The sequence below is a fragment of the Camellia sinensis genome, chromosome 10 (assembly GCF_055761805.1).
Source record: "Camellia sinensis isolate YWXY chromosome 10, ASM5576180v1, whole genome shotgun sequence".
NCBI lineage: Eukaryota > Viridiplantae > Streptophyta > Magnoliopsida > Ericales > Theaceae > Camellia > Camellia sinensis.
Genome location: NC_138970.1, coordinates 32,195,925 through 32,268,013, shown reverse-complemented (window position 1 = coordinate 32,268,013; position 72,089 = coordinate 32,195,925). Strand labels below are relative to the sequence as shown.

Sequence of the window (72,089 nt, the reverse complement as noted above, 5' to 3'; positions counted from 1 at the left end):
AGGTTGTCCACACTGATAACAAATCAAGAGCTGCCCCCTGCCCAAACTCTGACTCGGCGGTCTAGCTGAAGAAGAAGCAGCTTTCTGACCCCCACCCTTCTGCGGGCAAACAGAAACCTTGTGACCCAGCTGGCCACACTTGTAACAAGTGAATTCTCCCTGACTGCCTCTCCCCGAGCCTACACTAGGCATTGGAAAGGTCGATCTAGAGACTGCACCCTGAGACTGCTGAGGGTTAGAACCCCTCTGCCTCCTGCCATCACTCTGACTATCCTGGCTCCTCTTGGAGCCTCTCTGGCCCTCATCCTCCTCCTGCATCATAAGCTCCATATGAGCTGCAGCGTCCACTAGGTGTCTATACTCTCGAATATAAGACCCACCAACTCTCAACTTGAGGCCCCGCCTCAACTTCCGCTCAAACTCATAGCAACGGCGTTCCTCAGACGCCACCAGTTCCGGTGCAAACCTGGACAGACTGGTAAAAGTAGCCTCAAACTCGGCCACTGACATGCCCTGCTGATTAAGCCGGCTAAACTGATCCCTCAGCTTCTCCCTAGCTACTGCAGACAGAAACCTCTCCTGAAAAGCATTCACAAATGCCTCCCAAGTCCCACCAACACGAGCCTTCTCGTATTTCCACCATTGACCCGCATCTCCCTTCAGTTGAAAGGATGCCAAGGTCACTTTCAGTGCTCCGTCCTCGATGCCAAGCATCTCAAACGTCTTCGTTGTCTGTTCGAGCCATTCATCTGCCTTAAGCGGCTCTTTAGGATCCCCGATAAACTCGTCCGGATTACACCGAAAGAACTCCCTCTTCAAGAAGGAAGGCCCTGTCTCAGCTGCCTGATTCCCAGCTCTAAGAATACCCAAAGCTCCCGCTATCTCTCTGGCCAAGGCACCCATAGCCTGCTGACCTACTGGCTCGGCCACATTGGCCTGCCCAACTCCCTCATGCACTGCCGGAATCTCACCCGGTAACGGTACTTCCTGCCTCGCAGGTCTACCACGCCTAGCACCTCTTCCTCGTCCTGACATCCTAATAAAGGTAACACAGAATGTTAGCACATTCATAGGTGTGCCGAAACTAAACACTCACGTCCTAATGCGTGGACAACTGTAATTCACTCCACATAAGCACATAAACACATAAGCACTTACGAATTTCATTTCCGGATAATGATAGTCCCGAGGCGTTACTAGAGTTCCGGTTAGAAATAGCATTGATCAAGTGCTTTTCCAACAAGACTCCCAGAAACTCAAGGATCCAATCAACATCCCAGAAATTAAATCCCATACCCACATAGTCACATAAGCATGTTATCAAGTAAGCACATAGCATGTGATACTACATCTAAGTCTCTATCAAGCGAGACAAACCCATTGTGATACTAATCACTTCCCACGTACCCAAAGTATTCGAACCCGGTACGCTCTGATACCAAGTTGTAACGCCCTCAAAAAAATAACATTAAACCCAACAAATAAGACGAGCGTTGATAGATAAACTAACCACCTTCTATCATTCATTAGAATTCCATTACATAAGTATTACATGTTAATCTCATAACAAAATGCCCTACGGGCTTACAGCTTTCCAAGTTAACACTTGGTTACAACAAAGAGTTCTAACTCGTTTACACATTAAGCCCTTGGCTTGAAATTACATGTAATACATCAAAAGTAAAACGACAAAACTATGCCCGCCACTAGCCTCCCAGCTATGTCCTTGGAGGTGGCATGCTTCCTGTACCTGAAAATGATATTCCCATATAGGGTGAGCCACAGCCCAGTAGAAATACACTAAACCAACCATGGACAATGACTAAAACATTAGCAATTGATAGTTGGTCAACACTGATACAATCACATAAATTATATATTTATGTCAATGACTTACAAGTCCCAATTACTTTTCATTTTCCCTTTTCAATAGATAAGCATGCTAGCTCTATCATCATTTCCACAGATATGTATAAAAACTATATCTCACATTCAGATAAGCATAAAAGCTATATCCACAATCTCAACAGATATGTATATCGACAATATCCACAGATAAGCATACAAGCTGTATCCACACTCTACAACAGATATGTATATCAACAATATCCACAGATAAGCATACAAGCTGTATCCACACTTCACTTCACAAAGATAAGCATATGAGCTCTATCTTCACTTCTCTAGACAAGCATATGAGCTCTGTCTACGGAGTACATCCCCTATCTCCTCCAAATACCTATCCGGTTTAGAGGTCCATCCCCTATCTTCCCCTAAACCGCGGAGTACATCCCCTATCTCCTCCTCTACACATAACGTATATAAACACATTGGTTCTATATACAATCACACAATACAAACAATTAATGTATTCTAGCAACTGTCAAGTTCCATAACACATTCCATTGATTAGTTTCAGTTTGCCTAATCAACATACATTGTCTACAACAATCACGACTATCCTCCACCGATAGCCCAAAGCAGTTATTTCTAAAACAGAAAATAAATGCACAAATGGATATTCAATCAACATTTCATTTCCTCATTTCTCACCAATTAATTATCCCAATTAATTAAACAATGTAATTAGGCCATTTTCCATAATTACCATTTCAACCCTTAGGTCCCATTTTCATCAATGATTCAACAATCATTCTATTTTTCTATGCCAAACATGCATCTAGGTTTATTATGAATAAAACCCCAACTTTTGTAAAATTACACAAAAGCCCCAAACTTTCACAAAATTACCAAACCAAGCCCAACATCTCAAAATACCAAAATTTAAAGACAAAACCCATAGAGAGGAGTAGGATATCCCTACCTCAAATTCGGAGCTCCAAGGGACAAGAAGACAAAACTCAACGTGCTCCAAAACCCGAGATTTTCAGATTAAAATGAAGCCCTCGACGATCAACAACTTTTTTGTAAAGGCCAAAGGTGAGCAAATCACTCCTACTAGATCAAAACCTAGAGAGAAGGTAGTATCTAGAGAGAAAGACTCAACAATGGTGTTTTGGGAAAAGTAAGAGAGAGAAGAGAAAGTGAAAAAGTGATTTGAAAAGTCACAATTTCGGGATTTAAACCCAGTCTTCCGCTCGAGCTTAAAACACCCCGCTCGAGCGGCCACTCACAGACTTCCGCTCGAGCGGCCAACCTCCCGCTCGAGCGCAGAATGCACTCGCCCAGCACTTTTGCAGAACCAGGCCTCCGCTCGAGCTCCCAACCCTACGCTCGAGCTCACAACACTGCACAACAAGATACTGGATGGATGTAATCTACGCTCGAGCTCCAACACCTCCGCTCGAGCGTACAGGCCAAAAATCTGGGCAACTAGTTTTGGTTTCTAAACTCAACCAACCTGTAACAAACCCGCTCAACACATCCCATAACTCAAAATACAAAGTAAAAAGGATGCAAACTAGGAAATAAACAACTACCAACATCCACGGACACATGTCCGGATCACTGTACAACAAGGGTAAACCCGGGATCGCTATAATTTAATTTTAACGCTATCAAATCTACCAAATGAATAATAAAAAAATGGTCAGGAAACAACAAAATCCATGTGCTTCATTAGCCCCAATGAAAAGTAAAACACGAAATGAAAAGTAACAGCTTAATAGAACCCTAAGGACAGAAATGGCAGTGAGAAAAACCACCAACATCGGTAGAGAGACGATTACTTGGATCTCTGCCTCATCTTTCTACACTTCCTCTTCAATCTCCTCATGCACTTCTTCTTCCACTGTAAAAGACATACAAACAAAAAGTGTAATTAGAACAAGCAAATAGATTCTGAAAGATTGGAATGGAAGGGATGAAGAGATCTTACTTTGGCTCTCATCGCGACAAAGACAGTTTACCTTTCTGAAACCTAGAAAGATCAGATACGAAGGGAAACCATAAGCCCTAGGGTTTGTATTATATATTTAGATTGAGAATAAAAAGATAAAAAAGATAAAAAGCTAACAATATTACATAATTATAAAAATTACCTAGAAAAAATGCATTCATAGATCACAATTATTCTAAGGATGACTCATTTCCCACAAATTATAAATCTACACCATCTATTTGATTTTCAAAATAGGATTTGAAACACAACTCATGGTACATAACAATTTTCCACAAAAAGTATGGTAACAGCATCCATCTCAGCTTCACTACATAGAAAAATAATTGTTGAGTAAATGAGATTAGTAAAATATTATATTTTTACTTCAGTGATTAATTACCTTCTTAAAAATTATAAGTAGAGCTTCTTAAAATTTTTAATTTTTTTTTAAAATATCTAGATTAAATACATTTAAAATTTTAAAAAATTTAACTAAAGATATGAAAAAAAAAATTGTATATGCGAGTTAAAAAACCAAACAGTCTGTCTTTGCACTACTTGAGAAAATATTGTAATGACAAACTCTGGAGAATGGAATTTGAGGGTTATGAAACTGAGTTTTACTGAACCAAACTACACTACTTTGGATTTCTTGGATGGAGTCCGATTTTGTTCACATGAATATGACACACCTTGTAATTGGTTTTTCCATTAGGATCCACCTTCCGGTTCCAAATAGATTTCACATTCCAAATGGGCTTATTTTATTTGGCCAACTTTGTTTTGAGACTCGTTTAAATTCTCAAAAATTTTATTGTCCCAGAATATAAAATTAGAAAATAAATCAGAATATTTGATCTATGGTTCATATTTGATGTTGTTGTTGTGGGTCCATATCCTCAATAAATCTGGACCATTGATTTTGAATTCTGAGTATCGTTTGGGTGTTTACTTATGGGATTGTATTGTTCTTAAATTGTCCCATTGGGTGTAAGTAAACACCATACAAGTAAGTTGTGAGCACTTAAGTTTAATTGTGTAGCGGTTGCACTCTGTAAAGGATATAGAATTTATACTATGAATCTTATAAAATTAATAGTTTAGATCGTAAAGATAAGATTAAATTTCTATTATGTTCACACATCAACATATGAGAACTTGAGGGGCCGTTAGAGTCCGCCATGAGTTCTCTTTTGATAATTTGAACTCTTCATTTTGTAGGGCCCTCAATATATATCATTCATGAAAAACTTATGCTATTTCGATAATTGTAAGAGTTTTATTTTATCGTATTTATCTCTAAGAAAATGAATGATCTATGTATTTACTGTTCATTTTTTTAGAGATATACGATAAAATGAAAATGTTATGATTATCGGATCGAACTGATTTTTTTTCATGAATGATACACAATGAAAGTCTTACAAAATGAATGGTTCAAATTATTAAAATGAGATCTGTGATAGGTCCTACAAGCCCTTTAAATTTTCTGAAATGTGAACTTGAGAAAAATCTAACCTTAAAGATAAGCCCAATGGATCCTGCATTGAGCACAACAGGCCCATTCTCGAATGTAATACCTAATCCATTCGTTACGCTGATTAATCTATGGTCCTATTATTTTTAAAAAAAATTATCAAGTAAGCGCATAACATCTTTAATGGTCTCGCATAAATTATGTGTTTTTCCCCCCTTAAAAGTAATGTTTTTTTTAGGGAAAGTCTACAATGTGCACATTCTAAAAAAGCATATGATATGCATTTATTGTATGGTCCATATCATGCCACATAAATCGATCATTCAACAAGTTACATGAAAGAATCGTAATTTTTTTCCAAATATCATAATAATATTACAATAAATCATAACAATGTCATAATATACACGACGGTGTCAATCATAACAATATGACAACGACTCATAACAAATATAGTTATTTTCAACAAATTATCATAATATTTGAATCGTAACATTTTTTTATTATGATTCACAGGACAAATCATAACTTTTACTAATGAATCATAACCATAACACTTGTTCTTTTTTTATCAGAAAAAATTAGAAAAACAAGAGAGGCAAATAGGATTGTGCCGAGATACTGATCAAACCTAATAAAGCAAATGGAGGATTTGTCACCCGATCATAATCCTCCATCTGGGTGCTGCGGAATAGATTCAAGGCCTGGGAATCAAGTGGTGTGGTATGGGACATGTTGGCTTTATTCAAGGTCAGAGATAGTCCATGATGTTCTTTTTGATGTGGTTAGAGATAGTCCATGTTTCAATCTTGACCTACAACAGTTTGTTGTACAACTTAAGGCACACTGGTATCAAGTGGGATGTATATGATGAAATCAAAGCTAGTGGGACTCTTCAAAGTGAACACACCAATTCAATTCTAATAGATGATCTATGCAAACAGTCATTGCTAGAAGAAGCAGTAGCCTTCCTGCGAGAAAATGAAGGGAAGCATTTTGGGTTCTATGTTGCTTCATTCAATACCCTCATGTCAAGGTTCTGTAAAATGGGCTACATAGATGTCACAAAATCTTTCTTTTATATGATGTTGAAGCATGGACTACTTCCTGATGTATACAGTTACAATATTTTTATTCATGGGTTATGCGTAAGTTTTCAGATGTTGAAAATATAGATGGAACAATCAGTAAAACAGAGATAGAGAAGATCGCCGGAGTTGCACTTCGCAAGATGGTCTTCTAGGGCAAAGAAGATCACCGGAGTTGCACTTCGTGGGATGGTCTTCTAAGGCGGAGAAGATTGCCGGAGTTTTGTCTGAAAAAATAAGGGTTTTGGACCAAAACAACGTGAAGCTTTGTGGGATGAGAACAAGCAGTAAAGAAAAAAAAAAACCAATTAAAAAGATATTCAATTTTTCTAATAAAATTATTTAATGGTTCAGATTAATTTATATATATCTAATGATTTAAAAGTAAGGTGTATAGGATGTGTACAATTTAATCACATGCACATCCTAATAGCTCCTGTTTTTTTATTCCCGCATTTAATTCATTTTTTTAATGGTGCATTTAATTTATCTCTTTACTTCTTAAAAAAATGGAAGGGAGAGAGAAGAGTTGGTTTGGTTTGACTATTTCACCATCCGTATGTCATAATCTAATGTAGTTTAGCCATTTTATGTGTGCTTATTCTTATAAATAAAGTGTTTTAGAATGTGAATCTTTGGGTAAAGAAAATTCAGAAATGAACTTTTTGATCGAATGCCCATTTTTATATGGTGCATTTAATTTATCTCTTTACTTCTTAAAAAAATGGTAGATACCATATAAGAATTCATATAAAATATAATATAAAAAAAATAATAAATAATTTAGATGATATATAGCATCACTCTATTTTCTTAGCAATTTTTGTTGGGTTCATTCCACCATCTGTGCCTTGTGCTCATTATATCATTATTAACACTATTTAATAATAAACTATTATGTAATCATAGTGAGCCTCATTATCCAAATGTATTCATTGAGTTGTGTCGAATTGTACTTACATTTTTTTTTTAAAGAACAATTAAAACTGAATATATATAAGATAGAAGAGCATAGATAGTCCTCGTACAGAGAATTGAACAAATATAGAAAACATCGAAAACGAATTCTAAAAATGCAAGAGCTAGTATCCTCAGCATGTCCAAACAAAGATCAAGAATTCTTTACCAGCAATCTCATACCGCAAACCTCAGCAACAAATCCCTGTAAAAATATCATAACACATCCAACAAACACATAAGTATAAGAACACAAACAAATTACTAGATTAAATAGTTCTACGCCAAGGAGGTCGAAAAAAACTAGGGTTGTTAATGCTGTCTTCAATGCATGGCTTTCTTTTGCGCTTGCCAAGATTAAGATCATATGGCTGAAGTCTTGGTGCTCAAATTCTCTTTGGGCCTCCTACACTAAAATTCCCAACATGCTCAAGAACTGGTGCTAGCAACTGAAGTCTTGGTGCTCGAATTTTTTTAGGGCCTCCTACATGAAAAATCTCAACTTGCTCCGAGATCGGATCTAGCAGTTGCGCTTTGTTTCGACAAAGAAATATCGTTAACCTATTGTGATTGTGGCTCAAGGACACTCAGGTGATGTTCATTAGGTTGCACTTCAACATTAGGATATTCAACCATGTGAATTGGTACATCGGATAAGGGCAACTCTTTTGTTTGCATTTGGACAACCCACAAGCTCTGGTTGTGACGACCCCACCACATATAATGATTAGCACTTAATTAATTAAGGAGATTTGAATTTTAATTGCCAATTATTCTAATTTAATCTAGGATTTATGAAAATTATGGAGATTGATTCGTATATGACTCTATTGAGGATTTATTTTGGAATTAGAAATTAAAAGCCTAAATGGCTCAAGAGAGTACAAATGGTGAATTGAATTATTTTAATTTCGAGTATTGGACCATATAGGAGTTTAATTAAATATTCAATTCAGGTTTATAAAATTGAGATTTTGTTAATTGGGTACGAATTGGAGTTAATTCAATTATGAGGATTGGGAATTAAAGATTATTATGAATTAACTTTATTTATGAAGTGTTCAAATGAATATGTAATTTATTGATGAAAATGTTGAGTTAATCTGAAATTGAAGGTCTTAATTGTAACACCCCAAGAAAACATACATAATGATAACATCACATCCATTACTCCTTATGACAAACCGAAATAATTTCCCAATGCTTGCATTAAAGATTATGAGGTTTGAACAAGATAGATCCACATGCGGGTATACATTCAATGAATTCTAGCACCTGAATCTATAGCTGTAGACACCCATTTTTGACTGACCTTAAGACTCAAATGTCATCGTTTGTGCATGCGATGATCGCTCATGTTTGTGTTTGTTTCGAGTTTCTGGGGTTTCGGCTGAGCGCCTTGTCCCATAAAGGGTGAGCCAACGCCCAGTAGAGATATGCTAAACACAGTATGAGCAATGACTAAGACATTAGCAATTGATAAATATTCAACTTTCATAAACCAATTCATAATCCATTTCCATTTCATGATCAATATGTTCATGTTTCATTTCAGTTTTCATTTCTTATCAGTTTCACAATTTACATCAATGGCTCAGAACCTGACAATGACTCATATTAAACATTTCCCATTTTACGATAGATAAACATATTAGTTGTATCACATCTCAACAAATAAGCATACAAGCTGTATCCACATTTCAACAGATATGCATATTAGCTATATCAACACATCCAGTGACAAGCATATGAGCTGTATCAACACTTCCAAAGATAAGCATATGAGCTGTATCAACACATTATCTGACAAGCATATGAGCTGTATCAATGGAGTCCATCCCCTATCTCCTCCCAAACAACATCTGGTTTAGAGGTCCATCCCCTATCTCCTCCCAAACAACATCTGGTTTAGAGGTCCATCCCCTATCTTCCCCTAAACCGTGGAGTACATCCCCTATCTCCTCTCACACACACAACATATATACACAAAGGTCATATACGAAATCAATCAATACATAACGTTAATGTATTCTATCAACCGTCATACTCAATGACATATCCAATTGATTAGTTTTAGTTTGCCTAATCATCATGCATTGTCTACAACAATCAAAACTACCATCCACCGGTAGCCCAAGCAATTATTTCTAAACAGATAATAAAAGCTCCAACAGATAAAATATCGATGTTTTCGAAAGTGAGCGATTAATAAATCTAACTCCACTATTCAACCATATAATGAACCGATTTCATTATTTCCAACTCAATTCCATAAGTTTACAATTTTCCCAAATTAATTATGCCAATTAATTTATACAACAAATTAGGGTTTTCTACCCCATTTCCCAATATTGACCCAATGGCCTAATATCAACAACCAACAACTATATCATCACTTTGAAACCCAAAATACAAGTTATGAGCCCAAAATCACAAAACCCTTTTTACACATTTTGAAACCCTAAGTCCCAAAATTTCCCAAGTTCAACACTCTATCAAAACAACTAAAAATCTAGGTCAAAGACCATAAGAGTGAGTAGGAATCCCTACCTCAAAAGATGACACCCAACGAAGAAGATGATGAAAACGAACTTGCTCCAAACCACGAGTTTCTTGGATCAAAAGATAGCCCTCGACGATCAACAACTCTTTTGTAAAGGCCAAAGGTGAGGAAAGCACCTTAGCTAGATCAATACTTAGAGAGAAGTTAAGGTTTTAGAGAGAGGAGCTCTCAAATGGCTTTTTTGGAAAAGTAAGAGAGAGAAAGAATGAGAAAAAGTGATTTAAAACTGTCCCACAGCCAACAGATATACGACATTCCTGCTCGAGCGGAAAACACAACGCCCGAGCGTCAAGAACAAAAACTAGGTCCGCTCAAGCGCAAAAAGGCCCGCTCGAGCGCCAAGACATAAGAATAAAGCACATCCGCTCGAGCGTGAAAACCAGTCCGCTCGAGCATAGATTTCCCCCTCCCAGAACTTACACCGAAGAGGTACTACCCGCTCGAGCGCCAAAGTACCCGCTCGAGCGCCACCGCTTGAGCGCAAAGAAACCCACTCGAGCGTAAAAATCACACCTGCAGAAGTTTTGTAGGAACACGAAAAACTGGGAGTGTGCAATCCCCGCTCGAGCGCAAGAAGACCCGCTCGAGCGGACCGCCTAAAAACTGGGCAACAAGGAATTGAAACCAAGGCCTAACCAACCTGTAACAACTCTGCCCCAAAACATCCTAAAACTCAATCAAGCAGAATTAAAGGACGACAACAAGATAGATACAACTACCAACTTCACGGAACCAAGTCCGGAACACAACAGAATAGTAAAGGGACAACCGGGATCGCTATAATAAGCTTGAGGCTTGGAATTCTATAAGAGGGAATGTCTCTCTCCCTTTCCAGAGGTTCAGAAAATTTGGAGCAAATTTTTTTCTCTCTCTCTCTCTCTCTAGAATCCTCTCTCTCTTCTCTTTTAGTGCTTGAAAGTGAGTTTCTTTCACATATTTGCACACAACCTCCTAGCCAAACACCACCATCTTTTCTGCTGAGGTTCTTGGAGGGTGTATTTGAGTTCTAAAAGATGGTTTTGGGCTCAAGAAGCTGTTGTTCTTATTGTTCTTCAAGGGTGAGTCCTATTCCCCCTTTTAAGCTTTGTTTTGGTTGCATATTTGGCCACCTTTACATGCTTTTTTTGACCTAAGTTTCAACTGAAAAAAGTTCTATTTTGAAGTGTTTAAAATGGTTGTTTAAGGCTTTGTTTGAGTTAGGGGTGGTTTACCCCCGTTGGTGGCTTGTTTTGCCTTACTTTGTGCCATCTTTTAAGGCCTTTGAGACCATCTCTTTTTGGCCTTCTCACCACTAAAACTCAGAGGAATTTCAGTGGTGGAAAAGTGGTTTTGAGGTCCCAAATGGGTGGGGGTGGTCCCCCCTCCTCTTCTCTTGTTTGCATGTGTTGGTGGCCCTCCAAAAGAGCATGTGTTTCTACTTCTTAGAGGCTTTGTTTAGTCTCATTTTTGTGACTTTTCAAACCTTCCATAACTCTTTTTTTGGCCGTCTTGGTCACCTCTTGCATGCTTCTTATACTTGTAGTGTAATCCTATTTGTAGCCTAGCAAAGTAACATGTCTTTCTGCCTTGAATTGGCTCCATCTCAGCATGTTTTTAGCCATTATTTGCCATGTTATAACTCTGTTTTGGGTCGGTTTGATTGCCTCTTGCATGCTTCACACCCTTGTAGTGCAATCTTCCTTATAGCCTTAACATGCATCATGCTTTATGCCTCTAATTCTAGCTTGTTTTAGCTCTGCTCCAGTAGGTTCTTAGCCTTGTTTTGACCTGCTTGAACTCTGTTTTGAGTGGTCTTGATCATTTGGAACTTGCTTTGTATAGCCATAGTGCAATCTTGCTCGCTAGCTTTGAGTTTCAAAGTATCTAGCATGCTTTACTTGAGTTGTGTGCATGCTTTGGCCTCATTTCTCACATGATTTTAGTGTGTATAGGGTAGTCATACTCTCACATGTTTCACACTTTCAATGCTTTTGGAGAGTTGTGCCTTATGTCTTAATCATGGGCTAATTTGTATGCATGCTTGCCTAAACTTTTGGGCTACCATCTCAGCATGTTTTTGGTCTTATTTTTCCATGATACAACTCTATTTTTGGTTGATGGAGTCACCGCTTGCTTGGTTTTGGTACTTGTAGTGTAATCCCACTCATTAGCCTTGCATGCTTAGTGTTTTGGCTTACCATTCTAGCTTGTTTTGGCTACACTTCATCATGTTTCTAGCATTGTTTTGACCTGCCTTAAGACTGTTTTAAGTCATTTTGGTCCTTTGGGGCTTGCTTGATATGGCCATGGTGCAAGTGCCTTAGCTAGTCTTGAGTTTGGAAGCCCTTAGCATGCTATATTTGTGATGTGCGCATGATATGGCATCATTTGGTATGAAATTTCAGAGCATATACTTCCATCATACACTCATATATATCGCTCTTTAATTGTGTTTGAGAGTTGAACCTTATGCCTCGCTCATGAGCCAATGCATGAACATCATTTTCTTGCTTTTCATGCTATCATTTTAGAGCATTTTGGCCACTGTTTTGGCATGCAGGAGCTTTGTTTTGGGCTGGTTTGGTTGTTTGAGCAATGTATTGCATAGTCCTTGTGTTGTCCCTTTCACTAGTTTCAATGCTTGAGGACCCTAACAAGCTATACTTGTGTATTTGTATGATATGTCATCATTTGGCATGTGATTTCAATGCCTACATCTCTGCCATACTCTCTTATTTATCACTTCTTCATTGTGTTTGAGAGTTGTGTTCAATGTCTGGCTTGCAAGTCAATGCATGAGCACGTTGTTGTAGCTTTTGGTGCCTCATTTCTAGCATGATTGTACCATTGTTGTGGCATAAGGTAGGTTTGACCATTTGAGCATTGTGGTGCATGCTTCATGTGTAATACACTTCACTTGCCTTGATGCCTTAGCTTCTAAACATGCCATGCATGCATTGCTTACATGATAGAGCCTTGTGCATGCCATTCTAGTATCGGTGGATAAGCATGTTGTTTGCATATGTGTTGCATTGCATTATGTTTGGATCGAACGTTAATCCAAACACGAGAAACGAGGGGCGTTTCATACTTGAAGTGATGAAACGCACCTCATTTCTTTGTCGCCGTCCCCCTTGATTGTGCATGATAGGGTGGAGGCCTCTCGAGTCCTATATGTTATTTGTGCATTCATAGACTTGTATGAATTTGGCTTCTCGGCCATCGTGCATTGTGATGCTCGGTTAGTGGCCCGAGAGTCGAGTACCACACCCCTTTGAGCTTGAGAAATGATTAGGGGGGTGATTGTACACAAATACCCTGTAAATGCCTTGCTTTGCCCCTGTTGAACTCTGTTTGCAGCAAAACCGGAATCTGCAGCAACAAGTGGCCGACCGGCCAGAGGAAGTGGCCGATCGACCACTTTAAGTGGCCTACAGCCCTTTTAAGTGGCTGACAGGTGGCCTACAGTCTCCCCTGGTGGCCGACAACCCACCAGCTTGAAGGTGGTTCAAAGTGATTCTGGTTCTAGAGCACAGGCAGTCTGGGATTTGGTTCAGTATTCAGGAATCAAGTCAAATGCAAACAGAGGCAACCGGTGGCAAGGCGACGGGATTTCAGGAGGAAGCAACTGAGCATGCATACATTCCTCGCCCCAAGGCTCCTTTTAACTGCTTTGCTTATCTAGCTGATTCTTTGGTTCTATACTTAATTAGTTAACGTGCTTAGCTAATCAATTTGTGCTGTAATAACTAATTAGTTAACTAGGATAGTTAATTAGTTGTGATTTGTAATAGTTAGCTTAATTAGTGTAGTTAGTTAGCTTTCATTTCATTCGGACCCTCCGTCGAGAGGGCGTATTGTTGTAATAAGTGCGCGTGTGTGTGTGAATGTCTTCCAACCCCACGTCTTTTTCCCTTTTACTTAACTGCTTTCGATGGTTAGATTAGGGCATATTTCAATTAGCATCCTTATGCTTGCATGCGTGCATCATTCATTTGTCTTGCATGCATCGGGCTCGGCGCATCATATAAACCGCATTGTATTTCAATACACTTTCTTGAATACGTGTTTAACAACATGTTATCAAGTGTTGCATTCATATGCCATTTTAGATAGCCGAGCCTATTTTAGTTGCATTTTTGCATGTGTTGCATTAGGCATCTTAAGATAGCTAGGATCATGCATTGATTTCTAACTAGTTTTCTTTCTTTGGCTTGGAGTACACTGTGAGTGTTTATGCTTTAGCATCCTTGCATGCGTGTAAGTGATTGCCATGATAGCATGCTTGCCATAAAGATATGTGCTTAAGTGATTAACTGTCTAAATGCTTGTAGATGAAGGCTTCATTGCTTGAATTGGAACAATTCATCGAAATGTGAGTTTTAAGCCCACTTGAAGTAGAAAATCATCATGTTTTAAGCCCATTTGAGGGTGGCAAATCCGCACTTTAGCCTACTACTTCAAACCACTTTTCAAAAAAACAAACATGAGATGTTTTGTTCCAACTTGAGTGACTGAGTCTATACTTGTATGTTGCGCGCATCACATAGTAAGTTAGCCAAAAATCGGAATAAGAACGCATGTGTTTTCAAAAATAACATATCATGTTAGTAGAGGCCGATCTTTGATCGGGCGAGCAGGGGTGCTCATTCATGACCTTCCCCCTCGTACCCAAGTTCCCGAGCCGAGACAACTTTGGTGATGACGGATATGTGGCCTTAGGCACGAGTCAGGGTTTCCTAAATTTCCCAAAACAAAATATTTAGGTGGCGACTCTGAAATCTGGCAAAGCAGTCCATGTTTGACACTTCTTGATTAAAATCAATTTTCCAAAACGATTTTTCGGATTTGGACTCTTGGTGATTTATCAGTCTTACATTGCACTTTGTGAGATTAGATTCAGAACCGTGGCAGGAGTCCGAACTGTAGTAACTAGAACACAATTCGTGCCCTCTCCGAAAGGGGGGCGCGCGGAGCGAGTTCGGGCGGTCTACAATAGCATATAGAACATTCAGTCAAAAATAAATAAATGCCCTCAAGGGCTTACAAGTTCCAAGGCTTAAGCCCGGTTATACATAAGATGGTTTTTCAAACCCATACATGTATAACCCTTGGCTTACAAAAATACAGTCACAACAAAATAGAGCCTTGTGCTCTCAATACATACATCCACACCCTAGCTTGGCAGGTTCACCACGTCTTTTCCTACACCAAAATCCCATAGGGTGAGCATAAAGCGCAATAGGAAATTCTTAACAAAGTATATACGTCTTATACAAGTCTCAAGAAATGAAATGCATATGCCATGTTATACCCTTTTGAAAGAAAATCACATTTCCTCATCTTTTGAAAACCATCATGCTCAATGATTTCTTAAAATTTTCAACAAATTCTAGATTTATCAGTTTAACTCAAGGGGTGGTAAATACGATTCAGGTAATCCCTAGGTTGGTGTTTGCAAGTAGGCATAACTAGCATTACCAAAACCCCACTTTACCGGTTGCTAACTGGAAGGGAAGTGGTACCTCCTCCGCGTGTGTTTTCAGTCTTTCACCTCGGACACTCAGGCCAACTTAATCAATTTTATCTACACCCCCTATCCGGACTTACCAACGTATTTACTCCAAAGCAATCCCATGAAAATTCATTTACCAACTTTCTTTTCTCAATGCAAAAGTTTCCAAACTCAATTCAAAATGTGCAACAACCAATTGAATGGATATGCAATGCAACAATTACCAATGCCACATAATATTTCTCCACTTTCAAATATCTCAAACAATAATTGCACAAAAATCAAAATTTCCATTTCTCCTTTCAATACCATCTCGCAAGATAACCACATTTTCATTTAAATCCATCAATAAATAACCACATTTCCATATTTCTTACAATCCCAACAATTTAGTCATTTCAAGACTATAGCAACATTTGAACAACGATTTCCAATATCGATAATTTTCAAATTTCATGAAACTCCTCATTTACATATATATATATATAAAAGAAATTTTCCCATCCTTTTCTCATTTTGGCACACAAAATAATATGTTAATAATGTCAACCATATGTTCTCGATACCCTTTTAAAACCCCCAAATTTTTATGTTTTTCTCACCACAACTATACACACCCAAATCATTTGAAAGAATTTCTTCAAAAACATTTTTCCTCAATCAATGTAGTTCAAAACCCTCAAGAAATTATTTCAAAAGAAACAAGGAACAAATCCCCTCCCAAACTACCTCCATTGTTGAGCCAGCCATCAAGTTTCAATATTGACAAGGGGAAATTACGAAAATCAACAAGATTTTGCAAAAAAACATATATATAACTCTAAGAAAAATCCCTACCTCAAGTTTGGACAAGAAATGAGATGAAACCCCCCCAAATCAACGGTGTTGAAACACGATTTTCACCACACACAACGAAGTCCTTGAGAAGTTATCTAACTTTAATGAAGGATGTTGGGTCAAAAATCCAATGGATTTAAAGAAATCAAGGATTTGATCTTGTTTGATGTAGGAAATATAAAGAGAAGGGAGAGAAAAGGGTTTTTAGAAAGAGAGATATATTGAAAAAGTGATATGCACTCAGCCCCAAAGAGAGAAAAGACAGAATTTTTCGAACTCAGCAGAGTCCCACACGTGCGGCACCCATTCCCGCACGTGCGGAGCGTGCCTCCTGCACATGCGACACTCACCCCCGCACGTGTGGCACCCATACCCCGCACCTCCATCCGTACCTGCATATAATGCAGTGTTGCACCTTGGATCTCCCCTGCTCTCCGCACGTACGGCCTCACCTCTCGCACGTGCGGCCCAATCCCTTACACGTGCGGCTCTGCCGTCAAGCCCGAAAAAATTTCAGCTCAACCCAAGACACAACAAACCTGGCCTCACACCTTCCGAAAACACGTGAAACTCGAGATAGCAGTAAATAAAAATGAAAATTTTAGAGAGGGAGTTTTCAAAACAACAACCCAACGGTTAATCCAAAACCTTGCACTAAGACCCCACACTAAAACGACGGTAAACCCAAGGTTAAGCAAAGAGGAACGAAACGAATAACATACCTGGTCATCACATTAATAATGTAAGAAACCAAAATTGATGATGAAAATAAATTTAATTTGATATTTGGAGCTTTTTGGAAGTTTGATTAAAAATCTGATTCTGATTGATAAATTTAAATATAATTAATTAGGCTCTAATGGAAGTCAATTAGACTAATTAAATTATGTGAGATTTGAGATTAGTTATAATTAACTAATTTTGTGTTAATCAAAATTTATTATGATTAAGTGATGCTTAATTATATTAATCCTAGACATAAATTAAATTATGGAACAAACTAGAATTGTCGGTGTGGATGTGCTGAGAATTCTATGGGTGTACTAAGCAATTCTGGGGGTGTATTGACTGTGTGTGCACGTGTTCTTGTGTGGGTCAAGATATGAAGATATGTATATGTGTGTAATATTTTGAGGGTGGGCCTCAACTTCTTTGCTGGAAAAAAATGAGAAAAAGGAAAGAAATGAGAAAAGGGAAAGAAAAGAGAGAAAATTGTGAGAGGGGGAGAGAGAGAGAGAGAGATGAAGCTTATTCCATTTTTTTTTTTTTTTTTTGGAAGAGTTTGATGGAAAGCTCAAGGAAAAAGCTAAGGAAAGAAAAAGAAGAAGAAAAGGAAAAGTGGAGAACTCAACCAAATTTTATCTTGAAGACTAATAGGCAAGAAATTTCATCCTAAATTGATTCAAGATGAATTTTGAGTGGATTAAAAATGAAGACTTGAAAATCAATTATATTAATTGATAGAAATTGGGTTTTGCATGTAAAATCAAGTTAGGTTGAAGAATATGAGTTATGATTCCTTAAATTCGTTAAGCTTGAGTTTGATTTTGAAAATTATTCTTGAATTGTGTTATAAAAATTACATGCAACAATGATGTATTGAGGATTTGATCCATGCAATGGAGTTAGGTTCAAATTTATGGAAATTAACTTAGAAATTAATCACTTTGGGTTTGAATTTAGTTGTCTTAACATGAAATTGAGTTTCAATTGTACATGCATTATGAATTTTTCAAGAGTTTTGAAAATTTAATTCATGTTTTAAAATTTGTGGGTTTGATATGGAGAAAATAAATTAAATCTAAATTTGGACAAATTTAGAAATAAATTATAATTTATATTTGAGAATCGAAAATTTGTTTGATTTTGATTTAAATTTCTTACATGTAAATATTTTGAAAGGGCTTTATAGCTTTAATTTATGTTTTATAAAACAAAGAAGAAGAATGTTGGAATTATTATATTCATGAAATTATTGGTTTTAATCTTAATGATCAAAGAGACTTTTGTATTAGAAATTGGAAAATTAGTCATGGGTTCATCTTTATTAATAAAATTACATGTTTAAATTGGTTCATGCAAGAGTTTAAGTTTTGAAAATGTGTTTGGAAATTATTTTGTTGATTTTGAAAACATAGAAAATTTGTTGGCTGCTCGAGCGATAAAGTCACCGCTCGAGCGAACATTAAGGCCAACTAGTATTGTTACAGAGCTTTGCAGACCGCTTGAGCGACCAAAGGTCCGCTCGAACGAAGACCCTATTTTCAGCATATTTTGGAAAATTGCATTTAGTTCACATTTTTATTCTCATCTCTTTCCAAAGCATCCTAGACATGATTTATGGTTCAATAAAGATTAATAAGCTAACAATCAACATTAATTAGTTGATTAAAGAATAAGTCATTAACTTAGTAGTAATTGATTAAGAAGCCAAGTAAGGAATTGGTTCATTCAAAAAAGAATGATTTAGTAATGAAAGAATATGTGAAATGAGAACGCAATTCATTTGAATAAGAAAGAATAAGCATAGTAGAACTTCAGACTACTTAGACAAAAAAAGACAAGAAAAGTCAAGTTTGATCAAGGAATTAATATTGTGTTTCAATGTGTATATGTTATGTGTTTGTGTAGGTCACGTGTTATTGTCTGCCTGATCTGTCTAATCTGCTTCTGCAGCTATCTATGAGTAATAACTTAGTAAAGCTATGTTCGATATGAAATACTTTCTGAACATTATGATATGATATGAACTATTTTTGAATGATACAAAAGGCTATTTTGTGATTACATGAATGATGATCCAATTCTTTGAAATGTCTTTGTGGTATCCTTAGAGGAGGCCCTCGCCCAGGGCAAATAATACTGTGGCTTATAGTCATGAGGCCCTTGCCCGAGAGAGATAATACCATGGCCCAGGCCCTCGCCCGGAGGAAATAATACTGTCGCCCACGTATGAGGTATGTTACCCGGTACCGGGGGTTCCATTATGGAACTTGATATGCTTGACCAACATGATATGTTACGCTAAAAGAAGTACCACACATGATTTGGATATGAATATGAATATTAATATGACTCTGTTTCTGATACGAATACGAACATGACCATGTTTCTGAGTTGATAAAAGATTTGAAATCTGATTTCTAAATTTGATATACACATCATTCATTAAAATCTTTACTCTGTTATTATTTACTGGGCTCCAGTTCACTGTATTATTTATATATGTAGGTGATCAAACGCGTGACCAGGCCTAGAGCTTCTGCCTGGATTCTATTTTCTCAACCAACCTATGTGCCTCCCGTGGAGGTTCCGGATATGTCTAGTGGTTATGGCTAAGTGCATAAAGTTCAAGTTTTGTTTTCTTATTTGATTAAACAAGTCTCTACTTATTTTGTAAATAGGGTTAAGTCCCTTTTTGTCTAATCTTTATATATATGATGACGCAAGGGTGATGTGTAAATATGTACATAAAAAATATAAAATTTTTCCGTCTCATACCAGTCTGCACAGTTTAATGGATGTTGTATATTTGTTATTTGCTTCCGCTAGCCCCTAATATTAATCTAATCTGTCTTAGAGGCCTTCGGTAATCCCAGGATTACTGACCGGTTACGATGCTAAACCTATAGGGGTGGGTTTGGGTTGTGACACTGGCAATGAAGGAATCCGAATGTACCACCATCATTAAGGTTGTGACACAGACTACGATCAATAAAAAGAACATTTCTACCCAAGATCACCTTTTTCTTTCGTTTGATAGGCTTTTTTAGAGGGGCTCCACTTGTGCCCCTTCCTACCCCACTACCATTATGTTCATACGAACGTGTGCTTCCTGATGGACCCCATTTACTAGAATCAACTCCTATGCCACACTTAATTGGAAAATTTGATGGGAACCTAGAAGGGAATTTAGAAAAGGCACTGCCATTCATACCAATATCTTCATCTATAGCTGCAAATCCCTATTTTGAAAAGTCCGCTCAACCTTTTCCCAATCAAAACGAAAATCATCATCTAGCGTATCATTGATAAATACAATTTCAAAGGGGTCCAAAAACGAAATCATATAATCTTGCAACAAATATTGTGAATTGTCATGATTTGAGTCACTTTCTATCGCAATACCTTTACCTTTTTTTGTCCTTGATAGCCTCTTAATGACCGGAATAGACTTGAGCAAAAATCTTTTTTTCACCATAGTGACAAACCTTCCAAGAGCACCAAGAAAGACCCAAAAACCAACTAGTGAAAGAGACCTCAAATAGTAAACAAACTACAGCACAAGAACTTAAAAAACACCAAACAAATAGAACCCTACGTGTAGAGAAGAACCACACCTACAAACTTCCAAAATATTGCAAGTTAACAAGGATTTCAAGAAAACCAAAGCATAAACAAAGACTAAATCTAGACTGAGAACAAGGGAGGGGAAGACTAGTTCACTGCTGGAAAAGGAGATCGAATATGGCTCATTGCATAGCCGATAAATAGATCATATGTCATGTAATGACTCAGATTTTAATTCACATTGGATTGATGTATAGTAGTGCCCGTCACCTTAAAACTTGTATGGTTATTGGACTCATGATATTGATGGCAAGTGAACTTCAAATATTATAATTGAGGACCCTTAGGTGATGTTTGGAACCTTGATTGAGGCCTTAACAAGGTCTTTAGATAAGATTAGATCAAAAGCCCCAAATTTGAGTTATGGTTTTTGAACAGCTGTCACCCTTTTGCCCTTTTCTTTTTCCACACTTTGAATTTAGATATGAGGCTCGAACCATTGGAAATATTATTTCTGGGGCTTCGATTTGGATACAAGAACGACCTAGAACGGAGTCCGGATGAGAGAGTTATACCCGTTTGAAGTTTTGGAATCTGTGCTGGAAGCAGGACCGCACGAACGGGAAAAGCGGCGCACGTGCGGGACTGCGCGAATTCAGCAGCTTAAAAACGTGATTTTTAGCTCATTCTTTGCACTTTCCTTTTCCTTCTTCATCCCTCTCACCCTAGGTCCGAAAAACCTAGGTTTTTGGCCTCAAATACCTTCCATTTCCCTAAGGATTGGCCAAGATCTCCTACCAAGAAAGTGAAAAGGCTTGAAGATCAACATTTTCTACTGATTGGAATTTCGGATTTGCGAAGGAATCTCACCAAAGCTTGCTCCATTGCTTGATTCTTGAGGTAGGGGTCCTAGTTCTTCTTCAATACTTCCATAAATAGATAGATTTGTGATATTTTGATTATATACATGTAAAACCCACATTTTTTAGCATATAGTGTACATTATGATTTTTGGGGGTTTAGGGTTTGAAGTGTTGGGGGTTCAATTGTTCGATTAATGTGGTGGATTATGAACCTTAGGTGTATAATCAAGAGGGAAATTGGAATTAAAAGTAGTGGTTTAAGAAGTTTGAATTTTGTTGAAAATCTTAATTTTCCTTGAAAACCCTAAGTTGATTCATTATGATAATTAATGATTTTGCCCAAATTGAAAGTAGATTCATAAAATTGGTAGGTTGAATTATAAATGTACAAGTTTAATTGGATTTTGGAGGTGTTTGAAAATTATGTTAAAAAATTAGCGATTGAACTTTGTTAGGAACATTATAAATCATGCTATAATGTGAAAGGGAGATTTGGGAAATGACTTACTAATAATATAGATGACATAAACTTAGTTATGGAATGTTGAAAGGGGATTCAAGAATTTATTTTGAATTATGTTGAATTGTAAATAGTGTTGTTGAATTAAGTTGTGTTGGCTTATATTGAATAGTGTTGATTATGTTGAATAGTGTTGATTATGTTGAATTGTGTAGATTATGTTGAGTCGTGTTGAATAATGTTGAACCGAATTGTATTGGACTATGATGAATTGTGTTTGAATCATGTTGAATTGCGTTGAGTTGAGTTGTGTTGGGTGATGTTGTGTTTGAATTGTGTTGGGTGGTGTTGTGTTGGTAACCACGGGAGGAAGTTGAAAGATGACACGGAATTTGTGATAAGATGATGAACTGAAGATTTAAGAATTTTATTGTGTAATTAGAAAGTGATTTTATACCTCAAAACTAAAAGTCCAACTTTATATTTAACAATAGTTATGGGGTTTCATCTTGGAAAACGAGGATACTTCACTCAACATTAAAGTTATGAAATTAAGTCTATTTTGGGTTAAGATGAGTGTGAATAATGATAAATGGGAGGTTGTGAAATATGACGATGTTATATGAAGGTGTTGTATCAAAGAAAATTAAATGTTGGAGACTTAATTTATAACCATGGGTAGTAATTGACAGCCAATGTGTTTTAAAAATTAAATTTGAAGACTTGATGATAATACAGAAAAGTAAAGAAATAGTTTGAACCCAAGAACTATGAATGCTTTAAAGATGAATCTTTGCCTTTATGGAGGTGTTATATTTTTGTGTGACAAAACAATGAATGATTTAATGGATAATGAAGAAGGTCGTGAAACATATTTGTACTTGTTATGTGAATGTAATTTTAATAGATGGTGGATGTACATTGAATTAATGTGTTACGGAAATAATGGAAGATGTGTTGGCATTGTCCACTAATTGTAATGATGGATTGTGATGTTATCTTGGGGTCCGTTTCTCGTCGTATTTGAGCCGGCAAAGCGTGGCGCTTGAGATAGGTTCCGCCTTCCTTCTGGAGTAGCGCCCGGTAAAGTATGTGGTATGTTGAGGTTCCGCGTTCCTTCCGGCTGGTGACCAGTAAAGCGTGAGGTTCCGTATTCCTTCCGGCTTGTGACCGATTAAGCGTGAGGTTCCGCATTCCTTCTAGCTTGTGACCAGTAAAGCGTGTGACTCATGGAGATGACTTGTGATTGGATCCAGTATTTGATATGAAATCAATTGAAAGAATGGAAATTGAAGTGGTAATTGGATTATGGATTGGTGATGGTGAACTAAATGAATTTGTTGTGACAATAAAGGTAAATTATGAGTATTGTTCTGTATAATAAATGAGAGATTGAATTGAAAGGGGTTTGTTAACCTTGTGTTACCTTGAAATGAAATTTGAAAGTGTAAATAACAGTGTGAATTGAGTATAGGAGAATTGTTAGTGAATCAAACAGGAAACTTGAACTTGAAGATATGGAGTTCTAAATAAATATAATGAGTAGACAGGAAGAATGAAAGAAAAAAAAAAAAAAGGAACATTAAAAATGGAAACTGAATGAGAAATATTTTGGGAATTGGTTAATAACTTTTTAATGATGTTGTTTTCTTAAATACGGTTATTTCACAAGGGTCTATGTTTTTCTAAGGTTAAGGGATGATTTTAATGGCTGAAGGTTTTTCTTGAAAATGTTTAAATAGTTTTTGAGAAAAAGGTACCTTATTTATGGTATTTTGAAATTATAAAATGCCATCCTACTATATGGTATCACCCTGCATGCATGATCATTTCTATCTGTGTGTTAGTTATTGATTGAGAACTATGAGACACCTACTGGGCATTAGTGCTCACCCCTGTTGTTTTTATCTTTTTACAGGAAGAAAGTGTGGATTTTGTGATTGAAGAGTCAAGAAGTCCATGTGTCTTTTACATGTAATTTCATTGTAAATATAATGGATTCTGTATTTGTATTTTATTTATTTGTAGCTTCACAGTAATAGATTGGCAGGTATTGTTGTCATTGTAGTATTCATTGAGAAAGGGAGAACATATGTCATTGTATTTCTATTACTCATGTGTAATAGATATTTGTATATGTAAATAAATAAATAAATAAATAAAAATGGACCTAATTTTAAGGCTTTGGTAATGTTTCCGAGTAATTAAAATTGGGGCGTGACATGTCACGATCCAAACCCGTCCCTATAGGTTTAGCACTGTAATCGGCCAGTAATCTTAGGATTACCAAAGGCCTCTAATTAGAATAACAAAATATAAAGAATTGCGGAAGCAAATATACAAATACAGTGTCTATAGAGCTGTGCAGACATATAAAGGACAATAAATGTAAAACTTAAATATATACATATGATGTCAAAATTACATAAGTCATGCATCACCATACAGATATTAGTAAAAGGGACTTAGCCTAGTGTACAGATAAACAAAAACAAAATAAGTCCTTAACACGATCCATGAAACTTGACTTCTTTAGACGGGAACCTCCCCGGGAGGCGCGAAGGTTGGCTGACAACAGACTTCCAGGAAGCCATCACTAAGCCTGGTCACACTCCTGATCACCTACATGCATAATATAAATAATGAGCGGAAGTCCAGTGAATAATAATAGAGTAAAGGGTTTAATGAATGATGTCCCATATCATATTCAAAGAGCAGAGTTTGGATTAGAAACAGGTTCATATTCTTATTTAGAGTTCAGATGCATGTACTTATTCAATTTCATAAATGATCATACGTAGTACACACATTAGCTCTAACAGATCAGATACAGAGCACTAAGGGTCTTACTTGACCAGTTCCATAAAGGAATCTCTGGTACCGGGAACAGATAACATACTTAAGCCACGGTATTGTTACCCCCGGGCGAGGGTCATAGGACCACAATATTATTATCCCCTGGCAAGGGCCTTGTGCTCATAGTTCATAGTATTGTTACCCCCAGGCAAGGGCCATATGCTAAGGATGCCACAAATACTATTCAATATATAGACAATCATTCATTGATATTTTTAGAAAACATATCATTTCTTGTCATATCATATAGGAAAATACTTAAACGTGAACATAGCTTTAGAAAGTTGTTACTTATAGATGGCTCAAATAGAAAAACAGATATAACAAACGGATCAAGCGATTTATGGTGCGTGACCTATACAAACACAGAACGGATACATATGTTGAAACACACACTCGAATAGTACTTAAATTATTTCATTTCGTTCTTAGTGTGTTTCTAAGTCTTATCCTCATTATTGTGTCTTAATTAGGACTTAAAAATGCTTAGGATGCAATGAGGATGTCAAAATGTGATTCAAAACACTTAGTCTAATTTGTTGAAAATAGGGTCTTCGCTCAAGCAGAGGTGCAAAAATGAGGGTGGTCGCTCGAGCGCAACTTCGGTCGCTCGAGCGCAACTTTGGTCACTCGAGCAATCTGTAAACTCTGCAAAAGTATTAGTTGCATGATTTTTTCTGCTCAATGGTCATTCGCGCAAGATTGAAAAAATAGTATCCTCGCTCGAGCGCAATTCTTGTCGCTCGAGTGGTCTGCAAAACTTGTAAATTTCTAAAAGCGTGAATTTTATGCTCAAGCTTAGACTTCTTCGCTCGAGCGGAGGTACAAAAATAAGTGTGGTCGCTCGAGCGACAGAACCTGCGCTCGAGTGACAAGAATTGATGTTCAAGCTTAGAAACTCAATTTCAAGTATGATGCAAAATCCTGTCGCTCGAGCGGAAATGCAAAATTCTGGAATTTCCAGATTGATGTTCAAGCTTCAAAACTCAATTTCAAACCAACAAAACACATCTTTTTGGGCCCAAAACTTGAGAAAACACTTATAAACTTACAAAACATCATGAATTAAAGATCATTACACAAAATCAAGGCCCAAAAGCATGCCAATTGTTCAAAATCAAACTTAGAATGTTGAAAACATAACATGCATGTAATTTTTTTGACTTCAAAGCTTTCAAAACATGAGCTATTGAAGTAATTTGGTATGAAACTTCATGAATTCTCAAAACAAAGGCAAGATGAACACATGCATGTTGGAATTCTTGAAAAACAACCTTAAATCATGATAAAATGAGCATGCATGCATAAATCATGTTAAAGTCTTCCATCTAAACATAATTCTCTTTGAATCATGTATAACGTAACTTAAACTCATAGAGTGTGAGTTAATTTCTTGCCTAAAGTTGACAATTCCCTTAGATTTTAGCTAGGCTTGAACAACTATCGCCAATTCCTTTCAATTCTTGATCAATCTTAGCAATTCTCCCTTAATCTTCTTGAATTTAATCTTTTTCCTTGGTCTCTCTCTCTTTCTCACATTTCCTAGCTCAAGGAATGAAGATGAAGTGGTGTATGAGAGACTCCTAGAGTTGTTTTGGCCTTATAAAGGCTACTTAGTGGGGCTTAATTAATTCTAGGCTTAAGTTAATTAATTTACATTATTTTATTCTAATTATTTGATTCTGAATCAAATTTAAATTAAACCTATCATAATTTTCTAAAAATTCTAAATAACACATAAACTAAGTCAATTTCATGTTCTGTGGCCAATAAGGCCTTCAATTTGCATAGCATATCAGTAATGCAGACATATATTCCTACCATGAACATATATTAATGCAAATAACACATAACGCATGAAATTAATACAGAATTTCATCGTAATTACTTATTAAGCATTCTTAATCATAGGTTATAGGCTAATCACAGGTCGGGATTGTTACATCATACTTTTGCAACTCCCTCTCCTGGGAGAGAGACGCGATCAGATGAAAATGAGTGAGGAGTGGTTCTGGAACTCCCTAGAAGTCGTCGGAGATCGCGTCGGAAATCACCCAGACTTCACATGTTTTCTTTGTTGTTTTTATAATTTTTTATAATCAGTTAGTTGAATTGTACTTACATTTAAATGGAGAGAGTCACTTATTTTAGGAGATGACTTCTCTCCGATCCACATAGTGGATTAGAATATATTGTTGGCTTCGTAGGCTCCACCACGGGTCTCATTTCGATAATCCGACTCGTTGAATATGTAGAACTCCTCGAGTACTTTATGCCTGCAAAAATCACTTTGATCAGATATCGGTAACCCCTTTGATCGGAACACATTTTTGTTAATAGTTAATTTTTAAAATTATATTTACCATTGACAAAAATATGTTCTGATCAAGAGGCTACCGATATCTGATCAATGTGATTTTTTGCAAGCATAAAATACTCGGTGAGTTCTACACATTGAACTGTTCGAATTATTAAAAAAAGACTCGTGGTGGATCCCATAGACCCAACAGTGGACCAGAGAGAAACCTCCCCTTATTTTATTTGATAATTTGTTATTAAATTGTGATAATATATATCAATGATAAAATAATAAACATTGTTATATTAAATTTTTAGTTGTAGCAAGTCTTTAACATCTTCCGTGGTTTTGGACTCTACTTATTTTCCTAGCAATTTCTTGTCGAGTCCAGTCAACCAAGTCTTGCGCCAATTAATATCATAAAAGAAATCAACTTATCATAAAAGAAATCAACTTCTGTTCATGGTCAAAAAGCCATCAAATAAGTGATACATCAAAAGTTTTTCAAAAATATTTCCAAACACAACCAAAAACTAAAAAAAGCTAACCTCATTAGCAAACCTTTTCAAGCCATCAGTGACTTCAATGACTTGTGTTTTACTCGTTTTCTTAACATCTTCCTACTTATTTTCCTAGCATTTTCCTACTTATTTTCTGCTTACTATAGCAACCACATGGCAGTTAATCATTGCTTTTTAAAGACCACAGTTGGCACTATCTTGTGATAATTACTAACAAATAATGTGTAACTTGTTGCTTATTTTTGTAATAAATATTACGCAATTTTTGTGAAGTTATGATAATTTATAGTTCATAATTAAAGTTACATATGTTTTTATCATAAAAAGTGTAACATTACCATAAATATATGTAATATTACTACAAAAATATGTAGTTTTATTTTTGAATTACAAATTGTCGTAATTCTACTAAAAAATTAACTAACATTTATCACGAAAATATATAAGATATATTACAAAAATACATGGATAAATTACACTTTACCCCCTTTATTTTTGGTCATTTTCCCACTTTGGCCCTTAAAGTTTATTTTTTCTCACTTTGACCCTTCATGTTTTAAGTTTTTTCCAATTTACTCCTAAATCTAATTTTTGTTAAAATTAAATAGAAAATGACACATTGACAGTCACGTGACATAAAAATATTTTGTTATATATAATTCACACATTTGACATAAACTCAAATATCAATATAATAATATATTTTTTATGTTATGTGATTGTTATCGTAACATTTTCTATTTAATTTTGAACATAAGTTAGTCTTAGGAGTGAAATAAGAAAAACTTAAACATAAATGGCCCAATTGAGAAAAAATGAACTTTAGGGGCCAATGTGGGAAAGTGATCAAACATAATGTAAAAGTTTTAGGTCCAAGTTCTCCCGAATCTAGGGTATGCCTAGGGCTGCAAATGAACCGAGTTGTTCATGAACAAGCTCGGCTCGGCTCGTTAAGGGCTCGGCTCGGCTCGGCTCGTTTAGTAAACGAGCCGAGCTCGAGCTCGCATAAGCTCGGCTCGTTAAGCTTGGCTCGTTTATCTTTATTTAAATTATATAATAAATATATTATTTATATATTAAATAATACATAAATACATTTTTTATATATTAAATAATATTAAAAAAAATTTATCGAGCCGAGCCGAGCCGAGCTTGTAACAAGCCCGCGGGGGACCTCGCTACAGCTCGGACTCGATTTCGTAGTCACGGTTCTAAGTCTGAACCAAAGAGTCCAAATCCGGCAAATCGTTTTGAGAAAACAGATTTTGAAAGAAGTGCCAAACATGGACTGCTTTGCCAGATACAGAGTCGCCACCTAAATGTTTTTTTTATGGGAAATTTAGGAAACCCTGACTCGGTGCCAAAGGCCACGTGTCCGTCATCACCAAAGTTGCCTCGGCTCGGGAACTTGGGTACGATTGGGGAAGGTCACTTCGTGAGCACCCCCGCTCGCCCGATCAAAGATCGGCCTCTACTAACCATGATATCTATTTTTGAAAACTTTGTGTGTTCTTATTCCGGTTATTAGCCTAGGTTACTATGTGATGCGCACAGCATACAAGTATAGACTGGATCGTCTGAATTGGCACAAAACATTTCATGCTTGTTTATTTGAAAGATGGTTCGCTACTCGCAAGTAGGCTTAAAACATTTGATGATTTATTCCAATTTAAGTAACCCAACCTTCACCCACGGGCATTCAGGCAGATATATCACATAAGCAATTAGTCCTCATGGTAAGCATGCTATCATGGCAGTTACTCACACGCATGCAAGGATGCTAAAGCATAAAACTTACCGAGTACTCCAAGCCAAAACAGAAGCTAATTAGAAATCCATGCATGATCCTAATTATACAGAAATGCCTAATGCGACACATGCAAAAGTGCAATTATAGCAGGCTCGGCTATTCTAGACATGGCATATGAAATGCTACAGCTAACATATATTCAACTTGGAATTGAAAATACAATGCAGTTAGTAGATGCGCCGAGCCCGGTGCATGCAAGACAGATGAAATGAATGCAAACATGCTATCATACTGTATGCTAATTGAAACATGCCCTAATCTAACCATCATAAGCGGGTAAATAAAAGGGAGAAAGACATGGGGTTGGAAGACATACATCACACACACGCACACTTATTACAACATTGCCCTCGCGCAGAGGGTCCGAATAAACAATATACAGTCCCGAATGAATAATTACAGTCCAAATATGAACAAAACCCTAATTAATTAACAAATTAAATTAGGAAAGCAATAAATTGGCGTGCAAGCCAGGGACTGCCTCAAATCTGCTCCGGATGATGAATGGTGCATGCTCGGGTTGCTTGGCTCGGAAATCCACTGCGATGCCCCAATTAGCCTCTGTTTATAATTATTCTTGGAATACGTGCTAAGCTCCGGAAGGCTGCTGACTCTTGATTTGCTGTAACAGAGAGCAAGAAAGGGACATAGCAATGTATTTCACAAATATATGCATACCTCGATCCTCGTGCCACCAATCACGCATACCGAGGCATGATGGCCGAGGAGTCGAATTGCACAACTCAATATAGGATGAATGCACATGAAAACACAACAAGACCTAACTCCATCATGGATGATCCGGAGTGTCGGTGACTGGGGAATTGAGACACGTTCCGTCACTCGGAGTACGAAACGTACCTCGTTTCCCGTGCCCGGGCTAACTCCTATCCCGAACACGATGCAAAATGCATGACATGCATGAAATGCAACTAAGATACAATCCTAACATACAGAATGCTATGGAAATGAGATGCCTCGAAATGCGTGCACACGGGCACGCAAACCGAGGAAATGACAGAATGCAATGTAATAACATGAAAACATGATATGGGCATATACCAACATGAGTGAGCCTCAGCCATACTCACATAAGATGCCGATGGTTGAAAATGAAGTGCCTCGAAATGCGTGCACACGGGCACGCAAACCGAGGCGATGATATACGCCATGCAAATGACATGAAAACATGATATGGACTTATACTAACATGAGTGAACCTCAGCCATACTCACATAAGATGCCGATGGTTGAAAATGAAGTGCCTCGAAATGCGTGCACACGGGCACGCAAACCGAGGCGATGACATACGCCATGCAAATGACATGAAAACATGATATGGACTTATACTAACATGAGTGAGCCTCAGCCACGCTCACATAGGATGCCGACGAATAAAAAAGAAGTGCCTCGAAATGCGTGCACACGGGCACGCAAACCGAGGCGATGGCAAAATGCGATGTAATGACATGAAAACATGATATGGGCTTATACCAACATGAGTGAGCCTCAGCCACACTCACATAGGATGCCGGTGGATGAAAATGAGGTGCCTCGAAATGCGTGCACACGGGCACGCAAACCGAGGCAATGGCATACGCAATGCAAATGACATGAAAACATGATATGGACTTATACCAACATGAGTGAGCCTCAGCCACACTCACATAGGATGCCGGTGGATGAAAATGAGGTGCCTCGAAATGCGTGCACACGGGCACGCAAACCGAGGCAATGGCATACGCAATGCAAATGACATGAAAACATGATATGGACTTATACCAACATGAGTGAGCCTCAGCCACACTCACATAGGATGCCGGTGGATGAAAATGAGGTGCCTCAAAATGCGTGCACACGGGCACGCAAACTGAGGCAATGGCATACGCAATGCAAATGACATGAAAACATGATATGGACTTATACCAACATGAGTGAGCCTCAGCCACACTCACATCGGATGCCGGCGGATAGAAATGAAGTGCCTCGAAATGCGTGCACGGGCACGCAAACCGAGACGATGATAAAATGTGATGGAATGACATGGAAATAAACAAATGGGCTTATACCAACATGAGTGAGCCTCAGCCACACTCACATAGGATGCCGGTGGATGAAAATGAAGTGTCTCGAAATGCGTGCACACGGGCACGCAAACCGAGGCGATGATAAAATGTGATGGAATGACATGGAAATGAACAAATGGGCTTATACCAACATGAGTGAGCCTCAGCCACACTCACATCGGATGCCGGCGGATAGAAATGAAGTGCCTCGAAATGCGTGCACACGGGCACGCAAACCGAGGCGATGGTATAATGTGATGAAATGACATGGAAATGACAAATGGGCTTATACCAACATGAGTGAACCTCAGCCACACTCACATCGGATGCCGACGGATAAAAATGAAGTGCCTCGAAATGCGTGCACACAGGCACGCAAATCGAGGCGATGGTATAATGTGATGAAATGACATGGAAATGACAAATGGGCTTATACCAACATGAGTGAACCTCAGCCACACTCACATCGGATGCCGGCGGATAAAAATGAAGTGCCTCGAAATGCGTGCACACGGGCACGCAAACCGAGGCGATGATAAAATGTGATGAAATGACATAAAATGGCATGCAATCATTCCAATGGAGTTTCAGCATTAAAATATGGGGGAAAACAGTCCCGAAATGAGGCGAAATGACATGAAATGCATGAAATTGTCCCGAAATGTGAATTTAGGCACCCGAAATGGCCTATAGCCATGCCAAACATGCACAACATGGACATGCAATGCAAATACAGAAGCTAGAAAGTCCCAAAAAAGGCACTTTCACAGTTATAAACATGGCCAAACAGCAAGCATAGATATGGCAAAAATGGCATACAAGAATAAGGGCCAAGAGAGGGGTAATGAAGCAAGTGATATAAGCAAAATCCAAATTGAAAAATTTCCTTCTACAACATTGAAGAGGGACCAAAAATATGAATATTTTCAGAACTGTAAAATGGCCAAAACAGTATACAAACATGATAGAAATGTGATGCAAAATAAGGCTCAAAAGTGGCTATAACATGAGGTATGCAAAATAATCACCAAACAGAAAAAAAATGTTAATGAAACATGAAGTATAGGCCAAAATAAGACTATCTCTAGGCCTGTAAAATGGCCCGAAACAAAAGCATGATAGGCTAACTAAACATGCAAGAAAACGGACCAAAAGTGAGATAAAACATGAAGTGGTATATAGAGGTCCCAAACTATGAAAGGACCTAAAAGAAACATGAAGAATGGACAAAAATAAGAACTTTTTCAGAACTGTAAAATGGCCAAAAACAAAAGCATGGTAGGCTGCCATTGCATGCAAGAATGGGGAATAAAAGAGAGATATAAAGGTAGGTATAACTGGGAAGTCCCAAATGGTGTTGAGCCCTTCTTCAATGTTGAAGAGGGGCTCAAAATAAGCCTAATATCAGTTTACAACATGCTCAAAAACAGATTATTCATGGGCCAAAAATAGCATGCAAAATCATGACATATAAGAGGATCAATGAAGCAAGTGTATCATGGAGGGCTCAAACAAGGTTGAGCCCTTAATGAAAAGTGAAGATGAGCTCAAAAGAGGCCCCTTTTCAATTAGGGCCGGAGCTTGAAACAAAAAGCCAGTGAGGCTTACAAATGGATCAAGAAAAGGGGTCAAAGAAGAGAAAGGTTACTCACCCTTGAAGACTAAGACTTTTGTTGCTTCTTGGATCAATTTGCAGCTACTTTTGCCTTTGAGAAGCTTTCCTTGTTGCTGGAAATGAGGTGGTGGTGGTAGAGCTTGGTGGTGTAGAGGAAATGGTGCTTAGGGACTTAGAGATTTTTCAAGAAATGGAAGGTATGGAAATGGCTTTGTGTATGGAAGCTTGAAGATGAAGTTTTCTAACCCCAACAAAGAATATAACTTGCTTGCTATATAGGCCAAAGAAGGGGTGTAAAGGTGGGGGAAAAGGAGAGCAAAATTCCCCCACAAAATATCCCCCGGATAAAGATCTTTTCTGGGGGATATTGCCCCACAACTGTAAAGTGCACAGTGCAAGGAATACGGCCGGCCTGTTACTTTTGCTGCAGGTGGCCGGCCGGCCACACCCCCTAGCCGGCCGACTAAGGGTCAAAAGGGTCAATCAGATTTTCTGGCCGGCCACCAATTGATGGTGTTCTCCTATGTGTGTACAACACAACCATGTGGTTAAAAGTCCAAGAAAGTGGGTCCAAGGGGTTCAACATTAGCTCGGAAAGAGGGGTTCAAAAGGGTCAATTTGAATTACTGGCCGGCCACCTCTTTTTAGGGTCCTCCCAAGTGTGTACATCACAAATATGTGGTTCAAAGTTCAAGAAAAAGGGTCCAAGGGGTTCAACATTAGCCCGGAAGTGCGAAAAACGGGCGCCGGAGGGCGTCGGAGGATGTATAACTGGTTGCTGCAACAATTACTGGCTTCCCACCCTTCAGTGACCTCCCCAGTGATAAAACAGAGGTACCTGTCAAAAATAAACGAAAACCGTTGCAAAACGAATGTTCTGGGGCCAAAACATGCAGTTCGGGGTCCCGAAAATGGGCTGTTAAGCACCGAAAGTGGCGTTCGGCCACGAAGTGGGTTTCTCAGACCCCAGTGTCCCTCAAAAGGGAGAAAATAGGAAGTATGCCAAAAACCAGAGCAATAGGAGATGGTTAAGCGGTCCCGAACCGAGGCACACGGCCTGACGGCTCCGAAAACCAGAAACCGGACTCCGAAATGGGAAAAATGGCCTACGGCCACCAAATGTAGCCTACGGACATTGAGAGATGGTCTACGGGACCTCTCCCTCCCCTCAGGAAAAGAAACAGAGAAAACCGAGTCTGGTTCGCAAACCGAGACAAGGCACAGAAGAGGGTTCGGAAGTCCGGAGGCAGGGCTCACGGCCGTGACTCTGAAGCTTCTGAACAAGCACATTATGCAACATCACCAAGCGCTCAATCGGTGACGTCTGAGTCTTAAGGTCGGTCAAAAATGGGGTGTCTACAGAGCTCGAGCCTAGTTCCTTATCGAGCCGAGCTCGAGCTCAATAAACAAGCTCGATAAGTAAACGAGCCGAGCTCGAGCTCAGCAAAGCTCGGCTCGGCTCGGTTCGTTTGCAGCCCTAGGTATGCCCAAACCAAACATGTCATTGGTGGACCCCACCTCCTATCCAATCCATTCCCATGGCCAAACAAACAAGCCCTTATTGTGTATTATTGCTAGTCTTTCCAAGACTTTTAGCACCTCTGCTGAGGGGGTAGTGTACCTGAATCAACTCAAGAACAATAGTGGATTAGATTTTTTGAATTGATTAATATTAGAGACTCCAAAAATTCTATTAAAATTTTTACCAAATGTCTCACATAGGTGTGGGACCCACACAATGTGAGTCTCATATAGGTCATACACCCATGTGAGACATTTGGTAAAACTTTTGATAGAATTTTTGAAATCTCTAGCATTTTTGTTTTGAATTTCGTCCAAATATTAAAACGTGACCTTATGATATCACAATTTTAAAATATTAGAACTTTTGATTATAAGAATTTTTAAAATTTCTTGTATTAAACCCTATGAATTAAATGACCAGATGATATACCTAGTCATTGGGAATGGGGCTAGAGAGAAATCTCCAGACCAAAATATCCAAAAAGAGTACCTTTTAGATTATCATCCCATGACAAAGGAAAGGTGATGCTATTTTGCCAAACAGTCAAAGGAGCTGCACCAACTGAAGGAGAAAATATTGGAACACTAGCCTCTAGATTTTGCAAGTGGCTTTTTACTAGAAGAATAGACTTAGTAAAGAAGCCACCACTCCCAACTTGAGCAATTCATTTCAATTCCATTGTTGTGCTTATGCTTCACAATACCCTTAAACATGAGAATTGCATTCTTTGCTTGGCTTTTCTCTATCACTATTTTCTTGATCTTCTGCATTTGTACTGTTCCAGTACACAGCCAATGCCTCAAACTCAATGATCAGAGCTCATTGTTGCTCCAATTGAAGAACAGCCTCACATTCAATTCAGCATTTTCTGTCAAGTAGCTAAATTGGACTAAACAAACGATTGTTGTGGTTGGATGGGGTGACTTGCGACAAAGCAGGTCATGTCACTGGTCTATATCTGAATTTGTCAAATGCAAAATGTTGCTGGGCAAATTCCAATTGAATTGTCATACATGACAAAGTTGGAAGGGCGCTGCTTGCTGCTCTGTTTATTTCTTTTTATTTTTTTTTCTTCATTAACAAAATGACATCATTTTGAATAATTGAAAGAAACTCCAAAGAATGAAACTCTAGAGGATCTGAACGCCTTCAATCCAATGGCTTCCAATTGCTTCTATCGAAGGACAAATCTGCGGTATTATAAATTTAAAAAATATATATATATATATATTCTAAAAATTAAAAAAACACATCTATAGGTTATAATTATTTTAGATAAAATTCACATTACACCAATTTTAAAGCTCACCATACAACTCAATTCAAGATAAATTTCAAAATATATTTTTATGATTCATAACATTTGTATTAATTGATTCCCTCACATTTCTAACCACAATACACTGAAATCATATGATTAACAAAACATATCATCTAAAATAATCCACAATCGCTCAAAGTATCAATGTCTCACAAAGTTATATATTAGTAGTCAAATAACAATTTGAGGTTATGTTTGGATATTTCATTTGAGAGAAAATTTACAAAGAACAGAAAAAAAAAAAAAAAAAAAAAATTCTCAATTTTATTAACAAATCTATTTCATTTTTCTCTCACTTAAAAAATTCTTACATAAATTTAAAATCCAAACAGAGAATTAAATTTTTATTTTTATTTTTATAATTGATAGGAATGAAATAAGGGAAGAAAAATTACATTTGTAAAAGTAAGATTTAAACTCAAACATCACATCAAAATTTATGTCGAATGAAGAATACAAAGTCTGGAATGAAGACTTCATAACTCCAGCTGAATCTTTAGTCATAAGCATGTCGTGTGAATACAATTACTCTTTCAAAATTCTCCCCAAGTAGTTTCAAAATTTATAGCACCACCACCACACATCAATGCCAGAATATTCACAGCTCTTTGTTCAACCTTGCCAGAGCCTCTTACATCCACCTTCGATGAACATTTCACTCTCCACATGGCTTTTCTTGTTCATCACACTTTCAATAAATTTAGATCTCGTTCCTAGCCAATGCCTTGACCATGAGCTATTGGCATTGCTCAAATTGAAGCAAGGCCTCACATTCAACACTTATCTTTCCTTCTCCAAGCTCAAGTCCAAACTCACGTCATGGAATTCAAGTACTGATTGCTGTTCTTGGGCTGGTGTGATATGCAATGATAGCCATGTTACCGGTCTTGACCTCAGTAGCGAATCAATATCAGGTGGGATTGGCAACACGAGCAATCTCTTTGATCTCCAATATCTTCAGAGCTTGAATTTGGCCAACAACTCCTTCAATGCTACTCAAATTCCATCTGGGTTGGGAAAGCTTGTTAGGTTAGTTCATCTCAACTTCTCTAACTCAAGCTTTGTTGGTCAAATTCCCCTAGAGATTTTTAGCTTGACAAGGCTAATTATGCTCGATTTATCTACACTTTACTTCCTTGGAAGTCCTAGACTAAAACTTGAGAAGCCAAGTCTAAGAATTCTTGTTAGGAACCTTACAAAGCTCACAGAACTCTATCTTGATGGCACATAAATTTCAGCTCAGGGAGATGATTGGTGCCATACCATTTCATTGTCACTGCCAAATTTGAGAGTGCTGAGCTTGTCCAACTGTGATCTTTCGGGCCCTCTTCATCCCTCCCTCCAGACGCTCTGGTCTCTCTCAGTAATTCAATTAAGTGACAACAATTTCTTTGGCCCTATCCCAGAATTCATTGCGAATTTCTCAAATTTGACTTCTTTGCGTCTCATAAATTGTCAGTTGTTTGGAACATTACTGGAAAAGATCATCAAGGTACCAACACTACAAACTCTTGACTTATTAGACAATGGATTACTTGAAGGCCCTTTGCCTGAATTTCCTTAGAAAACCTCTTTTCAGACCCTTTTACTTGGCTACACAAACTTTTCAGGGAAATTACCAAATTCTATTGGTAATCTTGAGGGGTTGTCTATACTAATTCTTGGAAGTTGCAATTTCACCGGACCAATTCCAAATTCAGTGGTAAACCTTACCCAACCTGGCGATTTGGATTTGTCATTTAACATGTTCACTAGTCCAATCCCTTCATTTCCAAAAAATCTTTCTCACATAGACCTCTCCCATAATGATTTATCAGGTCGTATTCCTTCCACCCACTTTGAAGGCCTTAGGAATCTTGTAGATATCAATCTACGCCACAATTCATTTAAAGGGAATATTCCATTGTCTCTGTTTACACTCTCATCACTGCAGATAATCGATCTTCCCTTTAACCAGTTTGAAGGTCAAATTGCTGAATTTCCAAATGCATCTTCCTCTTCCTTGGCTTTCCTCGACATGAGTAGCAACAAATTAGAAGGGTCTGTGCCCATGTCATTTTTTGAGCTTAGAAGCTTAACTACCCTCGATCTTTCTTCCAACAACTTCAGTGGCATTATGCAACTAGAAATGATCCAGACCCTCCATCAACTTAAAAGGCTCGACCTTTCATACAACAGTTTGTCAATCAAAACAAACGAAAGTTACTCGAGCCTGCCTTTGTTCCCCAAGATCTACTCATTAGGACTGGCTTCCTGCAAATTGCAAAGTTTTCCTGATCTAAGGAACCAATCACTAATGTTTCACTTGGACCTTTCTAACAACCAAATTTATGGGGAAATACCTAATTGGATTTGGGAAGTTGGTAATGGCAGTCTTCTTTACTTGAATCTTTCCCATAATTTCCTTGTGGAGATTCAGGAACCCTATGAAATTCCTAGTCTCAATGTCCTTGACCTGCATTCTAACCACCTCCTTGGGAAAATCCCAGTACCATTGAGATACATTTTCTATGTGGATTACTCGAGCAATAGATTTTCCTCTTCCATCCCTACCGATATTGGCAATTTCATCTCCTCTGTTTATTTTATCTCTTTTTTAGATAATAACCTCACTGGAATTATCCCCGAATCAATGTGCAATGCTACTTACCTTGAAGTGCTCGACTTGTCTAACAATTCTTTTAGTGGCACAATACCGCGATGTTTAATTGAAAGGAATGCCAGTGGACGGAATGACACACTTAGGGTGCTGAATTTAAGTAAAAACAATCTACGTGGAAGCATTCCAATGACATTTCCAGAGAATTGTGGTTTACAGACCCTAGACCTTAGTGACAATCACTTAGAAAGGGAGGTTCCAGAATCTTTGGCTAACTGCACAATGCTAGAGGTTTTGAACCTTGGGAACAATCTGATAAGTGGTACCTTTCCCTGCTGGTTGATGAATTCAACCAGTATACAGGTTCTTGTATTGCGATCCAACAAATTTCACGGATCCATAGTATGTCCAGCAATCAAACCCGCATGGCCAATGCTTCAAATTGTTGACCTTGCTTCCAACAATTTTAGTGGGACGCTGCTACCACAATTTTTCTTCAACTGGAAGACAATGATGGCCAATGAAGAAGAAGCATCATCCAAGCTTAATCACCTGGGCTTTCAATTCTTATCACTCAACCATTTTTACTACCAAGGCGTGGTAACAGTGAGAAACAAAGGTCTACAGATGAAGCTTGTGACAATTTTGAATGTCTTCACCAACATCGACTTCTCATGCAACAATTTCCAAGGGGGGATACCGAAGGAGATTGGAGACCTCAAATCTCTTTATGTTCTCAACTTATCGCAAAATGGCTTCACAGGTCAAGTCCCTTCAACACTCGGAAACTTGAAACAGCTTGAATCACTCGACCTCTCACTTAACAACCTGATAGGGGAGATCCCTCCACAGCTTGCAAGCCTCACTTTCCTTTCAATCTTGAACCTCTCATTCAATCAACTAAAAGAGATGATACCGAGAGGCAACCAAATCCAAACATTCACAGAAGCTTCATTCCAAGGGAATAAAGGCTTATGCGGGCCTCCGTTAAATGCAAGCTGCATAGATGAAGGCTGGTCACTACCAACATTTGAAGTAAATAAACATTTGAATTCTGGGCTTGAGATTAATTGGGATATCATAAGCGCTGAAATTGGATTTGTGGTTGGGTTGGTAATCATCATATGGTCTCTTGTATTCTGCAAGAGATGGAGGAGATGGTACTATGCACATGTTGATCATGTTCTTTGGAGGATTTTTGGTATGCGACAACTAGGAAGAGGCAATCATGGAAACAGAGGTTACACAGCTCAGAGAAGGAGGCTCTGATCTTGGTTGCCTTGTTGATTAATGTTGTTAATGAGAATTGTAATTCACAATTCTTAATAATAGGTCCTAGAAACCTTTTGGTTCATCATGCTATTGATCTGAGTTAAGTCGATTGAAAAGGAAAAAAAATGTCAATCACGATGATCAAGTTCTTTTTTAGGATTCTCTTTCGAGAACACCAATGAATAAGAGAATTTAGAAATCCAATTGGTAGACTGTTAGAATATTTTTAATAAAAATAAAATATTATTACTCCAATTATTGTGTTCCAAACATTGTTTTAATTACCCATTTAATTTTGTCACTTTCTTGAAATTATTTCACTTCGTTGATACCTTCATGAGGGAAAGAAAAACAATTTTAGGACAGTGACAACGTGACTCCTAGATTTTCACAAGTTATTATGTTCTCAACTCTAATTTATTTTCTATTATCAGTTTTTTTATTTATAATATTTGTTTGGGAGGGGGTGACTATTGGTTTAATGGTAAATTCTTGTCCTAATAACTTTGAGATTATGGGTTCAAGTCACGAGACAACCACTTTGTGCACTATACCAAAGGTTAAGTATATACCTAATCTTTTCCCTCTCAAACACACATTAATATCTACTAATTGGGTATTATTTTTTTTTAATTTTTTTATTTGTGTTAATTATTCAATTTATTGTTTTGCTAGACTAACCGACCAGAGGTTGACGGCGAAAAGTATGGAAAAAGAAAAAGGGAAAATAAAAATTCAGTGTAAAATTAAAAAGGGAGAATTACAGTGCAGTGGGATATAGAAAAAAAAATTATAAAAACATGTGGGGTGCAAGTTATTATGTGGTGGGGTGCAAATAAAAAACTGTAGATTTGCACCCCTCTATATTTTTGTAATTCAAGGGGTCAGCTGGAAGCAAGTTTCGCTTGGGCAGCAAGAAAATGGATGCGCTAACTGTTGCTTTCTTCACTCCTTCGATTAGCTACAGGGCAGGCAGGGATTCTTTCTCTTCCCTCTCTTCGTCCTCACTTGCCTTCAGCTATAGTTGCCTTGTCTTAGCTAGCCCTTTCAGACTTGTTTTCCTTGCCTTGCGCTGAGCGGATCTGAAATGCCCACCGCCCTCCTTTTCATCTCAATTTCGCTTGTCTGATCAATCACACTAATAGCTTCAATAGTCCACTGAAATTTTGTGTAGTTTTCTTGGTATTTCACCAATTACTAATCCAGTATATGTATAGTAGGGATGTAGTTTCCCCAATCAGAAAAAAGATTACACGTAAGTGGTAAACTTTATAAACATTAATAATTAAAGTTCTAAACATTTTCATCTATTTGTAAAAAAAAAAAAAAAATTGCTAAAGCCCACTGGGCTGTAATTTCCCAAAGAAAAATTTCATGTTAGTATTACTGTTGGATGAGCTGTTGGTCGCATAGCATCAGTAAACCATATTATTCAAAAAGAGGAAGAAAAAAGCAAAAGAAAGATTATTAGGTGACTTGTAAGACGTATTTGACAATCCATAAGTTTAGGTTAGCTTATTTTACCAAGAGAGGCTGCAAAAAAAAAAAAAAAAAAAAAAAAACAACAACAACAACAACTTAACCATATTATTCAAAAATAAAAAAATAAATAAAAATGCTCTTTCCAGTCTATCCTAGTAATTTTTTTTAAAGGAAATGCTTAGTTCAGAAAATGCTACACAAACCACTTCCCAAAAATAAACAAGCAAATCGAAGCAGATACGGATGAAAATAGAAACCCCAGTCTCAGAAAATGTTTTGCCAATGTTACCTGTTGTTCATAGTTTGTACAAAAAAGGCAATGTTTTCCTCATTCACAAACAACATGTGTTTCGCTTCATCTAATCTATTGTTCTAATTGAATTGACGAATGCTTTTGTGATGTAAAACATTGTTGTGACTGGTCCAGTGATATATGACAATTGTTTTATAATTCAGTATTTTGTTTCTGAAGAATGGTTTAATTTTTTAATTTTTTTATATTTTGGTGTTGGATGATAAGCCTTTTGTGGAATTGATCGAGAAAGTTGTTCATAATTCACAAATTCTGGCTAGTTCTCATGAGACAAAGATTGTAGTGAAGACAATTTGAAATAGATATCAATTAATGAGAAAAGAATTGTCAGATTGTTTACATGTAGTGGGATAATGGACAAATAGAAGGATGACTTTAAACCCCAGGGGATTAGCCAATTGGCAAATTGAGCCATGATAAGAGCCCGAGAAAGCATAAGTCACAATCATTTCGAATCCCATGAACCTGTTTGGGCCACTCTAGCATCTGTTTCCAGTAATTAGTATGTATGTGTAGGACGGGAACTGCATGTACCCGGAGATTGGTTGGGGAAAAACCTTAGATTACCCTGTTACCATAAAAAGAATATGACTTTTAGCTTTACATGAGTGTCATGATTCTTGAGATTTTCAGATAGCCTAAAATGCAAAAACCTGAAGTAAACCTTTGGATTGTATTCAGCCAAGTTGTCCCAGAATGGGTATCTTAGATTTTGTTTAGTAATCTTTACTGCAGTGCTGGGAATGTCAGTGTGGTTGATGAAACCATCTCTATCTCATACTTGAATTGATTGCTCAAAAGCTGAAGTGAAATCTTTGTTTTACAATGAATAATCTACATTGTCTAAGTAGGGATTTAATATTGTGTGTTTCGTTAAAATGGTTGATAAATGGAGGTTCTTTCCCTTAGTGTTTTTTTGGGGGGGCTAATTTTGTTGGCTTCTTCATTAATTTCTCGTGACTATGTTGTTTCAGATTGTTGGGGTTGAACGGAATGCAAGTCAACGTGAAATTCAGAAAGCTTTTCACAAGTATGTTTTCTCTATAAGATTATTCCTGTTATCCTATAATACTCAGCCTTTAATCATATTATGGCTTTGTAACATCATTTCTCATTTTTCTCTACACATTGATTGAACGCTATGTATATTAATACTATCATGGCTGCATTTGAAATTGTTGGATGTGGAAAAGACTCTTGGTTTTATATTGTCACCTTTCTACCCTAGGTTTTGTTTTAAGAGTAGTTAAAATGTTTAATTGACTTGATTTTTGAAAATTTGAGAATAGATGATTAGGACTTCAGTGCATGCTTCTCTTCCTGAGGATATTTTCTGTTTGCTCTTTTATTTCTTGCTTTAAGTGATGAATTGTATGCCTTTGTTTGCCTTTTTCAGCATATGATAGTTTATCTGATGAAGAAAAGAGAAAAAATTATGATCTATATGGGGTTTGAAAAATCTAGAAATCCCCTAGATGTTGATTTGTGATTATGTATCAATTTTAAGCAGAATATAACAATCCCAATCAAACAATCAAGACAAAGAGACACAACGATTTTACGTGGAAAAAACCACAATTGGACACCTCCAACTGTGATAAAAAACCACGGGCAACAGCCACAAAACAATCCACTAAGAAGATTTAAAGGAATTACACAGGTATACTCTCAATTACCTAGCGAATCCACGCCTAATTGAACCAACCTCTATGTGCCTCTTCCAACCCGTCTTCACCTCGGAATTGTCTTTACGATGAGCCACCTCGGAATCCACCAAAGCTTCAGGCTCGAATTCTTCAGAATCCACCGAAGAACAACTCTCTCTTTTGTAGAACAAAACAAAACCTTTGATGTACTCTCTTTAAACCATGAGTTGAATACTCAATAAAACATCAAAGAAAACTCACAAAGTATCCCCAGATATAAACCCTAAAACCCAAAAAGAAGATCTGGAGTAGTTATCCTAAAATCTGACCCAACACACAAATTTATAGAATCTGTCCCGCGATCTCCGCTCGAGCGCCCAACATCCCGCTCGAGCGTCTTCAGCAAAATATGCGCGTGCGATAACAGAGGTCCGCTCGAGCGCTAGAGAACCCACTCGAGTGCGAAATCACACATCTCGGTACTTTTGCAGGCGACCAAAACTGCTGGAACCAGGGATTCTACGCTCGAGCGCGGGTATGTCCGCTCGAGCGGACAGGCAATTTTGAATGCATTTTTGCATTTTGCTTCGGGGGCGCTGCCCCTCGACCCCGCCGTGGCGCTACTCCGGACCCGCCAAGGGGCGCTGCCCCCTCGACCCCCGCGAGCTGACCGGGCAGCTCGATCCCCATCATAATCAGCGAAGTGGCAATCTTGAAAGTATTAGCATCACAAACTTCTCTGAAAAGGCACAATTTGGGTTGGATTCGCATCTAAACACTCATAGCCTCACTGAAATAAAAAGTGCGAAAATAAATACAACTGAAAGGAGTTTTGTCAAACGGGATTGCCAAGAAATAAATCCTAACAGGGCTGAGAAAGGTAATCCTGGGTTTGATGCTGGCAATGCTGGCGACCAAGGAGGATATACATACTTCACAAGTGGACCAGGACAAAATGGGTTTAACTTCAGGCCAAATGAATGGCAAAATATGGGTGGTGGACATGGAAGTTCAAAATCATTCTCATTTTCTTTTGGAGGCCCTGGTGGCCATAGCTCATCTGGTTTTGGTGTAGATGATATTTTTTCCAACTTCTTTGGGGGTGGTGGGGGTCAGTCTGAAAGTTTCAGTGGTTCGACCAGGTCTGAATCCAAGTCTAGGAGTGCCCCTAAGCAGGGACGGAACTAGGATTTCATTACTGGAGGGCCCAAAAAAAAAAAATAACCATATACACAAAACACACATGTATGTATATATGATATATAAAATATATATACATAAAAAAAAATTTAAATACCATAGAAGCAATTTTTAATAGTATGAATAAGTTTTTCTTTTTATACATAAAATAGAAAGAGAATTCAACATGAAAGAAGAATGACATATATGTTTTATATTTAGGGGGCCCATTTTATATATAAAATGATGTATATATTTTTAAAGTTCTATGGCAAACAATCTGTATGTGTGGTTTGAGTTTTTTAGATTAAGTTTTTTGAAAATTGAATTTTTTGTTTTTCGTGTTTTTTGTTTTTAGTGAATATTTTTAAAATTTTAAGCATTTTTTTTTACTTTTTTAGATACACCTTACTTAGATGTATCTAAAAGGTAAAAAAATATTTAAAAAAATTAATAAATACATAAAAATAAGAAAAATATACTAAATTCTCGTATTTTATTATTATTATTTTTTTTTGTATTTTTGATATTTAGTGAATTTTTAAAAGATTTTTTTCATAAAAATTATATTTTTTATATGTATTTATGTTAGGTGTGTCTAAAAATTAAAAAAAAATTGCTTAAAATATTAAAAAAATTCAATAAAAACAAAAAAATACGAAAAATAAAGAAATTAGAATTTTTCTAAAAAGTATTTTTGAAAAATAAAAAACAAGCAAAGTGAATAATGTTCACAAAAACAGGGCCATGGCCCCTCATAGTCTTCTCCTAGTTCCGTCCTGCCTCTAAGAGCATCCGTGCTGTAAATGTCCAGACTTATACAGGAGGTAGCTAACTCATTGGGAGGAGCATTAAAGGTATGGTGCATCCCGTATATTTCTTTTCATTAGGCATCTACTGAATATAGTATATATTCATTCATTGTTATGCCTTTTCTCTTTTAGGTTGGAAGCATAAATTGTGAAACCGAGTAGTCTTTTTGTAAGGATCTGGGTGTATATCCTCGCAGAACACCGAGGGTGTTTGTTTATTCATACAGAGTACGTGACAGTGGTTCCTTGGTAGAGTATAATGGTGATCTGGCAATGAAAAGTTAGAAAACATTTTGCCAAGAACATCTCCCAAGGTTTTCAAAACGTGTTGACTTGAATCATTTTGAGTTCTCTTCTGGGACTGGAGAGACATTACCTAAAGTGTTGCTTCTCTCGACAAAGAAAGATACCCCTGTTATTTGGCGTGTTCTTAGTGGCTTGTATCGCAAACGTTTTGTTTTCTATGATGCAGAGGTAAGCCATATCTACTCACGGGCCAATTTTATTTTTTCATACATATGTTAATCAAATACTTCTCATGGTCTGGCATGCCCATGAAATTATTTGGGGAAATTACATTTCAGTGCATGTTTCCAAAAAAAATTTCAAATCAGTGGTAAAGTTTACGGATTTTAATAATTGAAGTGATAAACTTTTCCATGACTTTGCAGTTTTTTTTTTTTTTTTGGTCTTACAACTGAATTGCAATTTCCCCAAATTATTTTATCATTAAGCTCTGTTAGAAATTGGGCGCCCATGTGGCATGACCCTTAGAACCTTTTGAACCTCATCCAAATGGGTTTTGAATTTGAATTCAAACCTATTTGGATGAGCCACTCAGGATATATATCTATCATATCATGATATGGATAGATGATATAGATATCAGATATTATCTCATTTAACCAATGGATAAATGAGATAAATATAATATATATCTGATATATGGTTATGGGTAACCAAAAAAAAAAAAAAAGAGAAAAAACAACGTAGGTTTTGTTTTCTACCCATAAACTGACTCTCTCCCAAGAAACAACGATCAAGTCAATTGCACTGTGGTTTGTGTGGGTGATATTCACCATTGTAATATCACCCCACTGCTGGGATTGATTTATCAGACTCTGGAAGCACGTGATTTATCCACGAGGTTCTATCATCGAAAGGTATGATATGATTATTTTATCCGCTGCATAATTGTTTGTTTTTATTTACATTGGTATCAGAGCCATTGATGGATATTTTCGTGTTTCTATTTTTACATGCGTATATATACATGTATATGCATGAATATTAATGGAGGAGGAAGATGAAGTGCACGGTTTTCTTTTTTGCATTTTAACTCCATTTAGATTGAGAGAGTGATATACCTCAATTTTATGTTGCTTAAATGTTATTTTTTATGCCATAAATGTTTTTATTGTGAAAAATGGAGTCCGTCAGTACAAAAATCGGACCGGAAAACACCCGGGAAGGCGGCGCGTGAATCACACGCGCTGTATGACGCCGAGCAGCATCCCCACGCGCCACCACGCGCCTCCACGCGCTGAGCGCGTTAGGCACGCGCCCCCACGCGCCACACGCGCGATCTGTCAGCTTCCTTCCACACGCGCGCGTTAGCCGCGCCGCTTCCAGCCGCGCCACGTGTGCGACACACGCGCGCCATGCGCCGCGCCGCGCCGACTCGCGCCGAGTTGCGCTGAGCCGCGAGCCGAGCCGTTTTACCCCCTGGCTTGGCTCTAACGCTCTGTTTGTTTGTTTTTTTAATTCTGAATTGCGTTAATTGGCCATAATTTATTCGTTATAGCTTTGTTTTAAGAATGGTTGGTACCCTTAGACTCAGAATTAATTTTTCTACATTCTGTAAAATTTTGAAAATTTTACGAAAATAAAAAATATTTATTCTGTGTTAATAATTCATTTTTTATGCTTTAAAATGATGCTGGTATTGCATAAATAATTTTCTGGGGTTGAAATTTTTATTGTGGACTTCTGAAATGTTTTAATATCTACTGGTAATATTGTCTCATTTTATCAGTTTCTGGATTTTTTATTTCTAATTTTATGTGTATTTATTAGTCATTTAAAATTCCAGAATATTTCAGAAAAATTTCAGAATATTTCAGAACAATGTACATTTTAATTATGGCATAATCTGAATATTGTTTCTGTTTACTAGTTTCTGGATTTTTTATTTCTAATTTTATGTGTGTTTAATTAGTTATTTAAAATTCCAGAAAATACCAGAAAATTCCAGAAAATTTCAGGATGATGTACTTTCTGTTATGGCATAATTTAAATATTGAATACAGCATATTTTTTTTAGGTTTGTAATATGTTGTAATTAGAAGAGCATGATTATTTATTTATTTATTAGAATTCCATTATTGAATAAATATAGCATGAGTTATTTGTAGATTTACATTAAAATGCTATTGTATGGAATTTATCATGCTTTGTATATGCCATAGTCAGTGGGAGGTTATTCGGTTGAGAGAAATCTTTATAGATTAACTCCCGAAAACCAATATTTTGCGCATAAATTAAACTAAATTTTGGATAATTGTCACTTGTGGCGCAAGAGATGATTACGAGCATAGCGGATTTTCGATCTTGCGACTTGTGTAATATTGTCACTATTTAATTTAGATTTTTGCGGCAAAATTATATTATGCTAATCAAATTAATCCCAATGCGAATTTCTCTCTAAATTGATTTAGCTTATGGAAGTTAATTTGGTTGACCTAGACTTAGTAGAGATGTTCAAATGTGAACAAACTAATCCCATTCTTTAGATGAGAAAAAGTCTTGGAGACTTTAGGTCAAACCTTAATTGAGCCAAAGTAAGGAAACATGACTCAAAGTCGCCGTGTTTTTGTTGCCTTGTTTGGCACAATAAAAACTAATGTGTGCGCTATAGTTAGCGGCACGCTACATAGTTTTGGTTGGCGAGTTTTGGAGTTATGAAATTAGTAAGCCCTCAATAGATCTGTATATGATCTTGACTAATGAGCTGCGCGGATTGACTTTGTAATTTGACTTGTAAATAATGTTACATCATTGGATGAAGTAACATTCAAGAGTCACGTCATCCAAGAAATGCGAGCTTAAATAAATTAGTCATTAAGTGTAAGACGAGTAGCCAGTACGAGCAGTGTTTTGCTCTCTACCCAATTATTGGGAGTGGATTGAGCGAAATTTCATGCACTATAATAGTGTGCGTTGAAATATCACGTGAAGTTAAAAGATTAGCGCTTAGAAGCTGCAAAATCTATTAACACTGAGTGAAAAGATTAGCGCTTAGTGGCTGCAAAATCTATTAGCATTGCCAACTTGTCTAAGTGTGGACACTTACTGTTTCCACACTTGAGTGTGAAACATGGATGAGGTGCTTCTTTGTGTGATTCCTTTACTAGGCTAACGTTTTGAATAACATTTACCACTAAGCGCAAACGTTGCAGCATAGTAATGAAAAGGTTAAGGCTGACAAGGTTGTTATGACTCTAAGAATTTAACGCATCGCTTGTAAGAGCATTGTGTTGAATTAGACTCTTTAGCCTAATTCGCGCTTAAGTTACTTCAGGAGCTATCATAGTTGATAGCTTATTCTCTCCTTCTTGTGGATAGTAGAATTAATTGCAAGTAACTATGAAGCGAGAAATAGAGATGGCAACAGGAGTATCGTCATCTTTCAACTAGATGTATTAAAGTGTATGGAGAATAAAATTGACTTGAAGGTGCAGGGTATTAGCACTTACTAGTTAAATTTGCGACTTAGGCGCAGTTGATATCTCCATGACATCCTTTTTATGATCTAGTGAATATGACTTAGTCGTGAGTCATTACCTAGTTGGGCCTAAACTTTTAAAACTTGTCTTCGAGAACTCACACATTAAGATGATTGGAATTAGTTTATGACATTGGTCATGAACCAGTGGCTTATTATACTTAATCACATTAATGAGATGATGACACGATGGTTTGAGTAGGCCTTCTCGGGCCCACTCGCTTATGACATCCTGCTCTCATGTGAATGTGTAAATTTGTTCGCAATGGGTGCGCACAAGTAAGTAGGAAAGCCGCAGAAGGTCATTTGTTTTGGCGCATTTAGTCCACTATGATATTTTGTGACTAGATATGTGTGAGGGTACAATAGCTAAGCCTCAATCTCGACACATTTATAGATTACGATACGCATCTGAGTCAAGACTATTTGATCTCCCATAAGTCAAAAGTTTTGAGATGATTTTTGACATTGCACATATGAGGTCGAGATCAATTAGATAAGAGTTTTTTGTGCTTTTAGTTTTGACCAAGGTGGCGAGTATCTATTTGAGTTATTTTTCCAGAAAAACTCTGTGAAGAGAGATGGATGCTTAGAACATTGATTATTCCTAGTACTTAACAACACACTGGTGTAGTAGAGATAAGGAATTAAATATTGTTAATGTTAGGTAGATAATGGCGCAAAATGTTTCCCAATTGGGAATTGCACTAGTTTGTTGCCTATATCCCTAACTAAGTGCCCTCCATATCAGTTTTTACACTCCATTTTGAGTAATGGGTTAGCAGAGAGCCATCTATGGGCGATCTGTAACCATTAAGCAGCTTATCTTTATTCTACTTCTCATAAGATTGCGAAGTTAAGACCTAGGGTTCTATAGCGCATTATTGTATGCTGTCTTGTAAACACAAAGGGTCGTGTGGCGCATTATTGTATGCGGTCATGCAAACCCTCCGGGTCATGTGCATATAGGTAAGCAGCTTTGTGGTAGTGTAACTAAGTCACATAAAGTTTTATTAGTAAAGGTGACGTGAATAGAGTTTTCGGAACTCTATAAGATGGAGAATTCCAAGCATAGCGCTCTATGTAGCCTAGTTGAGAATGGAAAGAAATTTCCAATATCCTAGGGACAGTGGGAGCGATGTGTCTACTAATGGATTACTCCATTAGAGCAGAATACTCTACATTCTTAGTTGCGTGGTAGCAAATGTGAAAATTTTCCACGTCATCACTGGGTGATTGAGAGGGAAACATTCATGATTGCTCCGCAAGATGATAAAGAGCCTAGGATAATGCCAAAGGCTCTAGTCTCCTGTTTTTAGAAAGTGGATCAATGTTGCGCAGTTTAAGACAAAGTCTTTGAGGATTAACCATTTTTTATAATTTGGTTGACTTTCCATTATGACGCAAAACTGTTATAAAGTTATGCGTAATTTGGATAGTCATTTTTGAGGCATAAGGCTCGCTAGATACCGAATGGTCGCACCATTGAGGAAAGTGTAGACTATGAGAAGACTTCCTCCTGGGGAGTGAGGTTATTTTGACTTAGGCTATAATTGACATAAGTTCGGAACATTGATTTGTGGACATTGTGACCCGATTTCTCATTAGAGAATTGGATAAGTAGATCCGTAGGGATTTACCTTCTGCTTTTATGGTGAAAAGTTAGGAGCGCAAAAAGGTTGCTAGTTCCAATAAATCTTTTACAGCCTAAAGCAGTTATCCAAACAGTGGTTCTTAGATTTCGTCAAGCCATGATAGGGCAACGATGATCGATGAAGACCACTGAGGCATGATCAATGGTCCAAAAGAAGTTTTTCCTTACTTAGTCATTATGAGCCAGGAATTTATAAGGTTGTCGCCACCTAGGGTGGGCAGTCCTCCATTTTAGATATGATGGACATGGGTGATGTAATTCATATGCTCGGATGTACGATCCTTAGGGACTGTTTTAGGAAAATTCTCGGTTTGTCTTCGATGACTTACATAAGGAATATCCTAGAACGATTCTAGATGCAAAATTGCAAACCCATTGACTTACCTATCGGTAAAAGCCAGAGCCTTAGCTATTGAGTGAATCCTCAGATTGTCTTTGGGAGAAACAGATGACCTATATTCCTTGTTTTTTTTCTTTGTTGTGGGAGCCTAAAGTACGCTATGTGGGCGTATTCGGCATGATAAGTTTTATCTTTGATAAATGGTTAACTGAGTTGTTTAGACATTGACCTTGCTCATTAGACTGTGGATAAAATGCTTTATTAGAAGCATATTAATTTGCTCCTTGTAAAATTCAATGCGCTAGTTGGGCGCATCTGCGCTAGTTGGGCGCATTAAGAATGAACGCAAATTGGTCACCAAAAATATCTTTAGAGAGGTTATTGCGCAAGAGGTAGTGATCTTAAATCATTTCATGTGAGGCGCACATGGTGGATTCCGTTGTATATACTTATCGCAAGAGGTGCTGATATGGCTTATGTTTGGAATCCATAATTGCGCAAGCTGTGGTCATTTTTTTTTAAATCGATCACTTATTTTGAGATGATGGGATGTTGACACTATTATGGTTTGTGTCATAATGATTAGCAGATGATGATGTCAGCAGGCAAGATTGGCTCACTCACACGAGCAATCGCCCTTGGCGCTTGGGAGCGAGCAAGGATGAGACTGGTGGTTTATTTTTATTCGGAGCCAAGAGAGGCTTAAATCATCCACTATGTATGTCGCCTTGGTTATAACCAAGATGAGGTCGTGTTAAGGACCAAACATGGATGTTAGTACCCACTTTCCATGTTGTGCCTGTTATGATTAGCCAGATTCGAGATCTCATTTGGCGCCTAGAAGGCGAGCAAATAGAGAATTCGGGTTAGGCGCTAGAAAGCGACTAGACTAATATCTGTACGGTGTATCGAGTATGACGTCACTCTTTATGGAAGAGTTACTCCACCGTAACATATATTCATACTATATGTGCTTAGCGACTGAGTAATGAGGTGAGAGAATGGATCCCTGCTTCCTCACCGTGTGAGTCTTACGAGTCATTATTGATATGACTTTCATTTATGTACCCTTTTGTGACTTTTGGCTATGTCATAAGGTAAGGGGTTGATGTTCTGCTACTTTGGTATGTTGCCTGCGGTCATGCATGATTCGGCCTTAAGGGACATCACTGGGAAAGCGGTCAATCCTAAACTAAATGGCATGAGTGCAAAGGGAAGATCATCTAGTATTACACCATTGTTGTATATTCACTGCCGGCAACTCACATCGCTCTGTATGAGAGGCGAATTGAGTGTGAATATATTGCAAGAATTAAGAGGGTCAAACATGCTCTTTTTGAGGGATTAGAGATGTTTTTTGGACCGGTGTAATTAGATGGGTCTGGGGTATATGAGACACTATTTCTATTCTTTTTGGGTTGATGTCTCTATGCTGGCTCATTTTGAGTTTCTAGTATAGAGCTCCCACATGCAGGTGTTCTCAGCAGTCGCACGGTGCAGTGGCTAGTATGAGATTGTTTATTTTTGGGGAGATTGAGATTGAGACGTGGCAGTGTCATGCCAACTCATGTCCGAGTGGGAGATGTTAGAAATTGGGCGCCCATGTGGCATGACCCTTAGAACCTTTTGAACCTCATCCAAATGGGTTTTGAATTTGAATTCAAACCTATTTGGATGAGCCACTCAGGATATATATCTATCATATCATGATATGGATAGATGATATAGATATCAGATATTATCTCATTTAACCAATGGATAAATGAGATAAATATAATATATATCTGATATATGGTTATGGGTAACCAAAAAAAAAAAAAAAGAGAAAAAACAACGTAGGTTTTGTTTTCTACCCATAAACTGACTCTCTCCCAAGAAACAACGATCAAGTCAATTGCACTGTGGTTTGTGTGGGTGATATTCACCATTGTAATATCACCCCACTGCTGGGATTGATTTATCAGACTCTGGAAGCACGTGATTTATCCACGAGGTTCTATCATCGAAAGGTATGATATGATTATTTTATCCGCTGCATAATTGTTTGTTTTTATTTACAAGCTCTATAATAAGGATTAATCGAACTTCATTGGAATAATTGACTTGTCATGCTAAGTTCATTTTCATATCTGTAGTGAATTAGATCGTCCCTTCTTTTATTGTTTGTGTAAAATGGTTTATTGACTTCTATTTCCACGTCTATCTAGGTTTGTGATGTTTCAGATCCAGCAGTGAGAAAGTTGGGAGTTGATGCACTTCCAGCTGTTGTTGGTTGGCTTTCTAATGGGGAGAAGCATACTTTGAAAACACAAATTTCTGTGAAAGATATAAAATCGGCAGTTGAAGATCTTAGTGCTTTACTTGATGGTTTTGAGAAAAGAAATAAGAAGGCTGCTTCAAGTCAGGCTAAAAAACCACACAGTGAAGCAGGGGATAAACAGATACCTCTACTTACTCCATTTAATTTTGATGCTCTTTGTGGAGACACCACTCCGTTTGCATTATTGGTGCTTTCAGGTCATCCAAAGCTAGAGGCAAACTGGAAACCATTCTATCTTCGGTTAGTAACATTTCACAAATTTAGATACCTTATTTTGTTTTGATAGAACGTCTTAAAGTAGGCTGTGCTGAATCTTTGCATTTAGCAAATATTCCTTGAAATTGGATATTGCAGCTATGTATTGTATGTTTATTACAAATGAAAGAAAATATCTAATGAAAAAACATAGGGTAGTTGCGAGAGCAATACAACTCATTGAAGTAGAAAATTTGTAGAGAAAAATGCATCAGCACTAGTTTCCCAATCATATGAAAGTGTAATTGTCGTGATATTATGCTTTCATAAACCAGTAATAAAAACACTAAATCAATTAGTTCCCATTAACCTCAGTCTGGAAAAGGAGCCAATTTGATCTCTAAAAATCAGTCAGCATTTAAATTATAAAGGCAGTTATTTAAAGGATTATAATTTTAGGTAGTCTTAGAAATGATATCGTGCTATGAATGCAAATAGTCTCTCAAGTAATTACAACGATATTATATATGTTTTCAGCTTTCATAAACCAAAATATCTTCATCAACTTGGAAGAAAACTGTATATTACATTTGATTAATTTCTTCTTTGCTGCATGATTTGTGCTTCTAGGTCTCACAGAAATCATTATTAAGATGACAGAGTTTGGCCTCCAGTTCTGGGGATGCCATCGGCTTTGCTCTTTTAGATGCTTCCAAGCATCCATCATTTTTGAATTCATTAGAGAAATCTGGATTCAAATCACTAGATGAGCTCGTGGTGGCCTACAAACCCCGAAAGGGGACGTTTGCAGCGTTTGTTGGTGAGATCTCAACAGAGGAAGTGGAGTGGTTTATTGGTTCAGTCCTTACTGGGGATGTAAAGTTTTCCAAGACTAGGCAAAAACCCACACTCAAGTGGGAAAGAGAGAGCTAATTGTATTGAAAGCAGGCTGTTCGGGTTCTGAATTTGCTGTAAATAATGAAAAGAGTTGATGATTGTTTAATTTGGTTATCGCTTATTAGTATCCAGTGAGAGACGAGCCGACATGTTTCATCGGTTAATTTGCACAGAATGGATGGGAGTGCTTTCTATCTTCAAGAAAAGCATTTTGATGAGATTTTTGTAACAATAGAGGGTGGGTTAAAGATGCTTGACCATGTTGGAAGAGCTTTTTGTTGTAGTGTTCACGCTAGTATGTCCTAACTCATAATCAGTTAATTCACTGGTAGACAACACAAATGAAAATTCTTGTATAAATTAACAAATTTTATATAAAAAAATTTACTAGTAAATTTTTTGTGAGTTCATATGACATTGTTCTAACATAAAAGGCCTGAACTTTGATCTCCTTTGGGGACGGAGCACTTGTATCGGAGCAACTTCATAATTGCTGTGTTTTGCTTAAACACTCTACTTTCTTTGTATTTCAACAATATATTTTACTTTCAAAATTAATTTGCTTGTATTTCAGTAATATTTTCTACTTTCAAAATTTGCTTAGTCTCTAATACTCTCAAAATGTTGTTAAATTAACAAAAGATGAAACAAAATGCTTACCATATTATCTATCGTGTTCAAACTCTATTTTATGATGAGATTAGACAAAATATCTAAAATACTTTAAATATTTCTAATATTGAAAATGCTCTAAATAAAAAAAAAATCAAAAAGGCCATTTTATCAGTAACCACACATCAAAAAGTTTAACTTATTTCCTATAAACAAAAATAATAATAATAAAAAACCTTATCGTCAAAAAGTTTAAAAAGAAAAATTAGCAAAATGAGTTAGTTAGCAAACACAAAAAGTCAAAACAGAATAACATCCACTTTATTTGTCAACTTATAAGCTCCCACCACCATTTTGTATTATATTTGATTCTCACTTGTGGTTCAAGCACTCCTTCACCAAATTGGTACTAGTAAAAGATGCTCTGATTATTATTATCATTATTATTTGGTTTATATAAAATTTAAATAATATAATGGTACATTGTCTATATTACCCTTAAAATATTTATTAATAATGTTAAGAGGATCAATGATTCTCCAGAAAGAAATGTACAATATTGTAATTTCATATATTATGTGCATAAAAAATATTGAGACAGAGCAATTATACCAGTAGCCTCAATTGTCTTTTTGTCTAAATCTTAAGTCAAACAATGAAAGTCTTTTCTCACTCACATGGTTTACAGCAAATCCAACCTAACCTTCGGTTGGAACCTTGGTATCCTTTTTGAAGTTTTATTATATTATATTTTTTGTTTAAAAATAAAATAATAAAATGTTCAAATATGCTATTCACTTTGTTTGGTTTAATTCACCTTTTTTTTTGAAAAAATTATTTATAAGTCCTATTAAGGGAGACTTATGCTACATATGGTCCTACTAAAAAACTTATGTTCCCATAAGTCCTATGGAAAGTTTGTTAACACATTTACCCTCAATATTAGCTGTTAATATCATAAATAATAGTAAAATCATATATAGGAAATTGAATGTTACCATAAATCATATCTATATAAACGTAACGTAACGTGACACTTACATAAACGTAACGTGACACCTACATAAACGTAACGTGACACCTATGATCTATGGTAACTTGCAATTTCCTATAGGAAATTGTATGTTACCATAGATTATATCTACATAAACTTAACGTAACGTGACACCTATGATCTATGGTAACATTCAATTTCATGTTACCATAGATCATATTTATATGAAACGTAACGTGACACCAACATAAACCAACAACATTTTCACATTCAATTTTAAAAAATAAAAACTCATTAAGTTTGCGAAACGTAACGTGACAGGTTACGTTACGTTTATGTAGGTGTCACGTTACGTTACGTTTATATAGGTGTCATGTTACGTTACGTTTATAAAAGTGTTACGTCACGTTACGTTTATGTAGGATCTTGTAGAATACATTCCTATCTAAATAGGACTTGAGACTCTATAAGAAATTACACAGGACTTTGCCTACCATAATTGTCTGAAAAAGGACTTATAAATAAGTCTCCCTTTTTAAAAAAAAAAAATTAAAATTTTTTTTTGTATTTTTTGTTTTTATTGAATTTTTAAAATATTTTACGTAATTTTTTTTTTTTAGATACATCTAACTTAGATATATTTAAAAAAGTATAATATTTGTAATTTTTTTAAAAAAATTTATCAAATACAAAAAAAAAAAATACAATTTAGTACATTTTCGTATTTTTTTGTATTAAAATGAATTTTTTAAAAAATTTTTGTGTAAGTTTTATATTTTTTAGATTAAGTGGATCTAAAGAGTTAAAAAAAATTGGATTTTTTTTTAAGATCCCTAGTATTAAGATTATATAGCATATAGGATACCCAATATTTTATAACGTTTAAAGTTCCGCAATATCGATCCAGAGAAAATTCGACCAAGAGAATTTTTCTGGACTTTCTAGAGATTTTCTCTCTAAATTTCTCTAGACTTCCCAAAGATTTTCTCTGTAGAGAAATTTGGGAATTTCTCTGTACTTCCCAGAGAATTTCTCTAGACCTCATAAAGATTCTCTCCAGAGAGAATTTCTCTAGATTTCCCAGAGAATTTCTCAGTATTTTTGACCAATTTTCTCTGGTTTGCTCATAATTTTCTCTATGTTTTTTATCAAACCAGACTGTAAGCCATTTAGACAACAATAAACCAGAGAAAATTGATCAACGACCATTTTGACCATTTTTCTTTGGAGTGTAAGACATTCGAGCAATAGGTGCACCAATGTTGATCGAAGTGATCTTGCTTTTAGTGTACGCATCAAATTTTGCACATACAAATAGAGCAAATGAGAGTTATCTCGTCAAATAAGAGAAATGTAGAGAAAAATTGAACATCATAGAGAAAATTAAACAAGGCAACGAAAATTAAACATGCCAGAGAAATTACACATGGCAAAAAAAATTAAACATGTCAGAGAAAATTATACACACGAGAGTGTTAAGTTGCAGTTCTCTTTTCTCATCCAACTTCATTCCTCATCTTCCCAAATTCTCTGGTTTGCTTATAATTTTTTTTTTTTTTGTTTTTTGATCAAATCAGAAAAAATTGTGTTTTGACTCAACCAGAGAAAATTGATCAAAAAAGAACCTCAAGATCAACATATACCCAATCATTATCAAATCAGAGAAAATCCATTCAAAATCACATTTTTCATTTTTTTTTTCCCTTCCAATATCTGAGCAGGTAAACAAATTAATAGAGAAACTAAAGCAGCCAAATATCAAAAAGGAACCAACACATCCCTGAGTTTTCCAGGAAAAATTCACAGTGAACAACCAGAGAAAATTCACACAGTGGCCAAAATTCAGAGAAAATTCACACAGTGGCTAAATCCATTTCATTTTGACCAATTTTCTCTGGACTGTAAGACAACAATAAACCAAAGAAAATTGAACAACCACCATTTTCATTTTGACCAATTTTCTCTAGACATTCAAACAACAACAAACTAGAGAAAATTGAACAACCACCATTTTCATTTTGACCAATTTTCTCTGGACTATAAGACATTTAGACAATAACAAACCAAAGAAAATTGAACAACCACCATTTTCATTTTGACCAATTTTCTTTGGACTGTAAGATAACAACAAATCAGAGAAAATTAAACAACCACCATTTTCATTTTTACCAATTTTCTCTAGATATTCAAACAACAATAAACCAGAGAAAATTGAACAACCACCATTTTCATTTTGACCAATTTTTCTGTGGACTGTAGGACATTTTCTCTGGACTTTAAATTGGGCAACTAGAATGTGATTCTTCCATTCGAATGCTTTATTTGCCTCAATTTTGCCAGTTTATAATGCTAAGAACAACCTATATCCAGACATAACCCAACTGAAGTTTTGCTAGTTTATAATGCCATGCCCACATAAATGAATTCATAAATGGCACTAGTAGGATAGGATGTCTCCATACAAGACGCCAAAAAATTGTTTCTTGCCTCATAAAAACCAATCCATAAGTTAAAATCTACTCTGCTCACCATGGGCACCACTAATAATTCAATTGAATAAAAAAAAAAAAATTGAATAGCCACATATAACACAAAAGTTGAATATATGGCTAACAAAGCTTTAAGAATGTAAGTGTAACGCCCTCAAAAAATAACATTAATCCCATCTCTTTAGACATGCATTGACATAAAAGAAATCAACCATCTTTCCATTAATCAGAGTAGTTCTTACAAAAGTATTACATGTTAACAACAAAAGCAAGTGCCCTACGGGCTTACAGCTTTCCAAGTTAACACTTGGTTACAAAAAAGATTACTAACTCAATACATATTAAGCCCTTGGCTTGAATTTACATGTAATACATCAAAAGAAAGCAAACAACAAAAGCAGTCTGTCTGCCTCTAGCCTCCAAAGCTATGTCCTTAGAGGTGGCACGCTACCTGTACCTGAAAATGATGTCCCATAAAGGGTGAGCCACAGCCCAGCAGATATACGCTAAACCAACTATGAACAATGACTAAAAGATTAGCAGTTGATAGATGGTCAACACTTGTACACTCGTTTACCTCACATTACTGTTCCATGACATTCGTGTCCTTGTTACAGTTCACTTTCCATTTCTTATTCAACTTAGAGTTTGAAAACAAGGTTCAGTGCCCTGGCCAAATCATTTGATGAGATCATAATTCCCCACTAGAACACTTTCAAAATTCCTGATGGATATACACGTTGGTGTCATATCTAAGTCAAACAAAACATTTCCATATTTCTCAACGATATACATTTTAGTGCTATATCAAATCAAACAAACAATTCCATATTTCAAGAATGATAATGATATACATTTTAGTGCTATATCAAATCAAAACAAACACTTCCATAAGTCTCAAATAATACACATTGTAGTGCTGTATTAATGAAACAAAAACACTTCTAATTCGCAGCCTGATACACATTGTAGTGCTGTATCACTGTCACACAAAATTCGGTTTAGAGGTCCAGCCCCTTTCTTCCAATAAACCGTGGAGTACAGCTCCTTTCTCCTCCCACACAATACAATGTATATAAACAATTATCATATACAAATTCAATCTATCAATACACATTTTAGTGCTGTATTGTACTGACCACCATATTCAATGGCTTACTTAATTTATTAGTTTTAGTTTGCCTAATCATCATGCATTGTCTACAACAATCAAGACTATCCTCCACCGATAGCCCAAAGCTGTTATTTCTAAACCGAAAATAAATGCACCAAATGGATATGTCATCAACATTCAACCTGGGTGAGCGATTAAATGAATCCAACCACACCCGTTAATCCCATAATCTTTCAATTTGAATACTATCAATTCAATTCTTCATTTCTCAAAATTAATTATACAAATTAATTTATCCAACTAATTAGGGCATTTTCCCATAATTAACATAACAACCCTAAGGTTCCACTTTCATCCATAGTTCATCATCTATATCATTTCTCTATGCCAATCATGCATATAGGTTTAATTATAAATAAAACCCCATCTTTTGTAAAATTACACAAAGACCCAAACTTTCTCAAAATTACCCAACAACCCCCAACATATCAAAATGCTAAAATTCAAAGACAAAGCTCATAAAGAGGAGTATGGTATCCCTACCTCGAAGTTAGAGCTCTAACGGAGAAGGAGAAGAAAGTGAAAATGCTCCAAACACCACGATTCTCGGATCAAAACGAAGCCCTTGACGATCAACACACTTTTTACACAGGCCGGAGGATAGGGAGACACTCTAACTAGATCAAACCCTAGAGAGAAGGGAGTTTCTAGAGAGAGGAGCTCTCAAAATATCTTTTTAGAAAGTAAGAGAGAGAAAGAGAATGTAAAAAGTGATTTTAAAATGCCCAGCTGCCAACTGATATAAGACATTCCCCCTTGAGCGGAGAACACAACGCTTGAGAGTCAAGAACAAAAAACTAGGTACGCTCGAGCGCAAGAAGGCCCGCTCGAGCGCCAAGACACAAGAATAAAGTACATCCACTCGAGCGCGAAAACCAGTCCGCTCGAGCGTAGATTTCCCCCTCCCAGAATTTACACCAAAAAGTACTACCCGCTCGAGCGCCAGAGTACCCGCTTGAGCGCAACCGCTCGAGCGTAAAGAAACCCGCTCGAGCGTAAAAATCACACCTGCAGAAGTTTTGCAGGGACACGAAATACTGGGAGTGTGCAATATCCGCTCGAGCGCAACAAGGCTCGCTCGAGCAGAACGACCAAAAACCTGGCAACAAGATTTTAGACCAAGGTTCAACCCACCTGTTCGAAACATGCCCAACGCATCCTAAAACTCAAACAAATGGAATTAAAGGACGACAACAGGATAGATACAACTACCAACTCCATGGAACCGAGTCCGGAATACAACTGAACAGTAAAGGGACAACCGGGATCACTATAACCTCCCCCCCTTAAAGAATTTCGTCCCCGAAATTAAATACAAGTTTTCAAAAACAAGTTTTCTCCATTCTCAACAATATTACAACATAATATTAAACAATCCGACCCATTACCGGTCAATCTCATCTCCTTTTCAAGAGGCAAAACACATTATACATATACCAACCTGCATTCCTTTGAAATTTACCAATTTCAATTCATTTTCCACGATTCCTTAATACAAGCAACATTAACATCATGCTTGCATTTCCACAATACATTTAACACATACGAGATGTTAAAACAAACTTCTAGTTTTAAGGCAAGTTCTACAACATTTCCATAGACCAAAACATTATTATGTTTTACAACCTAAGACATATACAATGCCCTTAAGGCTCAACAATATTACAAAATTTCAATACATAATTATACATCAACAAACAAGTCCGGATAATTCTCACAGACATCCGCCTCACGTTCCCAAGTGGCTTCCTCCACTCCGTGATGTTTCCACAAAACCTTTGCCAAGGGAATGGTCTTGCCTCGCAAGACTTGATCCCTCCTATCCAAGACCCGAACCGGTCTCTCCTCATACGAGGCATCCTCATCAACCTCTAAGTCAGTCCAATCCAACACATGGGATGGATCCGGCTCGTATTTCCGAAGCATACTCACGTGAAACACGTCATGAACTCCGGACAGCTGCGGCGGCAAAGCTAAACGATAGGCAACCTCGCCAATCCTATCAAGGATCTCAAAAGGGCCAATAAACCGAGGGGACAACTTCCCACTCTTCCCAAACCTCATCAATCCCCGCTTAGGTGATATCTTCAGAAAGACATGATCACCTACCGCGAATACCAAAGGTCGCCTCCTACGGTCGGCATAAGATTTCTGACGACTCTGGGCTGTAACAAGCCTCCTACGGATAAGCTCAACTTTCTCCGTCGTTTCCCTCACCAACTCTGGACCCAACAAAGGTGCATCACCCACCTCGGCCCAACAAATTGGAGACCTACACTGTCGGCCATACAAGGCCTCAAACGGTGCCATACCGATGCTAGACTGAAAACTGTTGTTGTAGGCAAACTCCACCAAGGGCAAGTGCCTCTCCCACGTCCCACTAAAGTCAAGGACACAACCTCGAAGCATATCCTTAAGGATCTGAATAGTACGCTCGGACTGCCCGTCAGTTTGAGGATGATAAGCCGTACTAAAGGTTAACTTAGTGCCCAAGGCACTCTGCAAACTCTGCCACAACCTAGCAGTAAAACGAGGATCTCTATCTAAGACGATCGTCACTGGGACCCCGTGTAATCTCACTATGTCCCGAATATACAAGTCGGCGAGATGATCTACCGAATCTCTCACGTGCATAGGAATGAAGTGCGCCGACTTAGTCAACCGGTCTACAACCACCCAAATGGCATCACTACCCCGCTGAGTCTTCGGAAGACCTACAACGAAGTCCATAGTGACATGCTCCCACTTCCACTCGGCAATAGGCAAGGGTTGCAACAAACCCGTTGGCCTCAGATGCTCGGCCTTCACTTGCTGGCAAGTAAGGCACTTCGATACGAAAACAGCCACATCTCTCTTCATAACCCGCCACCAAAACTGGCGACCCAAATCCCGATACATCTTAGTGCCTCCCGGATGCACCGCAAGGCGTGAATGATGGAACTCTCGGAGTACTTCCTCACGGCAAGACTCCGGCACAAACAAATGGTCTCGGTATCTCACACTCTGGTCGGGATACACCGTCAAACCCTTCTCAACTTTTCCATTGGAGATCTTCTCTCAGAAGGACTCTACCTCAAGGTCACCTCTCTGTGCCTCTAATACTCGGGTCACAAGTGTAGGTTGCGCAACAACAGAAAACAAGGCCGCAGCCTCAACAGATTCGCCCAGAAGCAAATCAAACTCGCCAAGTGCACCCAACATCTCCCATTCCCGGATGGCTATACAAGCTACATCACTAATGGATTTCCTACTAAGGGCATCGGCCACAACATTGGCCTTCCCCGGGTGATACTGCAACTCAAAATCATAGTCCTCAATGAACTCCATCCATCTCCTCTGCCTCAAATTCAAGTCCCTCTGTGTAAACAGATACTTCAAACTCTTGTGATTCAAGAACACCTCGAACCTCTCACCATAAAGGTAGTGCCTCCAAATCTTTAAGGCAAAGATCACTGCTGCTAGCTCTAGGTCATGTGTAGGGTAATTTTTCTCGTGTATTTTCAACTGACGTGAGCCATAAGCTACCACTTTCCCCTCTTGCATCAACACATAACCCAAACCCTCTCGTGAGGCATCATAATAAACGGCATAACCCAACCCTCTCTCCGGAATAATCAAGACCGGAGTGGTGGTCAATCTAACCTTCAACTCCTGGAACGACTTTTCGCAAGTCTCACTCCACACAAACTTGACCCCTTTCCGCGTCAATCTAGTCAACGACGAAGCTAGCCTGGAGAAATCTTTCACAAACCAACGGTAATACCTAGCTAATCCCAGAAAACTGCGGATCTCAAACACACTCTTAGGCTGTACCCAATCTTGCACTGCCTCTACCTTAGATGTATCAATAGACACCCCTTCCTCGGACACCACATGGCCTAAGAATTTGACCTCTCCCAGCCAGAACTCACATTTCCCAAACTTGGCGTACAGCCTATGGGCTCTAAGCAATTCAAGCACCACTCTCAAGTGTTCCTTGTGCTCCTCCTCAGAAGGCGAATAGATAAGAATGTCGTCCACGAAAACGAGTACAAATCGATCCAAGAATTCCCGGAAGATCCGGTTCATCAAGTCCATAAAGACTGCCGGTGCATTGGTAAGCCCGAATGGCATTACTAGAAACTCATAATGGCCATACCGCGTACGGAATGCCGTCTTAGGAATATCCTCCTCCCTGACCCTCAACTGGTGGTAACCCGATCTCAAGTCTATCTTAGAGAAACAACGGGAACCCTTCAACTGGTCAAACAAATCATCTATACGGGACACAGGGTATTTATTCTTAACCGTAGCCCAATTCAACTTTCGGTAGTCGATACACAATCTCAAGGCACCATCTTTCTTTTTAGCAAAGAGGGTCGGTGCTCTCCACGGCGAAACACTAGGGCGAACAAAACTCTTATCTAGCAATTCCTGGAGCTGAATCTTCAAGTCACTCAACTCGGCTGGGGCAAAACGATAAGGTGCCATAGAAATCGGCGCTGTGCCGGACACTAAATCAACAGAGAACTCTATCTCTCGGTGAAGTGGCAAACTAACGAGATCCTCGGGAAAAACATCCGAATACTCACAAACCACCCTTGGCAATACAATCTGGGTCTCATCACACTCACCACTCATAAAGCTAGCAAGTAGACCACTAAGCTTACTCCGCCCTCGCGGATCATACGTCGGTGGCAGCACACTACCAACCCGATCCCCCAAGAAATGAAAACACTCCCCGCTCAAGGTACAAACTGTGACCCTCTGGCGGTAGCAATCAATAACAGCCCGGTATGACGATAGCCAGTCCATACTCAAAATAACATCAAAACCCTTCATGGGCATGAAAACAAAAGGAAAAGGAAGCCTATGGTCGGCGACCTCTATATCACAACCTCTAACACCTTGTTTCAAGATCAACTGACCACCAACAGGCGATACTACACATATAGGAGATGGTAACTGTGCCAACTCCAATTCCAAAACAGATGCAAATGCAGCAGATACAAAAGAATGAGATGCACCCGTATCAATCAATACACTAGCAACCGAGTTGCAAAACAGAAAGGTACCTCTCACTACTGATGGAGCTGGCACTAGGTCCTGCGTGGTAACAGCATACATGCGCCCTGTAGGCCCCTGATCCAACTGCTCACCCCTCGGAGCAAACGACTACTGCACTGACTGGGACAACGAAGCTCCCGGATTGGCCCTCGAGGCCTGCACAGACTGAGCTGGCTGAAAACCCTGCGTCTGCCTAGAACCAGACGCGCCCGAAGTGGCACTCAACTATGGGCAAAACCTCTTCAGATGCCCAGGCTGAGCACACTGATAACAAGATAAGGACTGACCCCTGCCCTGATTCTGGCTCTGCGGTCTAGCTGAAGATGAAGTAGCTCTCTGACCTCCTCCCCTCTGTGGGAAAATTGAAGCCTTGTGGCCCAACTGACCACACTTGTAACAGGTGAAATCTTCCTGATTACCTCTCCTCGAGCCTGCACTCGGCACCGGAAAGGTCGATCTAGCAACACCTCCCTGAGACTGCTGAGGGTTAGCATTCCTCTGTCTCCTGCCATCACCCTGACCATCATGGCTCCTCTTGGAGCCTCTCTGTCCCTCCTCTTCCTGCATTATGATCTCCATATGGGCTGCAGCATCAACCAAGCGCCCATGATCTCGGATCATCGAACCTCCAACTCTCATCTTGAGGCCGCGCCTCAACCTCTTCTCGAACTCAATACAGCGGCGTTCCTCGAGCGCCACAAGTTTAGGCGCGAACCTGGACAAGCTAGTAAAAGCAGCCTCATACTCGGCTACTGAAGAACTTAACTACAAAAGCTGACAGAACTGGTCTCTCAGCTTCTCCCTGACTGCCGGAGATAAATACTTCTCCTGAAAAGCCTCCACAAAAGCCTCCCACGTGCCAGCAATACGGCCCCTCATATATTTCCACCACTGACCCGCACCCCCTTTTAGCTGGAAGGATGCCAAGGTCACTTTCAACGCTCCGTCCTCGATGCCAAGCATCTCGAACGTCTTACTCATTTGCTCTAACCACTCGTCAGCCTTCAGTGGCTCCTTCGGATCCCCAATAAACTCGTCCGGGTTAGACCGGAAGAACTCCCTTTTCAAGAAGGAAGGCCCTGCCTCAACAACCTGGGCCTGAACTGGAGCCTCAGCTCGAAAAATACCCACAGACTCCCTCAAAGCATCGGCAATCCCTCGGGCTAAAGCGCCCATAGCCTCCTGACCCGCTGGCTCGGCCATAATGGCCTGGCCAACTCCCTCCTGCTGTGCCAGAACATCATTCGGTAAAGGCATCTCCTGCCTACCACTCCTGCCACGTCTGCTACATCCTCGTCCTGACATCCTAATAAAGGTAACGAGGAACGTTAGCACATTCATAAATGTGCCAAAACTAAACACTCGCATCCTAATACATGGACAACTGTAATTCACTCCACGTAAGCACATAATCACATAAGCACTTACGAATTTCATTTCCGGATAATGATAGTCCCGAGGCATTACTAGAGTTCTGGTTAGAAACAACATTGATCAAGTGCTTTTCCAACAAGACTCCCAGAAACCCAAGGATTCAATCAACATCCTAGAAACTACATTCCATACCCACATAGTCACATAAACATGTTATCAAATAAACACATAATGTCGCACATAAGTCTTTAACAAGCGAGACAAACCCATTGTGATACTAATCACTTCCCACGTACCCAAAGTATTCGAACCCGGTACGCTCTGATAACAAGTAGTAACGCCCTCAAAAAATAACATTAATCCCATCTCTTTAGACATGCATTGACATAAAAGAAATCAACCATCTTTCCATTAATCAGAGTAGTTCTTACAAAAGTATTACATGTTAACAACAAAAGCAAGTGCCCTACGGGCTTACAGCTTTCCAAGTCAACACTTGGTTACAAAAAAGAGTACCAACTCAATACATATTAAGCCCTTCGCTTGAATTTACATGTAATACATCAAAAGAAAGCAAACAACAAAAGCAGTCTGTCTGCCTCTAGCCTCCAAAGCTATGTCCTTGGAGGTGGCATGCTACCTGTACCTGAAAATGATGTCCCATAAAGGGTGAGCCACAGCCCAGCAGAAATACGCTAAACCAACTATGAATAATGACTAAAAGATTAGCAGTTGATAGATGGTCAACACTTGTACACTCGTTTACCTCACATTACTGTTCCATGACATTCGTGTCCGTGTTACAATTCACTTTCCATTTCTTATTCAACTTAGAGTTTGAAAACCAGGCTCAGTGCCCTAGCCAAATCATTTGATGAGATCATAATTCCCCACTAGAACACTTTCAAAATTCCTGATGGATATACACGTTGGTGTCATATCTAAGTCAAACAAAACATTTCAATATTTCTCAACGATATACATTTTAGTGCTATATCAAATCAAACAAACAATTCCATATTTCAAGAATGATAATGATATACATTTTAGTGCTATATCAAATCAAAACAAACACTTCCATAAGTCTCAAATAATACACATTGTAGTGCTGTATTAATGAAACAAAAACACTTCTAATTCGCAGCCTGATACACATTGTAGTGCTGTATCACTGTCACACAAAATTCGGTTTAGAGGTCCAGCCCCTTTCTTCCAATAAACCGTGGAGTACAGCTCCTTTCTCCTCCCACACAATACAATGTATATAAACAATTATCATATACAAATTCAATCTATCAATACACATTTTAGTGCTGTATTGTACTGACCACCATATTCAATGGCTTACTTAATTTATTAGTTTTAGTTTGCCTAATCATCATGCATTGTCTACAACAATCAAGACTATCCTCCACCGATAGCCCAAAGCAGTTATTTCTAAACCGAAAATAAATGCACCAAATGGATATATCATCAACATTCAACCTGGGTGAGCGATTAAATGAATCCAACCACACCCGTTAATCCCATAATCTTTCAATTTGAATACTATCAATTCAATTCTTCATTTCTCAAAATTAATTATACAAATTAATTTATCCAACTAATTAGGGAATTTTCCCATAATTAACATAACAACCCTAAGGTTCCACTTTCATCCATAGTTCATCATCTATATCATTTCTCTATGCCAATCATGCATATAGGTTTAATTATAAATAAAACCCCATCTTTTGTAAAATTACACAAAGACCCAAACTTTCTCAAAATTACCCAACAACCCCCAACATATCAAAATGCTAAAATTCAAAGACAAAGCTCATAAAGAGGAGTATGGTATCCCTACCTCGAAGTTAGAGCTCTAACGGAGAAGGAGAAGAAAGTGAAAATGCTCCAAACACCACGATTCTCGGATCAAAACGAAGCCCTTGACGATCAACACACTTTTTACACAGGCCGGAGGATAGGGAGACACTCTAACTAGATCAAACCCTAGAGAGAAGGGAGTTTCTAGAGAGAGGAGCTCTCAAAATATCTTTTTAGAAAGTAAGAGAGAGAGAGAGAGAGAGAGAGAGAGAGAGAGAATGTAAAAAGTGATTTTAAAATGTTCAGCTGCCAACTGATATACGACATTCCCGCTCGAGCGGAAAACACAACGCTCGAGCGTCAAGAACAAAAAACTAGGTGCGCTCGAGCGCAAGAAGGCTCGCTCAAGCGCCAAGACACAAGAATAAAGTACATCCGCTCGAGCGCGAAAACCAGTCCGCTCGAGCGTAGATTTCCCCCTCCCAGAACTTACACCAAAAAGTACTACCCGCTCGAGCGCCAGAGTACCCGCTTGAGCGCAACCGCTCGAGCGTAAAGAAACCCGCTCGAGCGTAAAAATCACACTTGCAGAAATTTTGTAGGGACACGAAATACTGGGAGTGTGCAATATCTGCTCGAGCGCAACAAGGCCCGCTCGAGCGGAACGACCAAAAACTTGGCAACAAGATTTTAGACCAAGGTTCAACCCACCTGTTCGAAACATGCCCAACACATCCTAAAACTTAAACAAATGGAATTAAAGGACGACAACAAGATAGATACAACTACCAACTCCACGGAACCGAGTCCAGAATACCACTGAACAGTAAAGGAACTATCGGGATCACTATAGTAAGCTTGAAGCTGCTTGCGGTAGAGCAGTAGTGCCTTATCGCAGTCCTTGATGACGTGCTTTTGAAGCTTTTTATGACTAAAGCAAAAGGCCCGATGACTGAAAGTCGTGTAGCATAGCTTCGCGAGTTGGACTCTTTCCAAGATTGTCGTCGACGCCGTTGACACAGACTCAAAACCACTTCGTATCTATCTTTATCTCTGTCTCTGTCTCTATCTTCTTCACTAGAGTTGTGATTTTCCTTGGTTGAAATTTAGAGAGAGAAATGAGAGAGGAAAGAGAAGCATTGGAAGAATCTAACGATGGTCTGGTCTCTTTGGAGATGATAGAGAGGCTTACTGAATCTTGTACTTGGAGGTTAAACTGATGAAGCTTCCTATGTATGAATCTATCGAAGACGAAGACGAAGATCGTGATCGTGATGGTAGTGGTGGTGGTGAGGGTGGAGATGACGATGATAAAGCCGAAGCTTTCATGCTCAATTCGTTCGACATTTTGTCAAATTTCTCTGTAATATATGGGGTCAGGATTGAGGGACCTTAGATATCATAAAATCATATTGTGGACTTTATCCATTACTAAAAATGAGATAGGGACCTTAGACTAATTTTCTCTTAAAAAAATTGATTATAATATTTTTAAAAATCAATAAAATGTGCTCAAACTTTTTTAAGTAAATAATTTGCCAAAAAGCAATCATATAAAATTTGTTTTCTATTCTTTAAAAAGATAATGATTTTAAAAAAACAAAAAACCTACGCATATCAATGGGATCCATAAAAGACAAACCTCAAATCTCAAACACAAATAAAAAAATGCATATCATCAGAATTTGTTCTAGATCTATTATATTCATGAATTTTACAATACATTAATTTAATTTCAACTATATATATTCACATTCTCGAAACATATTCTAATCAGATGAGCAATAGTATTATCTAATTGTTTTTTACGCGTCAAGCATTTAAAAATCCAAGGAGTTTGGTTGAGTAAAAAGATACTGGATATTACACTCAAATTTTTGCGTTCAACTCTCTTCCAAATTAGTTATTCAGACGATAGCATGCAAGATTGATAGGGCACATCTTTTAAGTTTGGGCGAATTATATCTAATGTTAAAAGTGTGAGTTTAAATCTCCATCTATGTATGAATTTGTGACTTGACATTAAATGGGAGTGTGGCTTCAAATCCCTACTTATGTGTGAGCCCACAACTTATCATTACACAGTTGAAGCACACAATGTTGATAGAATGAATCTTTATCTCCGTCTATACATGAGTGTGCAACTTACCATTGTATGATTGAAACACATAAAATTAGTAGAACAAATCTTTTAAATTTGAGCAAATTATACTTAGTATCATAAATGAGTAGTGCTACTTATCCCTAGCTTTTTCTTAGGATCCTCATATCTTTTTTTTTTTTTTTTTTAATTTCAATTTTGTCCAAACATAAAATTCCATCTGTATTCTCATCCCTAACTTGCTAACTCTAATTTTTCAAACCCTAAGTCTAATCCCACCAACCATCTCACCAACATCACCTCTAGTCATTAACACTTGCACCCTTACTCACCAACCACCAACAACGCCACTACCCGCACCACTCGTAGACTCTATTTCTCTTTCTTTTATCTCTATCTATCTATCTCTCGTCAGATCATAATCGCGATCATAGAAGATCAGTGATGGTGGCAAATCTACCCTCATTGCATGATTGTCATGACCTGAACTCCGCCCTGTAAGGGTCGGTGAGGTGACCGACTAGTAATCCGAGATTACCAAAGGTCTTCCTATACAAATCAAAATAATCAGGGCTAGTGAAAGCTTAATAATAATAAAAAAAATACACAAAACAAGTAGTCCAATGAGCTGCGATTCTATATGAAATTAACACGTGCCCATAACGTTAATTTATCCACCTTGTATTACATACATCACAATGAGCTAAAGCCCAGTGAATAACATTAAAGTAAAGGGGTTAGTGAACGAATGGTATTAGAGCATGAGTTAATTTATCCACACACATGTCTAATTGAGCAATAGGAAGTCTAGAAAAGAGTTAGGATCATTTGCATTTGTGCTACAAGTATATGAGTTAAGATATGAGTTTATGATCTCCATGTGAACAAGAGAATGAAAGTTACATTTACGAATGTGCTATTCGAGTTCTCTTATTGAGTATGAAGTGTATGACAATACATGCATAAGCATGATTATTGTTTTAGCATGAATATGAAAGTATGTGACATGTAATTTTGAGATATTGTGCTTGGTTATGTGTCTATAGGTTGAATTGTTGAGGTGTATCATCTGATCAAGCACTGTGTGTATGTATATGTATAAGTGAGCGCCATGAAGAGAAAACCTAGAAGGAACTCTTTAGCTGAGCCACCGGTTAAGTCCATGGAGTTTTTTTTTGGTGCCTCCGAGTTGGGGCTAGGTCTAGAAGACTGTTTTCAAGTTTTTGATCATGACGTTGACATTTTGATATATGTGTATATGTATATAAATGTTTTTGTATAAGATGTGATGTATGTAATACAGGGTGAGTGTAAATTAACGTTATGTGCACATGCCATTTCATATAGAATCACAGCTCATTGGACTACTCATTATATGTATTTTTTTTTATTAAGCTTCCGCTAGCCCTTATTATGTTGATTTGTACAGGAAGGCCTTTGGTAATCTTGGATTACTGGCTGCTCACATCACCGACCGTTACGAGGTAGGATTTGGGTTGTGACAGTAGTACTGCTTGCGATTTCTCTAGATTTCGTTTGGTAGTTAAGGGTTGAACCACCACCATTTGTTTGGTGGTCTACAACCGAACTACCACCATTTGTTTAGTGGTTTACATCAAAACTTCCACCGCTTGTTCGGTACTGATTTTTCGAACCAAGCGAGACAATTTCAAATGAAAAAAAATCAGACACGAGCATGTAGGAGAGGGCTCCAAAGTAGTTGTATGGGTGGCAGCGATGACAAATGACTGAGATTCATAGAATGAGAGATTTGGGTGAATGAAACGAAATAGAGAATCGCTAGTGGAAGAAGGCAAAGGAAGATGGAGCTAAGGAGGTGAGCCGTCGAAAAAGAAAAGTCACCGGTGAGGGAAGGAGGTTGAAAGAGTCCAGTGGAGGAGAAGGCTGTTGGATGGTTGTCGGCAAAGGAAAGGGATTGCATGAGGTGAAGAGGTGAGGGGAAATTGTCGGTTGAAAAGTATTGAGATGAGAGTTTAAAGGATATATTTTGAATTATGAAAAAGGTCCAAAGAAAAATAAGAAAGAAAGCAATTTTGATGATAGGAATTCAAACAAGTAAGGGATACTAACAAAAAAAAAAAAAAAATAGGAACATT

General features: G+C 37.8%; 1 protein-coding gene and 1 pseudogene across 1 annotated transcript; both read left to right on the top strand.

Annotated features, from left to right (window-relative positions):
- The first annotated feature begins 36,469 nt into the window (after positions 1-36,469).
- Positions 36,470-39,751, top strand: LOC145800277 (receptor like protein 27-like). Its single transcript, XM_082889939.1, has 3 exons — positions 36,470-36,912; positions 37,290-37,375; positions 37,494-39,751. Exons 1-3 carry the CDS (start codon positions 36,470-36,472, stop codon positions 39,749-39,751), a joined length of 2,787 nt encoding a protein of 928 aa, XP_082746065.1.
- A 6,932-nt stretch (positions 39,752-46,683) lies between these two features.
- Positions 46,684-54,412, top strand: LOC114322495 (dnaJ protein ERDJ3A pseudogene; annotated as a pseudogene).
- Positions 54,413-72,089: the final 17,677 nt, after the last annotated feature.

Excerpts from the sequence above, each read along its gene's own strand:
- LOC145800277 (XM_082889939.1), top strand. The coding sequence starts at position 36,470 with ATGCCAGAATATTCACAGCTCTTTGTTCAACCTTGCCAGAGCCTCTTA. Across the intron at positions 36,913-37,289 it reads GGGTTGGGAAAGCTTGTTAG|AATTCATTGCGAATTTCTCA; the intron begins GTTAGTTCATCT and ends GCCCTATCCCAG. Across the intron at positions 37,376-37,493 it reads TACTGGAAAAGATCATCAAG|GGAAATTACCAAATTCTATT; the intron begins GTACCAACACTA and ends CAAACTTTTCAG.